Below are 72,089 nucleotides of genomic sequence, written 5' to 3' on the forward strand. Positions count from 1 at the left end.
GGTACATGGTGGCTGTGGAAATCTTCGCCATCCTGACCTCTAGTGCTGGAATGCTGGGTTGTATCTTCATCCCCAAATGCTACGTCATTCTGCTGAGACCGGAGCAGAACACCAAACAGTGCCTAATGGGGAAACACACAAAGAACTGATGTTTGTCGGAGCTCATTCTGATGTGGTCCAGCTCGTCCGTGCTCGAGCACCATATTTAGAGCAGAGCATCATTCGGCTAGTCCACTTCTTTCACTGCAAATTTCTTTTCTTTGCTTATTTTTAAACGGTCAGCCCTGCAACATGCAAACAGGGTCATTTTAAATGACAGCTTCATTAGATGGATCAGACAGCGGCTAACAACAATTACATGAACTTGGGCCTCTACATTTAATTATGATTGTTTTGTGTCCAATTTGAAAAACAAGCACACAAATCTGGGCCGTACCGAGTTCCATTAGGTTTTTACACTCCTAATGCAAAAGAGGAGATAATGGTGGATGCCATGTACATGCACGGGATTCAGCATTACAACTGATAAATATACTCTGTAGACAGGGCTTCAATTGGGAATCAATGTCAGCGGAAAAAGCGGGGTCTTTCTATATCTCCAACACTGGCAAACATTGTGACAAATCAAGGTTTGATTAAATAAATTCGTTGGCTCAACTATGTCACAGATGGTGGGATGGGCCATGGAACCGGCTCTAAGAGGATGGAGCAGGCTACTTGCATCTGTTGTTAGAGAACCAATCATGTGGGTCTACCATGATTATATCATCATGGTGTGTGCTTGTGTATTCTTCTCAGAGGATGGAGTAAACCAGCTGCATCTGTTGTAATAGATCCTCACATGTGGGGCTATGAGTGATTATATCATCATGGTATGTGCTGGGGTATTCTTCTCAGAGGGCAGAGTATACTAGCTGCATGGGTTGTAAGACATGCTCTCATGTGGGGCTACCAATGATTATGTCATCAAGGTACCTGCTTGTGCATTCTTCTCAGATGGCGCAGTAAACTAGCTGCATCTGTTGCACGAGATCCTCCCATGTGGGGCTACCAATGATTATATCATCAAGGTATGTGCTTGTGTATTGTTCTCAGAGGGCGGAGTAAACTAGTTGCAACTGTTAACTGTAGAGTATACTCTTATATACTGCAGAAATCTATTACTGCAATGTTACAAGAAACCAGTCATTTGGTGCTATGAATAGGATAGGCCCAGCCATTGTAGCTGCGCTCTAGTCTACGTGGAAATGCGATTCCAAGTATTATGTAAGATGCTCAAATCACACATATCTTCCTTTAGCATGCATAAGCGAGGATTTATTCATCAAGATTTCTGCACTGCTCAGCAATGTAACTAGTATGAATTGGCAACATTGTAACTGCTCAGATATAATGGAAAAGTGTCGCTGTCATAGTCTAGACTAAATAAGGTTGGCTGGCTCCAAAAATAGTGATTGCATTTCACAGTTGGCACCTTATCAATGTAAGATGCATAAATAAAATAAAACATTCATTTATATGTTGAACTTCCGTTCCAGTGTGCGTTCCATTTCTTTTTTAAATTAATTTTTATACTAACAACAGTAAGTACAAATAATATTCATAATACACATAGTGACAGGCCACAGAACATAAATGTGAAAAAGTAACAAATAAACAGTGCACATTGAAGAAAGAAAAATAGAGGATTGGTTAACCAAAGAGCACAAACGCGGAAGGTAGAAGCCTAATTACTCAAGGTCATGCCTGGGTCAGTCTTTATCAACATATAAACAGGATCATGAGTGATGATATCCGTATTAGTTAAAGATGTGTACACGCTAAATACATAAAAGAGCGCCAAGGCCAACATTCAACATGGACAGGCCACAGAATCCGATATATCCATGGACTACGGTTCACATGTTCTATAAAAATACAAACTAAAGGGACCCCATGCATATCGAGATCTAGATCATGGTCGCTGTGGATTACAGTAACCAAGTTCTAAAGCAGGAACGTTCATCATGTCAATGAACCAATCTTTACATGTGAAGGGCACTTCCTCATCCCGATACCGTAGATTTCACCGAATCCAATTTCACCTATTCAGAAATCTTTGCTTTTTGTACCTCTTTGAATTGGTTAGGTAAGTAGGTGCATTTCAAAACATAGGTGGGGGTGGGTTAAGGGGATAGGATAAGGTAGGGGAAGTGTAATTGGCTGAGCTCTCAGGACGGGCTCAATTTTCCTGAATATGTGATTGCATTTAAGATATCAGTCCATGGTGATGTGTGACCCCAGCACCGCACCCACCACATTATTAGTTGCAAGGGTTTTGGGAAACTCAGGTCAATGTACATTCAGAGCGGACATCGGTCTGCAGTAGTGCGATAGCAACAATGATTTGGACGCTGTTCATCCAATAGCAAAAGAGAATTTCCCATCACCCAAGAGATTATGTCACATCAAAGTTCCCTCTGCTCGTAAAATCCATATGACATGGGTTGATAAATCGTGGATAATCTCCTCACCTTGCTATAATGCAACTTGTTTGCAAACAAGTTAAAATAATTCCAAATATTTTCTTCCACACCGACTGTGTATACTGGAGAGGATTTACATCCAAATGTAGGTGCTTAATTCCCCAGTGATTGAGGCAGCGGGATTATGTGGGCAACAAGAAGTTTCTAAATCAACAGGTGTGACAGTGTATCAACACATTTTATCAAATACATAGAAAATAGAGTCTTTGAGATCATATAACAAACGAAAAAAGACCAGAACAGGCAGGGTCCCCCTATAATACGGTCTTTCCAGAAGATCCATCTCAGCCTAGGCTGTTTGCTTGCATTAATATAAATGCCTTTTAACTGAGCAAAACAATAAGGGGACACATTAATAGGAATTGCTTGGAAGAGATACAAACGTTTTAGGAGCACTGTCATTTTAATAATGGTATCTTGATATCACAAGCATATGTGCAGCCCAAAAGTTCACTTTGCGTTACAGCCTTTGTACGGTTATGATACATGAGCTTGATATATATCAAGTGCCCTGGAAAGAATGTGAGTCCTGACATATGTAACCCTTTAGGGGCACCATGTAAAGTCAGACAGCAATGGACGCGACAAGACCCCAGGTGTTAAAGGATATATTTTAGACTTATTCCAGTTAAAGGATAATCCAGAAAACTGCTTCTATCTTTGGACATTGACAGTTACTAGAGATAAGCATGAGGATTCGAGATATACAGAACCATGTAGTCAGGCAACAATTAAATTAAAAAAGAACAACTTGATATCTGTATTGACCTTTTATAATGCTTTGACCATGTTAACCGTGCAATAAAGCATGAAAAAGAAAGGGAGTGTCGCTATGCCAAAAAAAAAAAGGAGAGCTAAAATGGGGGTCATTTAAATCCTGGATCTCCCCTAAATAGCTCTATATACGAGCAATAAATGCTAGGTTCAATTATTGGAAAGAAGAAAAATATATATAAATACTTTTAATGAAACGTACAATCGTGAGACATTTTTCACATAACAGACATTTTTTAAAAATATATAGCATAATGTGTATCAAGCATTTAGACAAGTGAACAATCAACAATAAACTAGCAAAAAAGCAACAACACACAATACTTTTTCGTAATTTTTGAAACATAAAAAGCAAATTTGTGCGGGTTGGCATACACCGAACTTCGATCTGTTATCTAATCACAGAAGGAAATGCACTAGGGTCAAGAACCGGTGGAGTCAAAAGAGTAACAATTATGTAAACCAATGAGAATTTGAAAGGCTGAAAAGATATAACCGGAAACCCGGATGAGTTGGGCAGCAAAGTGGTAGGGCTTGGATATGTCTGTCTGTCCTACCAGGGTCTCGGGAAAAATTCTATCCGAGATACACACCCTTTAGTTATGCTGCTCTAATCAAGGAGTCTATCCTTAATATTCCCAGTGTGCGAACCTGAAAAAATAAGATCTGGACAAAATTGGCCTGGGGTTATTGTTCAGATATGTAGTCTGTTTTCAAGATTTAACCGTGCAATCAGCCCTATGGTTAAATAAAAAAATAGGGGAGAGTGGGCAGCCCTGGCGAGTGCCTCTGGGCCGCGCCAATCGGAGGGAAATATATACCTGTGTTACCTTGCTAGCCTTTGGGGTACTACACAACAATTTAATCCATCTAATCAAGTTTTACCCTACCAGGTTTTAGCAATATTTTCCAAATGAATGACCATTCCACAGAGACAAACGCTTTTTTCAGCGTCTAAAGACTCAATGCTTTGAGGTGGTCCAATAACACAATTTGCTAAAAAAGATGATTCATTTGAATGGACGCCTTAACACAAGACTGGATTTGTGAGACTGTATTCGAAGTGGGAAATGCTGGCAGCACTAACTTTGGCAAGAGTCTTACAGTCGGTGTGAAGCCTGGACAGTGGCCTGTATGCAACTTTTAGAGGGCTTACTCAGTATTAATAACAATAGAATGTTGACCTGTGACATAGAGCTAGGATGGGACCTGGCATGAAAGGCTTTTGGATACACACTGGACAAGTGAGGCACCAGCAGATCACTGTATGCTTTGTAAAAATCGACTGATAGGTCATCCAGACCAGGTGTCTTATTATTCACCAGATTCATTATAGCTTTATTTTTCTCTTTGATTGTGATTAGAGAATCTAGCATCCCTAGACCATCTCTTCCAAACATGGGAACTCCATTCCATTAAAAGGGATCCCAACTCTGCATCTGAACATGTTGCACTTGAGGTCTACAGGTTTCATAATAGTACTGAAACATTTGACTCCTATCAGAATGGTCTGTGTCGCTTACGTTGGAAATATTCAGGAGGGCATGGATGGCCGTAGCAGCTTATTTCCTGGTCAATAGCCATTTTAAGGGTGCAGAGGCAAGGCTCAGACACAATGGTGGCACGTTTTTGGATATAAACTTTTATTTAACAATAAACGGTTGGTAAAATGACTCTCTATCCCTTAAAAGGGGTTTCCCTGCCTCAAAGAAAACTAGTGAAATTGTCAGAAAGTCTGAAACTAAAAAGTCCATCACTGTCGAGTCTCAAACCTACCTCTGTCCCCAACGCTAACAATCTAAGGTAACTGTGCGAGGATGATCTCTTCTCAAAGTAAAAAAAAATGCCTTTGTGTTTTCAATCAACAGAGAAGTTCCCAGTCTTTCTGGTTATAGAAAAGGTGATGCAAAATAAAAGAATATTTTAAAAAATACAAGATTTCAATGCTAGGGTTGTGCTCCTTTCCCCTAGACATCTTCTTGTCTTATGCTCATTCCTATAGGGCTCCTGAGCCACTTTTCTCTCATTTAAAATGTCACTGTGTAGTTCACATGGCAAGGCTTCTTGTGTCCGTGTTTATTTATCCGAGCAACTTGGCGCAGTTCGCAATCAAGGACCGCTCTCTCTCATCGGTATCCCAGCCAATCATCTTTGACACTCCTGCTTGGGATAGTTGTACTTCTTTGGACCGAATCCATTGCCGTAAGAAGCTAGACTGCTCACTCTGCTTCTCCAGAGTGATCCTCGGACTCCCAGGCATCTTCTTCTTCACAGTACCAGTTTCCAACTTATCTATAAAACACTTTGTACTTTTTGGTTTCTCAGTCTTGTCATGTGTGTTGGTTTGACTGACATGAGAACAAAATACATACATTTTATCTAGAGAGGGGGGGCGAGGATTTAGGGTTGAAGAAGGGTTTAAGGGTATTGAGGCAGGTTCATACCGTGTTCTCCGATGATGGACATCCCCAATCCCATCGAGGAATTCTTCCCCATGTGATCCTCCCTCAGTGCACCACTCCCCAAGGGTACTATTGTTTTGTGGACATACTGCCCTTGCCCCATGAGAAAGGTTTCCCCCTAAGGGAGAAGGGACAACATCCTCAGATTCGTCACACCATGCAAAGATTCTACTTGGCCTCTTTCTCCCATCATATGTTCTGGGTTCACAAGGTCTATGGAAGTACTTAATCTCACATTCCAGAGCTAGAGAGTATTGGTTTATCTTCTCAAACACCTGCTGCTGGGTTCACAGGGTTTTATCAGTGTCATGTGTCACCTGTTGCTGTTTAATTTCTTCCCCGAGGGACGCAAGCCACCGGCGAGGGTCTTCAATGATACAAGCCACTTTGGCCATGCAGATTATCCATATGTATATTTTCAAGCTTTCCCTCAGTATTGTCTGTCTCTACCAAGCCCACTTTAGTATAAAAAAACAACTCAATCCCTGATGTTTATTAAAAATCACATCTGGTATCCGAGTGGCCTTAACCCCCAAGTTGAGGCCCCTGAAAGTTTATCTGGCCATTTCCATTGTAACAAGATGAGACTGTGTTCACACAGCGCATGCAGCAGTATCGAAACATTTAACAAAACCTATTCCTGCCAACGAACCATGCACTTCTGAACAGTGGGTGTACTTGTTGGCAGAAGAGTACCTCATAGGCCAGACCTCTCCAATGTCATTTAGTTTGTCTAAACATTGAATGACTGATGTGGATTTGGTGGTTTTGCTGGTTGGCCCACTTGTAGAGTCTCTAGTCACCATCCGAACAGGGTGGTCTGGAACTCTGAGGAAGGAATAAAAGGCTTCATTTAATGAAAAAGATAAATGAAATCAACAAGATTATGTTGGACAGGAGATTAAACAACACTCATTTGGAAGAGAAGGTGTTCCACTGATGAGCTTATTATTAAATGAATAGTGCGCTCAAAAATGTCATTGTCCCGAGTGTTCGGGCAGTTGGTTTTAAGCAAACTATGATCGATCGTAAAAACATTTCCCATGCACCTTACCTTAGTTTTCCTCACTTTTACACATGCGAAATAAATGAGTCGGGCGTGGCCATCTTGTGCTAATCTTATCCGTGGATTGTTCGCCCTAAATTCAAGTGCGCCTGCGGCACTAAATCATATCACCAGCCCCTGAAGTGGACATCACTATTCCTAACGATATTCTCCACCAATTTTCATGACGTTAGTGGACAGCATAGCCAAGCGTGCCCAGTTATCACCTACGTCTTAACGTCAGTTGACGCAGAACCTGGAATATCAACACACACATCATCTCACAGCACAGTCCCAAATCGGAATAGAAAACACTATTTTTAAAGGAAACATCAATACTCTGCAATTTCTAATGTGCATTTATTTCACAAAAAACGATCCGAGAACATCCGCTGATTTTGAATGTCCTTGGGTAAGAGCATCAACACTTTATCATGAGGCACACTGTGCTCCTTTTGGGAGTAGATGCGCATTCGACGCACCTTGAATCGCAAGGCTTCGGCATCAGCTTCTTGCTAGACCGTAAACGATGACAGGTTGCTCCTTGTTGCTGGTACCGCCAAAGGGCATATTGGTCCCTGGCAATCGTCCCACATCAGTGTAATGTAAATGCATCGGTTTAGGCGTATCTGCCACTGCTGGCTGAAGAAACCATCTGTCGCTATCTGGAAACTATGACATTCGCAGAAGGGTACAATGTAGCTGCGTAGAAAACATAATAAAAATATATTTTAGTAGCCCTTTATTCAAATGTATCCATTTACCCTGTAATTCTGCACCGGGTGAAACCTAATAACAAACACAAACCACAAACAATGGAAACACACAGAAACATTGGGGAAAGTTTGAGTCTATGATGTGCTTGAGAGGTTAGCGCTGTGGAGTATGTATAGCTGTCATGATGCCTACCCCCGGGCATCCGGATCGAGTCCATCAGCCCCGGGAGCAGGCATCCAGATACTCATTAAAACCCCAACAGCCCCGGCTGGGGGCTGTTTGGATTCAGTCCTGGCGCCTACGGCGCCAGGCTCATAGACTTTACTTACCTTATGCAGACCATGCTGCAAATGAGTCCAAGCCAACGTGAGGCCTGGATGGGACTATTTTATTACAGGGACTATTTTTCACTCGGGTGTGGTTTCGGGGAACTTCTTACCTGGGACTACTTGGCAGGCTATTTAAACCACGCCCGAACAGCAGCCCATGCTTTGCGTTATTCTGCATCCAGCAGCGTGACGCTCACTGTGTCTGCAAGTCAGCATCCAGTCTTCTGCCACGCCCGCCTCGAATCCGGAGCTCCTAGACAAAAGGCAAAGAAAGGAGAAGAGGTTAGATCACAGACATTATTTGATTCCTTACCTGATTCCGGACCCAGCACATCTCTGAGCCTGGAAAGGACATTATTTCAGCACGCATCGCTTCGCCAATAGCAGCGCCACGTTATACTCACCAGTCCACCGCACCTTTTGACTCGGCGCTGCCTCTATCATTTTCTTCGTCGGAACCCAGCACCTGGGGGGAAAACAAAAGGAATAACAAGGTGAGCCGCGAAAGCCAACAAGGACAATCTCTTTGCCACCATAGGCTTACCTGCTTTACCACCGGAGGTATTATTCTTTAATTCGCTGCATCTTCCTATGCCGCACCTATAAAGGGAGAGCAAACAGCAAGTTAAACTCATGCAACTTTTACCAGACAGTGTTTGGTAATACAGACTCTTACCTGAACGCCATCAGCTGCCTCCAGGCAATATTCTTTTGGACCCAGCTGCAACCTAACGAGGGAATGGAACAAGAGTGAACATCGGACATATTGAACTCTTTGAACTTTATAGACACTGGAGTCAATATTCCTCCGGAACTCCTCCAGTACCTTCAACCCAGTGAAGTAAGGTGGGAACCAGGTGAGCGTAACAATAGCCCCCAATGGGAGCCGGAATGTGACTGAAAAATTCAACAACACGTAGACCGCATTATAACGTAATAATTGCAATGAACCTGGGGTTGGTGACCCTAATTTCCCTGGGAGAACCCAGATGTGGACTCCCTGCTCACTGTACTCAGAGAGGCACTGCTCCACCTCACTGATGAGGCCAACTGCTGTTGGTACTCTTGTTCAGGAGGGAATTGCTATAGCATTTTGGTGCTGGACTGCCCATGTGGCCAGGACAAAGACTCATATGCAAATCGATATTTCTCAACTGTGAAAGGTACATTGAGCTAAAGGCGATGGCTCTGGACACTCAAAGTGTGAAAAAAAAAAACAGGTTATCATGCCATGTTCTTTCTAGAGAGGGGCGCCTGCTACCTTGTTTAAAAATGTAACGGAACTGGCAACATCAAATTTCGACAAGCAAACCAAGTCCCCTTGGAAAATGTTCTCCACCTGGCACATCCAATAATACAATGTTGATAGCACACCCTGATATGCCATGGGACGAAGTGGTTTAGATATCACTAGCCTGCATAGAGGTTGTGTTTACGGGTCGTCGATGAATAATCATCACAATATGCTCCAAATAACAACCCATAACAATGTAAGCAAGCAATATCAGTCAGAAAATTAAACCTTTACTCTTTCGTCTTTAAACTCGTCTTTAAACTGAATAGTTCAACTTACATTATATTTGGTAGTTCCATTCTCTTGGCGTACCGCAGAGTGTCCGCTCAGAACAACGGTTTGCATAGATTGAAATTAAATGTTCCAATGTCCAGTTTCAAAATAGTGAATGTTATCATTTTTGTGGTTATTCGACACCTTCCGTCCTTCAAGCCATAGCAAATCCTCACTTTCGTCCAAAGTTGAATAACAATTGGAGCTTGTTTAGAGCGTGTATGCTTGGTAGCGTCGTAGCTTTTGTTTTTTTGAAGGAAAACCACAAATATAAAACATACCATACAAGATATGTCGGTGTGAAGTCACCACAAGCAACATCACACAAAGTGATCTTTACTCTATGGGAGCGATGAGCCCGGCCGACCAACGTGACATTTGAAATATGTTCGAAAAATAAACAAATTGTTTGCTGGCATCCTCCAATGCCGCGCGATCATGAATACTTTTTTACCCATTAATAGTGCTAGTGATTTAGTTATTTTTCGACAACAGTTAAACTGAAGGTAAGTAAAACAGATAATACAAGCCACTGAAAGTCTGGTGTAACCCAAGATTCCATTTGTGTCTGTCTGAAACAGACCATGATATGATATGATGATATGATATTGCATTTATAACGCGCAAATTCACAAGTGCTTCAAGGCGCGACGAGGCAATGCAGGGGGAACAGAGGGAAGAGAGAGACACTGATCTTACTAGTGTTGGGAAGTAGAAGATCCTTGCCCCCCCCTCGTTTGTCACTCTCAAAACATAACATATGTAATAACCAAAGGGGGAGGCGTAGCCAACCCCAGCGATATTCCGTTACACCACACCCCATCTCAAATAACACATACATTATATTTTCAAGCCCAGTATTTTGAAATATCCCGAATGACATCTTTCTACTAGGCCCGAAAATCCATCTCTCTGTAAAAATACAGCTCTCCCATCCCCAGCGCCTCGCTCAGCCAGCCCACACCATCTCCACCCCATTGCCACGTCTGCGCATGCCCTGTTCTAGCAGAGGAATGTACTCTGCTGATAACGTAAGACACTGACAAGTCATACATCCAAGTGCCCATTCATCTCCACTGAACTTCCCGTGCACTAACAACCTCTACCCCACCAGGCCTGAGCCCACCAGCTCAGACCCAGCAGTTCCTTTCATGTTGATATCCATCTGACCCTCCCATGCCCTGATCAGTCAAGGACCCACATCACAGCCCTAATGCCATGTAGTAATATAGTCTCCCAAAAAGCAACACACGTCTAGCTATATACCGAGGACCCAAGCGGGGCAGATGGCAGATCAAACCTTTAGGTTGTGCACCTGGGTACAGAGATTGTGGTATCAAATAGATTCCAAAGGGTAGAGGTTAGAATGGCAATATATTAGCTAATTTCACCATATTTCACAGTACCCCTATTCATGCAAGATTGTATGTGTGCCATTATTTCAGCATTATCAGTTTCTGTTGTTTAGTTTAGTTTGATAAATTAATTGCTCCCTTGCCCTGACCTTCACTCCGTGTAGGTGAGCCCAGCTGACCCACTTGTCCCAAGAGTGACGAGTGACGGAGAGACATTGAGATCACGCAATTCCAGTTGAAGGGGGAAGCGGAAAAGCGTGGGGCGGGAGGTGGCAAAACACAGAGTTACACTGTATGGCATCCTACAACAGGCATTTCTTGCCAAAAAGTTGACCAAGAGGATACATTTTTGAAAAAACAATTTGGGTGCTATGGCCACCTATGTCGAGCTCTGCAGAACCCAACATCATCACAAATTAAAAGACCAAAGCACTTTGTAAGTGTTTAAAAAGGTGCACACTCGCCAAGGTATTTGTCAAAATAATACACAGCTGAAGCAAGATGATCTTTATGTTATGGGGTAGACTTTGGTCAGTCGATTTATCATTGCAATGAAAATGTTACCCACCATAGGCCATCAACTCCAGAGCCATGCACTGCATGTGTGGATGTGGTTTGGGTCTACAAGAGGGATTTACAGACACCAAGCAACAGCAAACATGTATGTTATCGCTCGAAAACCAGTAATATAAATTAAGGGAAGGTAAAAGATACAAATTAATTATTCATAAACCGGATTAAATCTTCATAATTAAATACTTCTTTATACTTTTTATAGCATTGAAATTCGAGTTTAATAGCATTCCATTGTTGATGTACAATGGAAAAACATTGGGGAACATAACCCAAAGGTTATAGTGAGCACATTAAGAACACAGCTGCCAATAATTTATACCGGGAAGTCAACCGTTCAACAAGTTCAGCTTTAGGTGGACAGGGCTTGTTTGCAATGTTTTGTGGCATTGTATGTGTCCTAGGAACAAAATCAGGCTCGATTCCATGAGTATGCATGGCCAACACAGTCAAAGTGAGATCTTTCACAAAATCAAACTCCATTTCCTGGTATATTGGCTTGGCCACCCATTTTTTGTTTCATTTGCAAAGGCCAAGGTGTAACGAAGCATCCCAAAGTTTACGGCAGTTCTCGATTGTTCTCTCCCTAAGTTCTCGTTGTGCGCTAATACAGCTAGTAATGTTCGGGCCTGCATACCGTCTATGCCAAAATGCAACCTTTTGGGCCTGTACTTTAGTCACATATTGTGGAACACTGCCAAATCTCCAGTGTGACAGAATTCTGTGAGTCCCTTTAGGTCTCTTGAAAGAGTTTTATCGTACACAACCTTCTCAAGAGCTTTGTGTGGAGGTGAACATGGCGCCAACCACTTCTTCTTGCATTCCTGCTCTTCCGATAAAGGTCCATGTGCACATTCGTGAAAATGTTGGTTTTCTGTCCATGAGTGAACGTTGGAACAGTGGTGCATCAATGAGCACCATTTTCCAAGTAGAATTTCCAGATACCCATCACAAGTTTTGGAGCTCCACCGAAGATGGTTGCTGAAAGACTGAGACCACTGTAAAATATTTTCCGAGCCCTTTTTTCTACCAGCAGCTGTAATTTTTATATTGACTGATTTGGCAACATGCCATACATCAAATTGATGACAAATGGTTGGACACTGTTCTCGCATGGTCTTGGCTATTGAAACATGTCTGTCAGTGGCTACGAGGTCTATTTGCATTCCCCTCGATTGAAGATGTTTGTGGGATTTGATGAAACCATGTTTCTCCATGGCCACAGAAGATGTACATTCAGACACCTGCACGATCTCCGAACTCACAATTTGTTTACTTTCCATGTCTTGAAAGTGGTATGTACAGTACTTTGCTGAAAATCTGGGGCTGTCACACTGTCCGTCGCCAGCTATCCATAAACGTTTGCCAGAGAATGTGCTTTCAATTGACATCTGTTCAATTTTCCAAGCTTCACTAATAGCGGGGAATAAGAATTCCCTTTGATATTTGTAGTACTCGGTTTTAGCAAGGAACTGAACTCCCACAAATTTACAGAAACTGGACATCTTACCAAAGGTCGAGCCACTGAAAAGGAAAGCTGCTGAACATAGTAGATTTCCAGCTGGTACACTGCCCAGCATCGGACCATGAACATGTATCATGGAGGTGGACACAGCTGGTTTGGATCTTCAGGTTAGTGCCTTGTAATACACAAGACACATTCACCAATGGCTCCCTGCATATTTTCCTCCTCAATGTACGGACACATTTCAGCATCAGTATAATCTCTACCAGGCAGCTGTCAACTACAATGTATTTTGGCTCTTTTATTAGCCAATCGTCCTGCATGAATGTGGTTTGTGACTCAACTGTTGTGGACAAATCGCCCAAACTAGGCAAACTGTAGTCGAGATCTTTTGCAAGTTCCTCGGTCAATTGCATTGAAGCTTCAGTCTCTGTTAGTTCAGCTTATGTTATCTGCACACAAATTGGAGAAACAGTCAACATCGAATATTTATTGGGAGGACCTTTTTTTGCGTGTGTAGATTGTGTCAAGTGGTCTGCGAGGAATTCAAATGCATCTTCATTATATTCAGTTGCATCTTGTCAAGTTCTCACATTGTAGGAATGGTCCAAGAACATTTTGCTGGCTTCAATGGTCACATTCCATTCAGTTTCAGGCCATTGGGCATAAGCATCACAAGTCTGCTTATTGACTGGACCACGTTGCGCTTCAAATAGTAGTTGCTCCATGGTGAAATCTGTTTGGCAAGCAGCATCTTTGGTTTCATTTCCTGTCTGTGTCTTTATACATCTATTCCTTCTGGGCTTCTAGGAGATGTGTTGTAAAAACATGTTCAATGTATAGCACACATACAGCAGATAGCACTTTAAATACAAAAACATGTTATGAAGAAAACACCAGCCCAAAACACTTCTAGAAAACAAAATTGTGTGTTAGTTACCCTTGTTTTCTTGATTTTCTGTGAAACCGTGGTCCTCTCCTTCACAACCGCACCAGCAAGCTGACATTTTTGTAAAATATATGGTATAAATCAAGCACATTTCATTTACACGCAAACAAACATATTTAAATATCTACAAGCAGAACCAACTTTATTGAATTAAAAAAAGTACTGCATAAAAATGTACTACAAATGCTATTTGATGTCCAATTGTATCCAATAGTAGTTTATGTTCACCTCTGTTCCATGTGCCTTCACTTCTAATTCCACACCTTGTGTACAAAAGGTCAATCGAATTGGAAATTAAAATCTTTCATCGCACACAGTGCTTACACACATACCCTCGCACACAGTGTATGTCATTTAGTGCAAAACATACTGATTGTAATGTTTCCATCAAACATTTTGCAATGTATTCTGCATTAGGGAGGAAGTGTAACGTTTGAACTGAAATCATAAAAGTTTGAAACATTGCACGTTTATATGCATGTCACTGTCTAATAGTATCCTATGTAGGATTTACTTTCTTTCATTCAAGGGACTGTATAGTACGCATACCTCATACTCTGGACCAGCTGTAAAGAACGATGTAATTGTAGTGGAAGTACCAGCATCCCTCTGTAACACAGTACTTGTTTTAGTACGGATGAAAACAGCAAAATGGAACTGAGACAATGGGATGCAGACAATGGTACATATAAAGAGACACCCATAAATGCCAGCTAGTGTAAACAACCGGCAGGATACATAAACGTTTTCATATTATTTGAAATTCCAAGCATAATACATTCTCGTAAATGTAAAGTGAAATAAAATTACCTGATAGGCGCTTGAAGTTGTTGTAGACTCCGGAACGGAAATGGATGCAGAATCTTGCTCCTTCATTTTCAGTGCATTGTCATAAAGTGGTACAAGGGAAAATTAGATTTGCATTAGATATGTGGGAAGATCCAACTGTCGAGAATATAAACTTCTGCATGTCTGTAGGGCTCACCATTTGTATACTGGACGTGTCACTGGTTTTGTCATTTGCAAGGGTCTGTGCTTCCATCAGTATGCTCTCTTAAAGAAATGTACATGTCAAGCAACCGATTACAAAAACATTATGCTTCTTTTGAAGGGCATTATGCATTGTTTTCTGTGGTCATAATTACTTCATTTGAGGCTCCATAAACGAGGACAGATGTATACTAAAATGTGGTATAGTGAAAATGTAATACAATCTGGTAAATATGCAAACTTTATTAAGACACATTTACACCAGAAGCACCAATCTGTTCTTGAAGTTACCTTTTCAGTACCCCACGGCATACAGCTAATTCATCACCCGGGACTCACCTGAGACAGCGTGTGCATCAATAGAGTTGGAATTGCATTTGGAAGCAATTTACGAGAAATTCTGGGTTGACGCTTTTTTGTGTACTTCGATTGGTCTTACATATCGTCTGTAAAGTGCAGGCTGCAGATGCAGAATCGATTGAACCTCACGTCCTTCAAGACATCCTGTGCTCGACTTTCAATCTCGTCCACCGCAAAACCACAATATTGAACCCATCTTCTTATTAAATCAATATTCCTCGGGAATGTATGCAGGACTGTGCCCTGACTTTTGACATGTCTCCTAGAACGGCAACCGAAAACCATACAAGCAGGCATTCCTGAAAAATCTATAAGATCTGTATAAAAAATATAAATAATTACAATACAATTGTACTGTATGCATGAGATTGATGCAAGAAAGATGCCATTCTATTACAATGGACATTGATTAAATGTGCTATATATCGAGATCAAAACACTTGAAACATTAGACAATGGTAAAGACATTGAGATGAATGAACATTACACTACTGGGTACAGTCGGTCGAAATAGATAGAACATTTTAGATCAGAAATAGAAGAATATTGAGAAGTTAATAGGTGACCTGCCCTTACCTTGACTAACAAACAATTAGATTCAGCAAGCAGAGGAGCGAGTAGCAGGAGAACAGGTAGCACGATAAAGAGTTGCCTTCCAGTGCTCAGAGATGTTCTCTGGCAAAATATCAAGGGGTTTATAAAGGATTAGAAAAGTGGGTGTGAATGTGTGACATGTTTCTGGCATGGTCTGCGAGAAGGGAGCCTGAAGACACTGGGTCTGGGGGGGCCATGTGAACAATGTCCCCTGTGCGGAAGATACCTTTGAAGGGAACATGGTGTTTGGCACCTTGGTCATTCCCACCCTGCAACACCCTTGGGAGCGCAGGGACACAGGTGCGGAATGCCATTGATACTGGAGGGGGGATGGAGGGGCATGAGGCGTGCAGACGAGGCCCGGAACACTGCTGATGGGAGACACACTTACGTGGATTGCAGGGGCGGGGTCTGTGAGAGAGGGGAGCCTGGAGACACTGGGTCTGGAGAGGCCATGTGAACAATGGCCCCTATGCAGAAGATACCTCTGAAGTGTACATGGTGTTTGGCCACCCAGTACTGTAGTAGATTATAATGGAGGGGGGATGGATTGTTGCGGAGTAGGTGAGCGTAAAATGGCACCAACCATTCTTTCATTTCCCTCATAGACATGCCACCCGCTGGCCGCACTTTTATTTATTGTCCCTTATTTATTTACTGTTTATTTTATGTATTGTCTTATTTATTTTATTGTTATCCTATGTACTGCACTGCCCCCACCGCCTTTCAGCCTGCACTTTTAACCCCCCCACCCTACCCTGCACTTGCAAGATTTCAATGTCACCAGGCCTGTCTTCCCTCTGTTCCCCTCCTTTGCCTCATCGCGCCTTGAAACTCTTGTATATAGGCGCATTATAAATGCCATATCATATCATATCATATCATATCATAGACAAGTGAGCATGTCATTGATTCACTGAAAAATTGAAACAACTATTCATAAAAGCTCCTTTGTATTTTATTTTGTTGCTGATGTTGATTGCACAAATATACTACAAATTGTATACTTCATGTTGCAGCACAGTGTGTGAAAATCCCCTGTACTGTCCGCTGTCACTGGGGAATTTGGCGCAAATGGATCCAATGACACAGGCGGGTATTACTCGTTGAATGCGGAAGCCAAGCCTCCCATAAAGCCACAGTGTAAATGAACAGTAGGCCACCAGCCTGTACCACCCATGGAAGAGAAAGATACATACTGTATTTAAATGAACCTGAATAGTGTACAAACCTTACTTGAAGATGCGCCCTGTATCCTATGGCATAGTTGCCCGTACAAAAGTTACTTCATTGATCAATGAACTTGGGCTTTCAAGTGTACACCCATTACAAAATTGAACACACATGCAATCCATAACGTTTGGGGCACAGAGAAATATTGTTTCTTAGTTGAACATGAAAGACACATAAGATGAACACTCTGATTTCCCAAAAGCGCAAGAAATGTATTGAATTGGCAGACTACATTCATTAGGCAGTGATAGATCAAAGTTACAACAATATCGTAGACAAACATGAAATGTTAGTGGCCTCAGTGGTCAAAATGACATCACATCTAGAGTTCACTTACTCGTTACTTGGTTTGCTAAGGCGAACTGTTGCGCGAAGTTCGTGCATAAGCACCATCATAATCCTCAACACAGACCTTGTGAGGCAGGCTGCTCTGAAGTCATGCAGCTCGGTAACACATAGCGGTGGTGTGTCTTCTTCTGATATGTAGGCTGAGGATCCAGAATTTTCTTTGCAGCAGCAGTTCTCCTCTGTTGTCATGACCTCACACCGATTGCAGGTACACCAGGTGGAAACGTTTTCCTTGCGACTAGGCTCAGGATGCAGTGCTTCGTCTTTCCAACTGTCGTCCGATGCCCCATCGTTTCTGCATCTTTCTCTACCAACTAATTCCACCTCGAAATACTCTGGCTCATACTGGTAGGGCTGTAATGTTGCCATTATACGACAAATGTTTAAATAAAATGCAAGTAACGATTGAAATCAATAGTTATGCTAGTATATGGTCGCAGGGGCACCGTGCAACGAAGATAGCTGAACAGAGCAGAAACAAGTCACAGGCTATATAAAAAAAAAGACAGTGAAACAATTGAAAAAGCAACTCTGATTTCTGATGAGAAGCGGTCTCTTTATACTTATTGAGGAAAGAGCCGTCCTGCCATTTCCATGGAGACACGTCATTAGCTGGCGCACAGAGAACGTTGACACGAGACGTGCATTCGTGTTATGAAATGGGCCATAAGCGTCTAGTGATGTCAGCTTCAGGGGCGGGTGATATGATTTAGTGCTGCAGGGGCACTTAAACTTAGGGCGATCGATCCACGGATAAGATTAGCACAAGATGGCCGCGCCCGACTCGTTGATTTTGCATGTGTAAAAGGAGGAAAACTAAGGTAAGGTGCATAGAAAATATTTTTACGATCGATCACAGTTTGCTTAAAACCACATGCCCGAACGTACGGGACAGTAACATTTTTGAGCGTACTATTCCTTTAACATCCCAAAAAACGATTTTCCACTTCTGTTCCTCTTTCCCTGTTGTGTGGTCAAAACGATTTTTCATTTGCATTCACTTTCCATTGTGTATTCTAAAAATCGATGTTCTCCTTATGTGCTGATTAGTATTCCCTAAAAGCTCTGCCTGTCTTTCTAAGCATAACCAAGCAAATTCCCGGTTTCCTATCTCTTTCCCATAGCAGTTGTGAGAAATAATAAATAAAATAAAATCATTCTTCCCTTGGTGCTCCAAAAATGGGTTTTCCCATGCTTTGCTGGCTCCCCATCTTGTTTCTGTGACACCACACCAAAACCGATTTCCCCCCTGTATTCTTACTCCCTGCCCCTGCCTTGCATTCAAAGGAATAAAGTCCAATTGATGTTTGGGGGGATTGACTCTTGCAGAGGGAGTGCTTAACATAAGTGCTATCATTGAATTGTTCTTTTTCTGTTCCATTAAAATTAGTATGTAACTATGACCATATATTAATTAACCTGGTTGTTTTGTGTTGCCACAACATTGGTGGCTGTTGTAATTGGTTCATTTTCCTTTGACATTAAATAATAAATTAATAAATATCTTATTGATACAAACCGGCCTGGTTCCTAGTCCATTGTGACACGGGGTGCTGGTGGAGGGTGGGTGCGAGACAGGTTGGAGGTCTACTCAAAAAGAATCCATAGTATACCAAAAAAATTAAAAAGCGTTTTATTGTGCGCCACATTCATTGTAAGGGAAGGAGTTCCCTGGCTTGCATGTGCTGTGTAATAAACTGTGAAATGCTCTCTTCTCTCTTTACTTCACTCGAGCAGCATTACAAAACAATCAACAATAAACATAAACCATTGAAACCCATGAAAACAGTCTTTTTGTAGTCGGTTTATGATAGGTTGCATATTTTATCATGTGATTAATTTAACCAATCTGCGTTCCTTGAGTCCATAACCCTTGCTTTCTTTCCTTGTCCTTCCTCTTTTTTTCTCTCTCTTATGCTAAAACATAATTAACAATTTTTTCTGCCTTCCTCAAGGTGCCGCTGCCTTTGTTTCTGTTTCTGTCTAATAAATAAAACAAAGTATCAAACAGAACAACAGAGTGGGCACCACCCTGTAAACCCTGGTGCTCCTCGTTGCTCCTCGAAAAGAGTTCAGTTCATTCGTGTTCAAGTTTTAAAATTTGCAGCTTTTGTTTGTAACATATTTGTTTCAATAGTCAATTGTGCTATTTGTAATTTATTTGCTTCAATGATCAAATGTTCAAAATAAGCTCATTCAAAAATGTGCTGTAAAAAAAGTGTTTTAATCACACAATTATCCCAAGATAATTAACAAATCCTCAGTTAACAGTACAAGCTCTTTGGCCAATGCATTTCGGTGCGAAGCACCATCGTCAGGGCTGTGTTAGTTCAAAAAGAAACATTATTTCAAATAAACATTCCATTCATGTAATTCATTATAAGTATTTACATACCCATGTTTAAGCGTATCACAAGCGAAGCATTGTTGCATGCCGATGAACAGATAGGGAAAAACAGAAAGAGACAGGGTGCTCTAATTAGCATACTTGAACCCATGTTTGCATTTTACATCATAATGTTTACAAGATATCATAACGCGCGTCGTGTTTAGTGATTACCTTAGCTATGACTGCCGAGAATATGTGTCTCGTATTCCTTCAATTTCAAGTATACCGGGTAGATACTTCTGCGGGAGACACGAAAAGCAATCATCGTGTTGACCAACAGCAGAATGCTGTGTGTGCTTCAAAAACGCGTGCAAGTAAAGATCTTACCTCTATGCCGTATTCAGTGAACTGTTCTGCTCACGCGGCGGGCTGCATGTTTACATGTTTCCATGGCGACAGGGACGGCGCCACATGTCCAGGATTGGACAGTGCGGGAATGCCTCCGGTCCGACCCACCCAAAGGATTGGAGGGGCGGGACGTGGTCAGCATCATGGAAACGTTCTGGAAGTAGATCGTTCATTATCAGTCAGTAAGCCCTGTTGTTACAAAAATATTATGTGTACCAGAACAGCGGTACTGATGATCTTAAATATACGTGCGAGTCGGGACCCCGACTCATACCAAGGAAAATCATAAAGGCGATCTTATAAATGTAAAAATTAGATCGAAAGTTGCTTGATCAATGCTAGAAATGTGGATAAGGCCGCCCATCCTTAAAGGGCACTTACACCATATCCATAAGGTTCATGGGAAAAGGGCTATCCTTAAAGGGCTATTACACCATCTCGACATGGTTCGTGAGAGAGGGCTAGTGCGTCGTCTGTGTAGAATCTACACACAGGTTGCTATACCAATCAGGACATAGCAGCGTCCTGTACAGAACAATATTCATGGTGTGGTTACAAAAAGTTAAACCATGTTAACAGTCAAAATACACGCTCAATCTTCCCCCCTGCTGATGGCACAATTCTGAATCAATGGACTCAGAGGCATAATTCTTTACTCTTATGACCTTCCCACAATTCTCTTTCTTCGTGACCCTTATTTGTAAAAACCATCACTTCTGTCAGCAGATTGATGGATTAACATTAACATTTAGAAAGAAACACAAACAAACAACTGCATATGGTATTCAAAGAAAACAAGCAAAATGTAACTCTTCATTTAATCCCCTAGGTGTCAAAGTTCCCAATTTGTCAATCCAAAAGGACTCTCGCTGGTCCAGTCTCTGTTGAATATTCGTGTACGGTTCCACTTTTTTTACCACTTCAAGTATCTGAAATCTGATCTGAGACAAATTGTGTTCTTTCAAATCCCAGTGTATTGCCACTGCCGAGTTTTTGTTATGGTTGCGGATACATGATCGATGCTCGTTCCATCTTACCTTTGCGGTGCGCGTCTATTTTCCCACATAGTATAGTCCGCAAGGACATTGTATGGAGTAAATCACATTGCTTGAATTTCATGTTCCAAAATTTCTGAGCTTTATTTTTTCTCCTGTGTGCGGATGATGTACTATATTGCCTTTTAGTACATACCCACAGTTCGTGCAGCTCAAACAAGGGAATGTTCCGGTTTTGGTGGTCTCCTTTGAGGAGATGCTGCTCCTTGTTCGTACCAGTTTGTCTTTAAGATTCTGACTCCTTTTGTATGCAAAGGTTGGCAGTTCTTTGAAGATGGATTCTACCCTCTCGTCCAAGGCCAGTATATTCCAACTCTTTTTGATTATGTCTTTAATGCATTTACTCTGTTTAGAGTATTTCGAAACAAACACCAGTGGTGGTGTCTCCTTTGTTGTAGATTTTACTTTCAACAGATCTTCTCTTGTCTTGTTCGTCAATCTTCCTGCTGCCTGCTCTACTTCAGAACTTGTGTAGCCACGAGTGAGAAATGTGTCTCCCATCTTGCTGATAGCCTCTTCGTAGTCTGTATGATCACTCACGATCCTCTTTACTCTCAACATCTGACTGCATGGTAAATTCTTTATCAAGCTGGGTTGGTGAAAGCTTAATTTGTGGAGAATGTTATTCCTGTCCGTGGGTTTTTGATAGATGTTTGTCCTGAACCCTGTCGTTTCTTTGGTGATCTTTACATCCAAAAAATGTACTATTTCTACAGAATGTTCTGATGTAAATTGTATGCGTTGATCAATACTGTTCAAGTATTCCAGAAAGTTCTTCAATTCTTCTTCTGTATCATGCCAAATTCCGAAAATATCGTCAATATACCGAATCCATAGCCTGATCTTCTTGTTCCATCCCTCATTTTTCAAAACGTGGTCTGTTTCGAACTTGTGCATAAAGGCATTCTCGTAAGATGGTGCCATGGTGGCCCCCATTGATGTTTGAAGAAAACACGTTTTATTATATTCAAAATAAGAGTTTTCACTAATAAATTCAAGCAATGCCATGATAAACTCTTTTTGAGCCTGAATGTCGTCTTCTTGTAATAGTAGCCATTCTACTGCTGCTCTTCCTTGGTCGTGTGGTATCGACGTACAGGGACTGTTTACATCTATAGTGAACATGATGTCTGTTGTGATATATTCGCATTCTTTAAGATATTGCAAAAAGTGGGTAGTGTCTTTCACATACGTTGTGGTTTTCTGTATCAGGGGCTGTAAAAAGTAATCTATGTAGACTCCCAAGGGTTGTAAAATGCTGTTGGTACCAGCTACAATCGGTTTCCCTGGTGGATCAATAAGGTTTTTGTGCACCTTCGGCAATGTGTAGAAGTGAGGAATTTTCGGGAACCTGTTTGTGAGAAATTTCTTGGTGTGATGGTTGATCCAGCTGAGTTCTTCAGCTTTAGTAAGTAGTTGTTCCAAATTGCGTTGAATAACAATTGTGGGGTCTTGATCTAATGTGGCATACGTATTGCGATCATTTAATCGTCTCTGGCATTCTGCATCATATTTTGTGGTGTCTAAGGGCACCAGTGCTCCACCTTTGTCCGCACTTCTTATGGTCAGTTTGTCATCACTGTATAGTCTCTTAATTAGTTCCCATTCGTGGGGATTCATGCTCCCACGTGCTCTGGATTTAAATTTAATTTTCTCAAGGTTTCTCAAAGTTTGCTTTTGGAAAATTTCAATAGATGGTACATTTATGGGTGGAATAAATCCACTTTTTCCGCTGAACTCTTTGAATTCTTCTTCATCACGTTCTCTCCTTTCGGGTGCCTCCAGTTCGTTAAAAAAGACTTTTAACTTCATTTTTCGTATTAATTTGAAGAGTTCTATCTGACTGTCAAATAGGGAGCTATTATATGTAGGTACGAAACTGAGGCCTTTCTGTAATGTTTTGGTTTCTTGTTCCGTGAGTATTCTTGCAGATAAGTTAAGTACTAGACTTTTTTCTGTCTCTGTCTTGTTTCCGGCCTCCTCTTTGTTTTCCTCTTCCCCCTCTTGGTTCTCTGGGTTCTTTCTGGCCTCTTTCTAAAAAAGAAGAGTATGGAGTCTTGTTTCTTGGAGTGCCCAAACCTTGTGTGGGGTGTCATGATGCCTACCCCCGGGCATCCGGATCGAGTCCATCAGCCCTGGGAGCAGGCATCCAGATACTCATTAAAAGCCCAATAGCCCCGGCTGGAGGCTGTTTGGATTCAGTCCTGGCACCTTAGGTGCCAGGCTCATCATAGAAATCAGTCCTGGCGCCATAGGCGCCAGGCTCATAGACTTTACTTACCTTATGCAGACCATGCTGCAAATGTGTCCAAACCAACGTGAGGCCTGGATGGGACTATTTTATTACAGGGACTATTTTTTATTCGGGTGTGGTTCTGGGGAACTTCTTACCTGGGACTACTTTGCAGGCTATTTAAACCACACCCAAACAGCAGCTCATGCGTCGTGTTATTCTGCATCCAGCAGTGTAACGCTCACAGTGTCTGCAAGTCAGCATCCAGTCTTCTGCCACGCCCGCCTCGAATCTGGAGCTCCTAGACAAAAGGAAAAGAAAGGAGAAGAGGTTAGATCACGGACATTATTTGATTCCTTACCAGATTCCGGACCCACCACATCTCCGAGCCTGGAAAGGACATTATTTCAGCACGCGTCGCTTCGCCAGCAGCAGCGCCGCGTTATACTCACCAGTCCACCGCATCTTTCAACTCGGCGCTGCCTCCATCATTTTCTTCGTCGAAACCCAGCACCTGGGGGGAAAACAAAAGGAATAACAAGGTGAGCCGAGAAAACCGACAAAGACAATCTCTTTGCCACCATAGGCTTACCTGCTTTACCACCAGAGGTATTATCCTTTAATTCGCTGCATCTTTCTATGCCGCACCTATAAAAGGAGAGAAAACAGCAAGTTAAACTCATGCAACTTTTACCGGACAGTGTTTGGTAATACAGACTCTTACCTGAAAGCCATCAGCTGCCTCCAGGCAATATTCTTTTGTACCCAGCTGCAACCTAACGAGGGAATGGAACAAGAGTGAACATCGGACATATTGAACTCTTTGAACTTTATAGACACTGGAGTCAATATTCCTCCGGAACTCCTCCAGTACCTTCAAACCAGTGAAGCAACTGGTATCTACACGCCCCTGCATGCCATGCAGGATGGAGAGCTCATCATTTAAAAACATAAGGTGAGCTTACCAAGAGGGGATATCGGAGGCGATTAGTGGGGAGAACGAAAACAGTTAGGGGGGGGCATCACTAAAGTCCACGGGTGGCTAAATCCCTTTCTCCACTTGCAGGAGAATACTTCTACGAGTCCAGCAGACAAGATTAGGCAGGCCAGTCCAGACTGTCATCTCTTCACTACGCATCACGTTGGTGGAGACCGCAGCTGTCCTGGTCCGATCGACGCCCCTGTGGGAACCAGGTGAGTGTAACAGAACACAAAGCCTATCTACAAATCCCCACCCAGGCGTAATGGAGACCTTAGAAACCGACCAACTAGCCCAATTGTTAGGAGAACTTAGGGCAGAAGTGCACTCAGCGCGCCAAGAAACTAATGCCCTCAGGAGAGAACTGATTGTGTCAAAGGAACGCACTGATGATCTTGCCAGACAACTGCTGCAAAACCAAGCCGGGCAAACACCACTACCTGGACTTGGGGGGAATTCAACCCCCGTTTCATCGAGCAACCATGTGCAAGTGGTTCCTTTAGCTCCACCCGAACGCTTTGCTGGGGACCCGAAAAGGTTTGCCGTGTTCATGAACCAATGCTGCTTGCACTTTTTATGCAGACCAGGAGCTTTTCCAAACGACCAAGCCAAAGTAGCCTTTGTACTGTCATACCTTAGTGGCAGCGCAGCGATTTGGTCAATTCCATTAGTCAACCAGGATGACCCTCTTTTTCGGGATTTTCAGGGTTTTCAATTGAGCATGGAAAGACTATTCACCAGACATTCACAGGGACAGGCCCTGAATAACGAACTTCTATCCCTATGACAAGGAAACCAGGACCTGCTAACTTATATTGCAACCTTCAATAGGTTGGTGGTGGAAACCGGATGGCCAGAGGTAAAGCGAATTACATTATTTCATCGTGGAGTTTGGGGTGAACTCAAAGATGTTTTGGGCCAAGTTACAAACCCACCTCAGGATTGCACAGAATATATAGACTTAGTGGTCCAGTTAGACCACCGACTTCAGAATAGAAAAGCTGATCGAGCGAAGTTCGAGAATCGGGTATTGGTTAAACCCAATGTTACTCCCAAAGGAACAGATGCATCAGAACCAATGCAGATCGGGGGGGGGTTAAGGGACCCTTAACTCAAAAAGAAAGAGAAAGGAGACGACAGATGCAGTTGTGTCTGTACTGTGGGGCCTCAGGACATTTTCTACGGGATTGCCCTATAAAACCATCCAAGAAAGTAGTTGGAGTTGCTGATAGAAATCAAACAGAGCCTGATTCGGGAAATGACCACGCCCGACAAGCGTAGAGGTCCACTTGCTGAGCTTGAAGAAGGACACTTAGACCTCGCACCTAATCATACCAATGGTCCTTATTGATCCAAGGCAGCCATCACGTATCCACTCAGTTAGGGCATACATTGATAGCGGGGCCGTAGGAAACTATGTGGACCACGAATTGGCTTCTAGGATGAATCTACCTCTCTGCAAAAATACCACTTCGGATGTTATCACCACAGTCGATGGAACTGAAATTGCCTCTGGGCCTGTAACTCATTCCACCACATAGATGACACTGTTGGGTCAAGATGGGCATCGAGAGACTATTATATTTGACTTAATCAAAGCCCCACAGTTCCAAATAATACTGGGGATACCTTGGTTGGAAACACATAATCCTTGTATTGATTGGCGAGAGAAGAGAGTAACCTTCCCGGAGTGGCACACACCTGTTATCTGGAAAAAACCTTGAACAAAAGCCTGGCCACAGTCGCTAATCCAGTCATGCAGTTACCTCAGGAATATCAAGAATTCCAGGATGTTTTCCAAAAAGAACAGGCAAACACCTTACCACCTCATAGATCATACGATTGTCAAATCGACCTTATACCCAGTGCACAACCTCCATGCAGTAGGATCTACGCCCTTACGGAACCCAAAAACCATCACCTATGACAATACTTGGAACAATACCTTGCTAATGGCTTCATTCGTCCATCTAAGTCCCCTGCATCTTCAGCTTTATTCTTCGTGCCCAAAAAGGAAGGTGACCTCAGAACGTGCATAGACTACCGCGCATTAAACCAGATCACGGTGAAGAACCGATATCCATTGCCTCTGATCCCCGAACTACTAGACCAAGTAAAGGATGCTTGCATCTACACTAAATTAGATCTCTGAGGGGCATATCATCTGGTACGTGTAAAGAAGGGCGACGAATGGAAGACCGCTTTTCGCACCAAGTACGGATTATTCGAATATCAGGTGATGCCCTTCGGGTTGTGCAATGCACCAGCAGCCTTCCAGTATTTTATGAACAATGTCCTTCGTGAACTCATTGACGTCTGTGTTGTCGTATACATAGACGATATTCTAGTGTACTCCTCAGAATCAGACCATGTTAAGCACGTTTGTGCAGTCCTTGAGAAACTACGCCAGCACAAGTTATATGCAAAATTGGAAAAATGTGTTTTTCATGCTACAGAAGTTGAATTCCTTGGATTTATCCTGACTCCAAAAGGAGTCCGAATGGACTCTCGAAAGGTGGACGCAATTCTCAAGTGGCCCTCACCCAGTTCAGTTAAAGGGGTGCAAAGCATGCTTGGATTTGCTAATTTCTACCGCAGATTTATTCCTGACTTCTCATATGTTGTACACCCCATCACAGCACTTTTGCGAAAAAGCAGACGCTTCTTGTGGACCGAAGAGGCTGAAAAAGCCTTCCAAGAACTGAAATTGAAATTCACGTCGGCACCTGTCTTAAAGCATCCATGCCCCGAGCTCTCATACATAGTTGATACCGATGCATCCAGTTTAGCCATGGGGGCTGTCCTGTCACAGAAGGATCCGGAAACCGGTCAACTTTATCCAGTTGCATTTTGGTCCAGAAAATTCTCGGCCCCCGAATTAAACTATGCGGTTACCGATAAAGAGTTGTTAGCCATCAAATCCGCCTTCAAGGCTTAGCGGCATTATCTTCTCTTTGCCAGGCATACCATTACTGTAATCACCGATCACAGGAACTTGCAGTATTTAAAAACAGCCAAGGCCGAATCATCGCGTCAACTTCGATGGGCCTTATTCCTTGCCGAATTCGATTTCGTGATCACTTATCGACCAGCTTGTAAGAATGGTAAGGCAGACGCTTTATCCCGAATTGGGATGGGAGAAGCATGTTCGAACACGGAACCGGTGCCTATAATTCCTGAACAAAGAATTCTTGGGATTACTACTCTAAAGACCTTAGAAGATATTCATTTAAAGATCCAACAACTTTTCGATTCAGCAGCCCTGCAGGACTGGGTCAAAAAGGGCCCAGATTATTCAGTTGTCAATGACCTACCTTACTATCAAGGGCGTCTATTTCTACCACACAAAGAACTACAAGAACAAGTCATCTCCAATTACCATGAAGCTCTGATGGAAGGGCATCCAGGTATTGCAAAAACTGAAGCTAAAATTAAAAGACAATTCTGGTTGCCCACCTGGCGAAAGATGCAAAGTCATTTGTACTGTCTTGTGGCATCTGCGCCCAGAAAAAAAGTCAAAAGAAGAAACCAGCTGGTCTTTTACAAACTTTAGATATTCCACCCACACCATGGCACACTTTGTCTTTAGACTTTACTACAGATCTACCGCCATGTAATGGATTCAACACCATTCTAGTTATTGTGGATTTTTTCCACAAATAATGGCCCACTTTATTCCTTTAAAAGGATTACCTTCTGCTTCAATCTTGGCCAAGGAATTTCTCGAAAATATTGTTCGAATACATGGATTTCCTTCCGTATTGATCTCTGACCGAGGTAGTCAGTTCATTTTGCAATTTTGGCAGAAGTGTTGTCAATTGGCACAAATCGACGTAAGGTTATCAACCAGTCACCATCCCCAAACCGATGGTCAGACGGAGAGAACCAACCAGACTCTTGAACAATACCTACGTTGTATGCTCCACCAAACCGAAAGTAATTGGAAGGACATTTTATGGATTTCTGAATACGCATACAATAACTCTGTACATTCAGGAACCGGACAAAGCCCCTTTTATACCATATATGGACATCATCCTCGAACTTCAGAACCCGATTCGCCCCAGCATTTAGAAATGCCGGCAGTAACTCATCTGCATTCTACTATTACACAAGCTTTTAATGAGGCAACAAAACATTTGAAACAAGCAAAAGAGAAATACAAGAAAAATGCTGATCAACATAGAAGTGAGACCCCACCATATCGAATCGGAGGCTAAGATTGGCTGGCTACAAGGCATATACCTCTGAAAGGAACTCAGACTTTTAATCCTAGATATTTGGGACCTTACACCATTAAGGCCATTATCAACCCGGTGGCCGTCAAACTAGAATTACCCTCTAATATGCGGATTCATCCTGTCTTTCATGTTTCACTTCTAAAACCAGTTCAACCCGGGACAAGATTAACCAAACCACCTGACCCCATCCTAATAGATGGAGAACCTGAATTCGAGGTAAAAAACATCCTGGCCTATAAAATGGTTAAATCAAGACTTTTTTTATTTAATCGACTGGAAGGGTTACGGACCACAAGAAAGGTCATGGGAACCTAGTGACCACGTTCATGCTCCTCGATTGGTGAAAAAATTCCATCGGGACTTCCCAGACAAACCAGGGCCAAGGGGAAGAACAACTTTAGGAGGGGCTTTGAGGGGGAGTGCTGTCATGATGCCTACCCCCGGGCATCCGGATCGAGTCCATCAGCCCCGGGAGCAGGCATCCAGATACTTATTAAAACCCCAACAGCCCCGGCTGGGGGCTGTTTGGATTCAGTCCTGGCACCTTAGGCGCCAGGCTCATCATAGAAATCAGTCCTGGCGCCATTGTCGCCAACATGAGGCCTGGATGGGACTATTTTATTACAGGGACTATTTTTTACTTGTGTGTGGTTCTGGGGAACATCTTACCTGGGACTACTTTGCAGGCTATTTAAACCATGCCCGAACAGCAGCTCATGCTTCGTGTTATTCTGCATCCAGCAGCGTAACGCTCACTGTGTCTGCAAGTCAGCATCCAGTATTCTACCACGCCCGCCTCGAATCCGGAGCTCCTAGACAAAAGGAAAAGAAATGAGAAGAGGTTAGATCATGGACATTATTTGATTCCTTACCTGATTCCGGACCCACCACATCTCCGAGCCTGGAAAGGACATTATTTCAGCACGCGTCGCTTCGCCAGCAGCAGCGCCGCGTTATACTCACGAGTCCACCGCATCTTTCAACTCGGCGCTGCCTCCATCATTTTCTTCATCGAAACCCAGCACCTGGGGGGAAAACAAAAGGAATAACAAGGTGAGCCGAGAAAACCGACAAAGACAATCTCTTTGCCACCATAGGCTTACCTGCTTTACCACCGGAGGTATTATCGTTTAATTTGCTGCATCTTTCTATGCCGCACCTATAAAGGGAGAGAAAACAGCAAGTTAAACTCATGCAACTTTTACCAGACAGTGTTTGGTAATACAGACTCTTACCTGAAAGCCATCAGCTGCCTCCAGGCAACATTCTTTTGGACCCAGCTGCAACCTAACGAGGGAATGGAACAAGAGTGAACATCGGACATATTGAACTCTTTGAACTTTATAGACACTGGAGTCAATATTCCTCTGGAACTCCTCCAGTACCTTCAAACCAGTGAAGTAACTGGCATCAACGCGCCTCTGCATGCCATGCAGGATGGAGAGCTCATCATTTAAAAACATAAGGTGAGGTTACCAAGAGGGGATATCGGAGGTGATTAGTGGGGAGAACGAGAACAGTTGGGGGGGCCATCACTAACAACAGGGCTTACTGACTGGTAATGAAGGATCTACTTCCAGAACGTTTCCATGACGCTGACCACGTCCCGTGCCTCCAATCCCTTGGGAGGGTGGGACCGGAGGCGAGCCCGCAATGTCCAATCCTGGACGTGTTGCGCCGCCCCGGTCGCCATGCAAACATTTAAACACAGAACTCGTGAGTGCGGGCGCACTTGCAGCCCGCCGCGTGAGCAGAACAGTTAATTGAGGCATAGAGGTAAGATCTTTACTTGCACGAGTTTTTGAAACACACACAGCATTCCACTGTTGGTCAACACGATGATTGCTTTTCGTGTCTCCCGCAGAAGTATCTACCCGGTATACTTGAAATTGAAGGAATACAAGACACATATTCTCGGCAGTCAGAGCTAAGGTAATCACTAAACACGATGCGCGTTATGATATCTTGTATACATTATGATGTAAAATGCAAAAATGGGTTCAAGTATGCTAATTAGGGCACCCTGTCTCTTTCTGTTTTTCCCTATCTGTTCATCGGCATGCAACAATGCTTCGCTTGTGATAGGCTTAAACATGGGTTTGTAAATACTTATAATGAATTACATGAATGGAATGTTTATTTGAAATAATGTTTCTTTTTGAACTAACATAGCCCTGACGATGGTGCTTCGCACCGAAATGCATTGGCCAAAGAGCTTGTACTGTTAACTGAGGATTTGTTCATTCTCTTGGGATAATTGTGTGATTAAAACACCACATTTTTTACAGCACATTTTTGAATGAGCTTATTTTGAACATTTGATCATTGAAGCAAGTAAATTACAAATAGCACAATTGACTATTGAAACAAATATGTTACAAACAAAAGCTGCAAATTTTGAAACTTGAGCACGAATGAACTGAGCTCTTTTCGAGGAGCAACGAGGAGCACCAGGGTTTACAGGGTGGTCCCCACTGTGTTGTTCTGTTTGATACTATGTTTTTGTTATAGCACCGGTGTCATTTGGGCTGTTCCTCATCTGGTAGCTCCATATATAAGAAGCAAAAGACGCAACAAAAAAGCCACTTGATCTAAAATATTAAACTTATAGTGGTGCCCACCTCTCCACCATTTTTCTTCTAATAAATAAAACAAACCTGAGGCTAGCCATGATAGGGTGGGCAATCACCTGTAACAAAATTCTTCACAATAAACATTATTCAATGTAACATTACATCATCAGATCAATCATATCTCATGCAGCGATTGACAGGGTGGGATACTCCTTTGTCTCTGTGTCTTTAATAGAATCTTGACTTTCTATAACATTCGTATGAATAATCAGTATTCTATGTCAAGACAGGAGGCTTGGATTATGCTTGTTCAAAGCTTACTCACCACCAATGCAGACATTTGATAGTTTGGTTGAAAGTAAAAATCTTTAAAATGTGACTCCTTCAACCAGTCAGCTGCTTTTAAGATGTCTTCCAACCGTGCTCCTATGTTATGTGCTTTTGAGGCCATTGCTCCTCTAACTGAACGAGCCCCGTAGGCTCTGATGTCGATGCCCGCCTGGAGCATACTCCATCTTACCCACCTAGCTAGGGTTGCTGCAGATACTGCTACAAATGTTCTCCACAATGCGATTACCAGTTGAGTCACCCCTGACACTCTAAGACTAGCTGTCATTGTTTCATAAGTCTTCAGAGAAGGCACCGGGCATAGCCTGGGTTGATCTGGAAATGCTGTGTATGAAACCGATTTAATTCCTGTCTTAGTTCTCTTATTAACATAAAATGTGACCTCCGAGGGAGTAAAGGATTTCTGGTCCACTTCTAATGCTCTAACGTCCCCTGTTTGAGAATATTTTGGTACTGGCGGCCGCAAAAGCCTTACTCCTCTAAAGAGTCTGCAAACCTACAGGTGTTCCCTTACTGGAATGCCTTCTATCTTAGGGTGTCCCGCTGATATAGCTGGTTTACTGGTATTCACTGTCCTGTACGCTTTACCCTGGGCCACCAAAGGCATCAGAAAATTCACTACCTGAATTATATTTGCTCCAGAGGGATGTATATCCCGTGCCACACACCAGCTACCCCATCTTGACCAAGCTGATCTGTAAGCCTTCCTGGTACGTGGCGCCCATGCCTCTTAGATGAATTTCTCAGCATCTCCCGAAGGTCCTCACCTCTGCCAGGCTCCACCGGAAATCACCCATGCTACCAGTCTCAGGTTGCCTTCCTCTATCAGAGGATGAATCTCACATACTGCACTCTGAATTATCACTGAATTGTGGGAGTATCAGTGGTTTGTCAAATGACATCTCTAGAAGGTCCTGGGACCATACCTGACTCCTCAAGTCTATTGTTACCAGCACTACCATTGCCTGTTGTCTTCTTATTTGTGCTAACATTCTCGGAATCATGGCGAACAGCAAAAAGGCGTATTCTCTCTGTGGATCCCCATTTCTGGAGAAAGCGTCCATCGCTTCCACTGCTGGATCTGGTCTCCAGCTAAAAAAACAAGAAAGCTGACTGTTCAGCCCGGATGCGAACAGCTTTGTCCTGCATGCACCCCTTAGATTCATTAGGGTCTGAAATACTGTCCTGTCCAGTTGCCAATCGCTGGCGTCCCTAAAATATCTCGAATTCTAGTCTGCCACGTGGTTCTGCAGACCTGGGAGATACTTTGCCATAACCCTGACCCAGTTCTGAAGACACATGTTCCAAAAATCTTTCATTAGCTCCACTAGCATCCCGGACTACGTCCCGCCCAGCCTGTTTATATATCTGACTGCTGAGACGTTATCCATTTTCAATAACATGCAACAATTTGTTCTGTCTTGGGTCCAACATTTCACTGCGAAGGACTCCGCCATTAGCTCTAGACAGTTGATATGGAGCTCTATCTCCTTATCTGACCACCTGCCCCCCGTTGCCATGTCCCTGCAACAGCCTCCCCAATCCCATCGGCTGGCATCTGATTCTATTACGAGGTCCAGGGATGAGCCAAATATCGCTCCCCCATTCCAGGCCTGCATGCGTCTGATCCACCACCACATTTCTGTCCTCGCCTCTGTGGAGATTGGTATTCTCTGTTCGTAAGATAAGCCTTACCGGAGGAGTTGGGGTTTTAGTCGTTGCAGCGCCCTTTGATGCAGAGGCCCTGAATGGATGAGGCCAGTTTTCCTAACAACCTGGCTAGTTCCCTCAGTGAGATGACTTCCCTTGCTAGTATTGTCTTGATCTCTTCATTGATCAGATTCACCTTTTCTATCAGCCAGCTGAGAGTAGCCGCTCTTGTATTTATCACGAATCCTTGGAACTCTAGCGACTGGGCAGGTGACTTCCCAGTTTATTAGGAATCCCAAGCCTCATCAGACAGAAGTCGTCTAAATATTCTATCAGCCTGATGCCCTGCTCTCTCAGGTGACTAACAACTGTTCTCATCAGTTTTGTAGACCACAAAGGCATTAATGCCAATCTGAATGGGAGACATGTGAACTCCCACTTCTGACATCCTCAGAAGAATTGAAGGAATCGTTGATGTTCTCTTGCGACTGGAATCGTTAAATAGGCATCTTTGAGGTCTATTCTAACCAGCCAATCTCCTGTTTGTAAGACGTTTCTTAGAAGATGGATACCCTCCATCTTGAAATGTCTGTAAATAATGAATACGTTTAAGTTTCTTAAGTCTATCACTGGTCTGGTTTTGCGTCTGCCCTTTCCCAAAAACATATTGCTTATAAAACCAACCGAGGACCTTGACGCCTGTCTGATGGGCTTTTTTCGCTGTAGATCTAAGATCTCCTTGTCTAACATTTCTTTGTCTTCTTTGTTGAACAAGATAGGTCTTGGCTAGTCTGTTTGTACTGGGTCCTGACAGAGCTCTAGCTGGAATTCCTGTACTGTCTATTCGACCCATGCATCTCCTGAAAACTCTTTCCACTTCTCTAAGAAAAGTGCAGTCCTCCCTGCCTGCCGTATCAGCGCGCACAGGCCCATTCTCACCTGTATTTGTTTGCTGGCCTCCGCTGCTGGCTCTCCAGCCTCTTCCTCTACCTCTTCCTCAAGATTGAAAGAAGGGGTTCAGCATGCGCTCCTCCTGCTCTCTCCAGCTGCTTCTGCTATTGTAGTTGTGCTTGAATGTGAAATAGCGGCTGGCCAAGTGGCCGCGGTCTCTGCCAGCCTTATTGAAAACCTTATGTCCAAAGACTCTTTTCAACAAGGCCTGAGCCATGTCTAATGCTGCTTATGTATTGGCAAATTTCGCCATCTCTTTAACAAAGGCGTCCCTGAAGAGCTTGCCTTTTGTGTCTGATGCTGACCCCAATTTGGGGTGTATTTTAACTAGGATAGACCTTCTCTTCTATGTTGTCAATGCGCTTTTGGTGTTGTCGAGTAGGCATATCGTCCTCTGCGCCCAGCCAGCCAGAACCTCTGGGTCCACTTTCTGATATGGCTGTTTCCCCTCATCCCCATCAAAGGGCCTCATCCAAGGCATTCCATTTGGTCCAGCTTTGCCACCAACAAAGATCAAGAAGAAAGCCTGTGGGCCTGGTGAACCCATTGTAATCTTCGTTAGAAGGCCTTTTCCATCATGGCCGACGGCAAGTTCGAAGATTACTAAGGCCCCTGCCTGCCTCCTTCGCCTCGCCTAATTTGCGGAGGCTTCCCTAACATCCAGAAGGCCCGGGAGCCAGCAGGTGATCGCCGACTCTCCAATGAAGGGCCTCATCCAAGGGCAGAGGCTGCCCTGGTTGGCCTTCCACTTGAACCAGCCCTCGCCACCAACAAACATCTTGATGAAGGCCTGTGGTTATTGGGACCCCATTGCAATCTTCATTACCAGGCCTTTTACATCATGGCCGACAGCAACTTTGAAGATTACAGAGGCCTTTGCCTGCCTCCTTCACCTCTACTGATTGGCTGAGACTTGCCTAACACCAAGAAATCCCAGCAGCCGGCAGGCGATCACCAGCCCCCCATCAAAGGGCATCATCCAAGGGCAAAGGCTCACCCTGTCTGGCTCTGTCAGGGCCGGGGAGGGCGGTGAGGGGCCTCCGTCGCCACGACTGAGCAACCCGGACCACCACCATCATTGCAGACATTGCCCTGCATGCAATAGTTCCTCTCTGTGAGTGTACTAAAACTGTTGTTTTTTCCTGCCTATTTTTCTAATAAGACCACATCGGGCACTCTAAACGTTCGTCCTGTAAAATGCTGTTATTTTCCATGTGTGTTTGATTTTTAAATCTAGGTATGTTTTTAATTCATCTGTTTCCCATGTTGAATTGTTGCATTTCCCTGCTTCTGCTTGGAAACACCATATTGGGCATTTTGTAACCTTCCTGCCCTGTAAATTGCTATCATTTTCCATGGATGCTTGATAAACCCTGCCTTCTAACTACAATTCTGGCCTTGCATTGCTAGTAAGCTGTAGGGATATCGCATATAGATGTTACTCCACTCTGCTCTTCTAATTGTTTTCCGCTGCATTTTAAGTGCTTTGTTGGCAAGTTGAATTTAGATGTGCCTTTTAAACCTGGGCATTGATTGTTTTATGTTGCATTCTAGCGGTGAACTAGTCTGGGTACTTAAATCCTGCTACCTGTGCACATCTGTTCAAAGCACCCCCTTCATTTGTGCCTGCTTGCCTGCTAGGCCGCCTGGTGAGTTTTTTTGTGCACTGTGCAGCTCCCCTATCTGTCTCTTTCCCTCCTCCCTCCCCCACCCTCATGTGGTGCTCTCTATCTCCCCTATCTATTCTAACTGCTACTCTATCACCTATCCTACCACTCTCATGAAGTCGGGAAGAAAAAGCTTAAGAAAGATCTCCTGGTCTCTACACCAGGCCTACCTATTGCTGACAACTATATCAATGCTACTTCCAGGGAGATTATTACTGACATCCTCTTTTCTGTTCTCTCCCTGGATGTATGGACTCCCCACTTGATCTCCACTCTCTCACCTTTCTCCTCTTCATCCATTAATGGTGGCACTAGATGGGAAGTACTCTTGGCATACTTCTCATCCTCTAGGTGAATCATTAATGACTATCACAATGACACCATCATGGCCCAATGTTCTCAACCTACTCCTCTCCATATTGACTCGCGCTTGCCCTTTCTCATTCACTTCCCCACTTCTCCTGCTAGTCCTCCTTCCTCCTCTCCACTACCACCGACGTGAGTACTACCTCTACCCCTCCTCGGAAAACTTTCACTTAGCTACTTTGCATGCTCGTTCTGCTGTCAAACATTCCTCTGACATCTGTCTCCTTCTTGCAGACTTTGACATCAACATCCTCACCCTTACCGAGATGTGGTTCAATGCCAGTTCCATCACTGCTTTTGACATTCTCCTTCATGAGGGCTACAAACACCTCTCCAAACCCAGGCCCAATTGGCCTGCAGGTGGAGTGGCCCTGATTTTCCCTGAGTTGATTCCTGCTTCTATCATACCTACTCAATCCTACACCTCTTTTGAATGCCTTGTCTGTAGACTAGGGGGTCTCTCCTACTCTCTCACTCACCTGTGCCACCATCTACAGGCCCCCTGGCCCTATCCCTCTCTTCCTCTCTGAATGGGCCAACCTCACCTCCTCCCTCTTCATCTCTGCTTCCAAAAACCTCCTCCTTGGTGACTTCAATATCAACCTCGTCTCTCCTGAATCAGCCATGTCATGGCTCTGTGACCTCGGTGATGCCCTTTCTCTTACTATTCTGCCTTCTGGTCGGACCCACTCTGCCGGACACAAACTGGATGCCTTCCTCTCTGGCAATATCCCTATTTCAAACCTGTTCACCACCCTCCATCCTGCTCTGACCACTCTCTCCTCGCCTCCCACTTGGGGCTCCTTTGCCCTATGCCCGAGCCGCCTCCCACACCACCAGCCTCCTTTGCCGTTATTCGACTGATGAAGTGAGTGTCAGTTGCTGCTTTTGCTTCCACTTTCATCCCCCCACCGCTGCTTCTGACTCTCCCTCTGATTCTGTCCTCGCTACCTTCACCTCTCCATCTCTAACGCCCTTGACATCCTTGTCCCTGTCATGAGGATCCGCCTGAAGCCTGCCTCAAAGTGGACGGATGGCATGATTCCGATCTAGCTTTTCAGAAACGTAAGTGCAGAGTTGCTGAGAGGCAGATCTCAGGTTCACCCTCCGAAAAAAACATGCCGGTCGCCTGCTCCAAAGGCAATATCGGTTTTCTATCTGCTCCAAGAAGAGGGCCCACATCCAAGCCTGCATCTCTAGAGCCACTAACAACACGGCTGAACTTATCTAAATCTGCAAGGAATTTGCCAATCCAATTGCAGTCTCCACCTCTCTTCTCCCTTCCCAGGCTCTCTGCACCACTTTAGCCTCCCATTTCGCATCTTAAACACAGGACATCCTGTCCTCACTCTCACCACCCCATCTCCACTCCCGTTTCCCTGCCTCCCTTGGCTCCCCTCCCTCCACTCCCCGCACTCTCCTCCCTCCTGCCCATAGCACCTGATGAGGTATCTAAAGTTGTCTGCTCTATGAAGGTCTCATCCAAACAGGTGTTGCCCTGCTCCTATAGAACCATTAAAGACAACATCTCCTCTCTCGGCCCGGCCCCTTCATCACTGGCTCTTTCCCTCTATCCCTCAAGCACTTCCTTGTGCACCCTCTCCTAAATAAGCTGTCTGCAGACCCCCTCCTGCCCGGCTTACTATCGACCTATCTCCACCACCCCCTTCCTGGGTAAAGTCTTGGAGAAGTTGGTCCTCCCCCAATTAATCCTTCATACTGAACTTGTCTGTTGCCTCCAATCTGGATTTCGGGCATCCAGAGGCATGGAAACTGCTCTCCTGAACACATTTGAAGACATGCTTGCAATTCTTGACTCTATCTCTCCTGCTGTTCTCATTCTCCTCAACCTCTCCTCTGCTTTTGACATGGTCAACCGTTCTATCCTCATAAAACAGCTGCACGATACCTTCAGCATCACGGACTGGACACTGGATTAGCTGACCTCTCTCCTCACTAACCACCCTTCCGAGTTGCACATGGGCCCCTTCTCCTCCACCACCTCACTCTCTACATGTGGTGTCCTCCAGGGCTTTATCCTATTGATGTGGCTCTTCAATATCTACCTCTCCCCTCTTGCTCACCTCATTCTCTCCTCATTTTCAGTTTTGCGCTGATGATACACAGCTTTCCTTCAAACTTCCCTCTACTGCCTCCTCTTCCTCCTCTCTCATCCCCGAATGTCTGACCACCATCCAGGCATGGTGTGCAGGTAATGATCTCATTCTTAATGCCAGTAAAACAGAGATACTTTTCATTAGGGCACCTGTGGCCTGTTTCCCTCCTACCCTCTGGCCGCCGTCATTGGGCCCTCTAGCCTTACCATCCTGTGAGGCCAAAAACCTTGGGGTCATCTTTGACTTCGCTCTCTCCTTCACTCCTCACATCTTGGACCTTGCCAAAAAGGCCCACATCCAGCTCCCCCTCCTTAGAGGCATTCTCCATTTCCTCACCTTTCTTCAGAAGTTCAACGTCTCCAGAGCTCTGGTCCTCTCTAGGCTGGACTACTGCAACAGACTCTTCCTCAATCTCCCCCTTTCCTCCCTTCTCCCTCAGCTAATCCAGAATAGGGCTGCAAGATTTATCCTTGACCTCAAGCCGAGGGACCGTATCTCTCAAGCACTTAAATCTCTACACTGGCTCCTGGTGGCCGTGAGGATCAAATTCAAGACCTTCTGCATCATCCACAGGGCTTTCTAGGGCCTGGGACCACACTTTCCCTAACTTTCACTACCTAAATACTTCCCTGCTAGAGCCCTCCACTCCTCTAACTGTCAAACGCTTTTCCAAGCAGAGAGTGGGGGGCAGGTCTCTCTCTTCGGCTGGTGCCTCTGTTTGGAGCAGCCTCCCCGCCCCTCTCAGACTTGAGCCAGACCTCATTAAGTTCCAGAAACTTATCAAAACATTGCTTTTCTCTACCTCTTTCCCTTCCCCCCTAATCATCCCGCTGCCGCTGAGACTGGCGGCCTGGTCCTTCATGAATCTCACAGGTTACCAGGCCCTCTACCCAGTCAACACCAGAACCTCCCTCCACCCCTCAGCAGCACTGCCCTTGAGAGCCCCCTGTCTGGTGGCCATCCATCCCACCCCGGGGATTCTTCTGCCATGGCACTTAGCCATTGCCTCCTCCCTGGCTCCCCTTGCACTTGTCCATACCTTGCTCCCGCCTTCCCTGTCTTCTGCTCTTCTCTTCACTGCACTTGCACGGCCGAATGTCACAAGGCCTAGTAGGACCACGATTGTATAATTACTGTTTTGCCACTGTTATTACTCCCTTGATTCACTTTGTCTTGTGGCTCCTGGAAACACCATTCTGTTGTATAGCACCGAATGAATGCTCAATAGAAAAATAAAACACAAAATAAAATCTGCCAGATCTTGGTTAAAGGGCCTAGAATATCTAAGACCTTATCCTGGCATTACCGCCAGGATCTGTCTATGCCCTTCTTCATATCTCTGCCATACCTTCCCATGAAGGGTAGCATTTTCTCGTCTATGTCTGGTTTCTCAGCCACCCCATCTGGCAAGTGTGGCCTGGGGAATTCCACCCAAGATGTGTTCCTGGCTTTCTTCGATACATTGTGTATCCTCTTCTTAATGTATTTAGAAATCTTTGTGGTGGGTTCCCACTCTGCTGAATGGAATGGATGAGAGAGTCTGGGTTGAACTCATCGCCCAACTCTTCTTCCTCTCTTTGCCTTTTCCTTTTCTTGGCAGTCATATGCTTTGTCAAAGGGCTCGGGATGGTAGCTCAATCTTCAGAGATTTCTTCTGAAGTTTTGCCCCAATCCCTGCCGTCCTGTTCTTCTGAACTGGACTCCTCATTGCTGTAGAACAGTGGTCTCCAACCAGTAGATCGTGAGCTACTGGTAGCTCGCCTGAGGCTTCCCAGTAGCTCTTTCATCAGTCCCCAAAATGAGCACTGTGTGTTTATTTTGGTGTCTGAAGTCCCCGGGACTTTTCCCCCGCCCCCTCCCACTCCTCTTTCTGTAAACTAAACCGTCAAAGGCTGTGTGCACAATGAGAGCAGAGGCTGCATCTGGGCCTGAAGGTCTTGGGCAGCATCCCAACATGGAGTTAACTATCAAAAACAAAAGTACATGGCAAATGTGTGTTGTGGCCATTGTCATCAAGAGGTGCAAATGATGGTGGATTAGAAAGGGCCTGGGTGCATACATCTGCATGCCGTGTAAAACAAAGCTGGGGCTGTGATTGTTTCAGTCTCACTGTGTTTCTTTAGATTTATTTCAACTAGCATTACTTTGCATGCTGGTAATTGTAGACTTTCAATCAGAATGGGGGAATAAAGATACAGCTGTAATCATTTTCTCGGCATGCGTGTTTGTGTGTGTGTATAGAAAAATAACAATCTGTGTGAGTCCCAGCTTGCAAGAAAAAAGGTACATCTCGCTTTGCGGGTTTATGGTAAAAGTGTGAATTCTGTTTTATATTTTCAGATATTGAGTACCCGGTTTTAAAGCTCTAGTATCCAAACTGTATTAAAGCTTAGGATGGAATATGGCGTGATATGGAGGAGTCCACCTCTAAGGATGTCCCAAAACAGGAATTCAAGTGATAACTGCAATTTTACATTTAAGTAAACGTGGAAAACTACTAGCTGCACTGCATACTGGTGCTTGCTCACTTACATTTATAAAACTAAATAGGAATGTCAAGTGACATGTCTATGAATACCAGTACTTAAAAAAACATAATGTGAGATGTTTTACGAAACGATAGTTAAAATTAAGTAGGTGATGTGAGCAGTGGTTTGCATATATTAATATTTCGATATGCATATGATTAATATTGCTTAAACCTATTTACTACGTAACAGAGAAATGTACGAAATAGGCTGGTGAATACAGGGAGAGAACATAGAGGCAAGACATGGGATGGGAGAACAATTAACAGGGCTGATCCCCTTTGGCTATGTGCACAAATCGGGAGATCTATAGAGATCTATGGGGAACCTGTATGCACATGTTCAAATTCTGGCAAGGGATTTCCAGCCTTTCAATACTCGGCTGAAATGGTGCAATTTATGTGCACTGTTTTTGCAAAAAATTCAGCAAAACATATAATTACTGTTTTTTGCAATTTACAAGTAATTATCTAATACATGAACTATTCCAATGTGTCAGAGAGTTGCACGTGCAAGCCAAGCATGGCCCGTTGGCCATGCACCAGAATAACATGATTAAGACAGGGAGAGGCAGCGGTCCAGTGAGCTGTTTACTTGGATACTGCCTCCTTCATAAAAGGGAGCAGGGTGGCATGTTGCCAACCATTCTGAATAAGTCGCCCCTCGTTACAACCATACTCTTTGCTCAAAATGTTAATTTAAAGACTTGTATGTTGTCTCATGTGCGCACGCTACAAGTCACCACTATAAAACTGTTTTGTTCCAGTGTAAAAAGAAAATGTGCATCTTTAATCTATGGTGCCCAAGTTAAAGTGGGAATAAAATAGTAACATGGATAGGAATTTTACAGTAATACACATAAATTATGAAAATAATTTTCCAAGAGGAATTTGTCTGCGATTCTAAAAAGTATGTAAACTAAATGCTGTAATCCAAATGCTGTTACAGAGCTGTCCTTCAAAACGTGCTAATTATTTGATGAAAAACAAACGCTCTTTTACAGATGGTGCAGTTGTGAAGAGCACAGTGACTGTTGTAAGCACGTTTAAAAACTGTCCTGAATATATGTCTGCCATGTCGGGTGTGCAATCGCTATGGCTACAAAGGTATCTGCACTATTAGCCAATGTGACTGCCTCTCTCTGTGAATCTGCCTTTTTGCGAGGAACTTCCTGAATCAAAACCTTGATCCTGTCTGACAGCATCTGAGTGCTGTTGCTGTTTCAAGCTTTACACCAGATTACTGAGCACCGGTGGATAGCATGCAGGTTAAGCCTTCACGTTGAATGTCCCGATTAGTTTCCTACTTCTCATATGCTTAACAATTTTTAGGAAACAGCATCTAATAAAATATAATAAAATAAACATGTTTTTGAAGTTATTGATGTTTTAATATCATAGTGAATACATACAGTGGCCCTCATTACGACCCTGGCGGAGTGGGTTTACGCCAGCGGTATTCGTGGCGGACCCGTCCGCCCTACTACGAGTTCCCGTAGCGCCATGGAGCCTTTTTCCGCCTGGTTTTTCCGGGCGGAGAAATCCATGGCGCTACGGGACCTTGTTGTTAATTACGCCACCGTAATTTACGGTGGCGTAATTAACGCCTTCCCCACTCCCATTATACCCTATGGGGCAAAAATGGGAATGGGGATTTACCGCCCCGCCAAGGTCGGAATGGGGCGGAGAATCCGCCAACCCCCATGGCGGTATCGGCAGCTTTCCGCCGTGCTCCGAGGTGCATTTAGCACCGCGATTTCCGCCAGGGTCGTAATGAGGGCCAGTATCCCTTTTTTTATATGAGGAGCAAATAAACTGCCCAAAAACATCTTGGTCGAACGTCTCATACTCATGGATATCTCCACCCTAGTCGCTCGTGCCTATTGGCCATTAACTACAAGTAGCTCTTGCCAATGAAAAGGTTGGAGACCCCTGTTGTAGAACTTACCCGTCGTCTCCCAAGACCTCACTCTTTTATCACCATGTCTCTTTCTTCGTGGGGAGCCCAGGGATGGTGGGGATTCAGCTGCTGCGGGCCTTACACGCTTTCTTTGTTCCCTCTTGCCACAGCATGACTTCTGTCTGGGACATCTCCTCTAAGGGCTTGGATCCCTTGGGAGAAAGTGATCAGGTCTTCCACCAAGGTCCTGCCTTGGGTTTATTTTCTCCAAAGAAGCCATAGTATGGATACAGTCCTTCCTCAGCGATAGGACTATGAGGGTATTCTCGCCGTCGGCAGCAGCAGACCCTATTCCTATTACTTGCGGGGTGCCCCAGGGATCATGTGTCTCTCCAACCCTGTATAATATATTCACCAAGCCCCTTTTTGATGATCTTGATCATCTAGGTATCACCCACACAAATTATGCAGATGATACCCAGATCCTCTTACCACTCACTGGGGATTATGATAAGGATTTGGCCTTGGTGAATGGAATTTACAGCATCGTTCAGGCATGGATGGCCAATCACGGCCTCAGCCTGAACGATGATAAAACAGAGCTCATCATCCTGGGCACTGCATCTTACCTTACCAAACTCAGCCCTGACTACTCATCCTTCATCATCGATGGGAACACCATTAAGGTTGCGAAAGAAGTAAAAACCTTAGGTTTTTACTTAGACTTAACCCTAAAATTCACCAAACAGGTAAACACCCTGGCCTCATCTACAGCATACACATGCAAATTAATAAGAGTTGGCAAACAATTCCTCTCATCTAACAGTTGCTTGATCCTAGCTAGAGCCTTTGTTTTATCAAAACTTGATTACTGCAACACCCTATACATCGGGGCGAATAAATACATTATCAATAAAATACAGATACTCCAAAATAATGCACTTAGAGTGGCCCTAAGCATTCCAAGAAAAGAACATATATCTGAAATAAGAAGGAAACACAAATGGTTATCTATACAGGAAATAATCTGCTTAAAAACCGCCTCCCTCATCCATAAATACCTAAACAACAAGGCTCCTCGCTACCCAACAGAAAGATTTGCTAGAAAGACCTCAATCAGACCCTCGAGATTAGCCAATTCCAACTGTCTTCAAGTGTCACGCTTTAAACTATCCACTATTGGAGGTTCTAGCCTCCCAGTCACATTGGCACAACTGTGGAACTCCCTACCTTCCAAACTAAAAACGGACCAAACTTTCACCAAATTCAGGCAGAATCTAATCAAATGGCTCCTAGAGAAGGATAAGTAACTCCCTCTATGCCTTACCAGTTATTCTCCACATGTATATATATGTATGCAGGTATCTATGTATCCTATACTCTATGCTGCACTACAGTCATGTTATATATACTATGTTATCTATGATTTGATGTCGTCTCATATTCATGTCCGTTTTTCCTGTTCTGATCCTCAACTATTGTAACTAAGCTGTAAACCTACTTGATATGTTCTTCAACCTTTGTAACTAAGTTGTACACCTTCTTACCTTCTACGCCCCATACCCTCGGGTCTGGTGCGCACAATAAATAAAAAACAAACAAACAAGCCTGCGCTCAGAAATCTCTGTACTGCTTGCCCCCCTGTTGGGCTCTGCCCATCTTCTGCCTGTATGGCGCTCGTTATACTCATTACACTCTGGGTTAACAGCTTTTAAGCATGTCTGGGTTGTTTCTCTGCGCTGCAGGTTATCTTGGGTCTGCGCTTCTTTGTAAGTGATGTTCACAATCCCTGAAACTGTACATACCTGCCTCTCTTCCTGCTATCACAGCAGGGGACTTGTTTCCTGATATTAAAAGTGTCTTATTGTCTTCAGCCAGTAGATGGTGATAGCTCACCACAAATGCCCTGTTTATAATATTTCTAACTTTCCCCGATCCAAAATCTGTTACTCTGCAAGAAACTCCAACACACGTCTACCACAGAAGTGACACCCCACCTAGCCGCAATGGCGATCCTGCCACACCACTGTGTCTTCCGCGGGAGAGGTCGCGCGTGCGCGGCAAATCACTGTTGCACATATCAATGTAATCAGCTCACACACCACACCGTACTGAAGTAAATAAATGTGTACTTAACTGCTGCCCGAGCAGCAAAGAAAGAGAAAGGGCAGGGAAAGGAAGTCAGTGTTATGGACGGAAGGAAAGGAGATTGTTACATTAATCCCATGATAAAATATGCAACCTATCATAAACAGACCACATAAAGACTGTTTTCATGGGAAATGCAGTATTTTTGTAATGGTTTATGCCTATTGTTAATTGTTTTGTAATGCTGCTCGAGTGAAGTAAAGAGAGAAGAGAGCATAATCCGAGCAACTAGTCTTGATATAGAATTAACCATATGATTTTTCCAAATGTAATTTCTTCTGGTTTCCAGAGAGGATTCATGTTGCCTTGAGGTGTATTGACTAGTTGTTGTCTGTAGTTATGGTTAAATACTGAAACCATGTTCTACGCCTCCGCGCACACCAAAAAGCAAACGAAATGCCTAACATGGGGCAAGCCTCTGCGCCATCCCTGGCCCAGCACACAGCCCCCCCAGCTAAATCACGCGAAAACACCTCGCTATCCCTGGGCGCATCCCAGACAAAACGCATGGCCTCCACGCAAGGCCAGCCCCTAGACCAGCTGAATCATGCGCCAACACCTCGCAATCCCCGGCCGCACCCCAGCGTAATCGCGCAAAAACACACCGCTATCCCCAGGCGCACCCCAGACAAAACCTGTGCCCTTCCACGTAAGGCCAGTCCCTACACCAGCCAAATCACGTGCCAACACCTCGCAATCCCTGGCCGCTCCCCAGCGTAATCACGCGAAAACACCCCGCTTTCCCCGGGTACACCCCATAGAAAGCGCGTGCTCTCCCACGCAAGGCCAGCCCCTACACCAGCCAAATCACGCCCCAACACCTCGCAATCCCCGGCCGCACCCCATCATAATCGTGCATCAGCAACTCGCAATCCCCAGCATGCATCCTCCTCCATAAGGGATACCCTCGCCCCAGCCCCCATTACCCATGAAACCACCCTGCAGGCAGCCCCCTCCAGACGGGATAGCCCACCCCAGCCCCCATTACCCATGAAACTACCCTGCAGGCAGCCCCCTCCAGACGGGATACCCCCACCCCAGCCGCCATTACCCGTGACACCACCCTGCAGGCAGCTCCCTCCAGAGGGGACACACCCTAGCCCCATCACCTGTTGCCCCCCCTGCAGTCTTCCCCCACCAGACTGGATACCTCCACTCCATTCCCATCACCTGTTGCCCCCCGCTGCAGGCAGCCCCCACCAGATGGGATAGCCCCACCCCAGCCCCCATTACCTGTGACACCACCCTGCAGGCAGCCCCCTCCAGATGGGACACCCCCACCCCAGCCCCATCACCTGTTGCCCCCCCTGAAGGCAGCCCCCACCAGATGTGACACCCCCAACCCAGCCCCATCACCTGTTGCCCCCCCTGCAGGCAGTCTCCACCAGACGGGATACCCCCATTACCCATGACACCACCTTGCAGGCAGCCCCCTCCAGATGGGACACCCCCGCCCAAGCACCATCACCTGTTGCCCCCCCCCTTGCAGGCAGCGTCCACCAGACTGGAAAGACCCACCCCAGCCTCTATTACCCAAGAGACACCACCCTGCAGGCAGCTGCCTCCAGATGGGATACCACCACCCTGCAGGCAGCCGCCTCCAGATGGGATACCCCCACCCCAACCCACATTACCCGTGACACCACCCTGCAGGCAGCCCCCTCCAGATGGGATACCCCCACCCCAGCCCCATTACCCATGACACCACCCTGCAGGCAACCCCCTCCAGATGGGATACCCCCACCCCAGCCCCCATTACCCGTGACACCACCCTGCAGGCAGCCCCCTCCAGATGGGATGCCCTCACCCCAGCCCCCATCACCCATGACACCACGCAGCAGGCAGCCCCCTCCAGATGGGATATCCCCACCCAGCCCCCATTACCCGTGACACCACCCTGCAGGCAACCCCCTCCAGACAGGATACCCCCACCCCAGCCCCATTACCATGATACCACCCTGCAGGCAGCCCCCTCCAGATGGAATACCCCCACCCCAGCCCCCATTACCCGTGACACCACCCTGCAGGCAGCCCCCTTCAGATGGGATGCCCTCACCCCAACCCCCATCACCCATGACACCACCCTGCAGGCAGCCCCCACCAAATAGGACACCCCCACCCGAGCCCCATCACCTGTTGCCCCCCCTGTGGGCAGCCCCCACCAGATGGGATACCCCCCACCCCAGCTCCCATTACCCATGACACCACCCTGCAGACAGCCCCCTCCAGAAGGGACACCCCAACCCCAGCCCCATAACCTGTTGCCCCCCCTGCAGGCAGCCCCCTCCAGATGGGATACCCCCCACCCCAGCCCCATCACCTGTTGCCCCCCCTGTGGGCAGCCTCCACCAGATGGGATACCCCCCATCCCAGCTCTCATTACCCATGACACCACCCTGCAGGCAGCCCCCTCCAGAAGGGACACCCCAACCCCAGCCCCATAACCTGTTGCCCCCCCTGCAGGCAGCCCCCTCCACAAGGGACATCAACTGCATGCTGAACCCTGACATTGTGACACATCATCACTGCAACGATTGTGTGCTGTGCACCTGGACCGCTGTGTTGTGACATCAGCCAGAATATCCTCAGGAACATCTATCCTGCAAACCAAAATGAAAGCATTCACCTGTGCCACATCAATGAGTGCGGCATCTGCTCACATACAATTGCTGGCCGTAACCATCTCCCAACATACTCATGTGACAATTGATTGTTAAAGTGAGGACCTGCTGGCCATGTGACAATGTCATGTCATTAATCCCCAGGGACCAAATGTTTAACAATGACAGAAGCAAACGTACCCTCAATGTGTGGCACAAGAACAAACAATGGACAGGTGTCTCACAGCCCGAGCCTCATTAAGCTGCTATTTTCAGGAGAGATTCCCTAACAAACACATCACCGGTCAGTGCATGCAGAGACAGCTGCATTTGTAAGGCACTGTTGAATATGAAGACATGCCACTAGTGTATCTCAGTGCAAGAGGTTGAGCAACACCTGCATAATGAATAGTGTAGAAACACATGCTGGTGAAGGGGAATGCACTACATGTGTGTTACACAACATTAAGTAAATCATGTTCCATTATCCTGAACATGTAACACTCCCACAGTCACCCCTCCCACTTCCTTCCCAAACACAGTGTGGGCTAACACAGAGTGATCCAGCACATGTGAAAGGAAATACCATTTGCCAGTGCACACCCATACTTCCACTCCACACACCAGCACCGGTCAGCCACATGTGTATACTGCCCTTGGAAATAATCCCAGCAACAATAGACATGCATGCAAGCAACCAGACACATGACTACCAATGGTCTGAATCAGGGCGACTAAATGGACTATCAAACAGGCACACAGGGAAAATAACTGAACTGCTACAAACAATGTAAATAAAAACATATATTCTACAGTAGTATTACTGGCATACAACTGTAAACAAAAAAATCAAAAAGGTGTCCATGTACATTTTTCCAAAAAGAAACACCTACATGTGTAAAAATATTTGTACAATCAAAAAAATCAAAAAATAAAAGAAAGGTCCATAAAGTCTGGTGAACATGAATAGTGAAATACACCCTTTAATACAAGCACTGTCTGTAATAATCTTAAAGGTGCCTGGGGACTCCCATTACTAAAAAAAACCCTCCCTTGACCATAATAACCCATTTAATTACAGACCCATCACCACAGTCCCTTTCCTGCTGAAAATTCTGGATCGCGCAGCATACCTCCAGATACAACAACACTTGGATTAAGACAGTCAGGCTTCAGACCTAGACATGGGACTGAGACTGCACTCATCGATTTGAAATCCCAAATACAGATTTTAAAAGACAAAGGCAAATCGGCCTTACTTCTGCTACTTGACCTCTCTGCAGCTTTTGATTTGGTGAACCATAAAACACCTTTCATCTGCTGCACACTTCTCGGACCAAGCTAATGCATGGATTGTATCCTTCCTTAGTAACAGGTCCATGAGAGTCTTCTCCCCCACTGCTTCTTCCCCAGCCTCATCTGTGACCTGTGGGGTACCACAGGGATCATGTGTTTCCCCAATGCTCTACAATGTGTTCACCAAGCCTCTTTTTGATATTCTTGACCATCTGGGTATTATCTACACTAATTATGCGGATGATACCCAGATACTCATACCGATCACTGGTGACCACATTGCAGACAGTAAGACACGTAATGACATCTACAGTACTATCCAAATATGGATGGCGAAGCACGGTCTCTGCTTAAATGACGAAAAGACTGAGCTACTCCTTCTTGGCTCTCCCACTAAACTAAACAAACTAGGGCCTTTGTTCTCCTCTTTCAATATTGATGGAAACATTATAAAAGTAGCAAAGGATGTAAAAACATTAGGAATTTATATTGACTCTGCCCTTACATTTACTAGACAAACCAATGCCCTAGCCTCATCGACGGCACTGACCTGCAAGCTCATCACAGCCTGCCGACCCTACTTGACACCGACAAACTTCACATCAGTAGCAAGAGCATTAGTCTTATCTAAACTTGACTACTGTAATGCATTATATTTGGTCACATCTCAGCATAATATCAACAAAATGCAAATCATGCAAAATAATGCCATCAGAGCAGCTTGTAACATCCCGAGAAAGCATCACATCACATCTACTAGACAAGCAATAAAGTGGCTTAATATCAAGCAAAGGATAGATCCTAAGTCACTTTCACTCACACATAAATGCCTTTACAATCAGCCACCAACCTACCTTGTGGACACTTTCTCACGCCACAGCCCCATGCGACCTACCAGATCTGCCCAAGCACATACTGTCACCATCCCACGCTTTAACCAACAACGGGCAGGCGGAGTCAGCTTCTCTAAGAAAGCAGCTAAGAAATGGAATAACCTCCCAATTCACATTAGAGAAGAACCCTCATTCACACAATTTCGCCTAAAAGTAAAAAACTGGTTCCATATACAAGACAACAACCAGACTGATTAGCCAAATTAACCTACTTCCCCTTCTCCTCATCCTACTAGCATTGTATATATTTGCCTCCATCTTTTAGATTATTCCTCATGAACAATGTCAGCATACCCGCTTACTTGCAATGATTATTTCACCACATTAATTGCCCATTCATGTATACTTAGGCATGTATATGTACACTGTAAAACTCCATCGCTCAGAGTTACTCCTCATGAACACTGTCAGTATATCCGCTTACTTGCTACGATTATCACACTGTATTGATTGCCCATTCAGGTATATTGATTCATGTATACTTACCTTGCAAAAGTTTGACTCAATGCCCCTCTTGGACCCCTGGGATTTGCAATTCCATGTCCACATAAGATGTTCTGTTATCTATATATGCACATGAAACTTGTAAAATCTAATGTCCACTGTATATTTATCTAACTTGTATGACTAGCGCCCAGTTGCCTCAGGGCTTGGCTGCGCTCTACAAATAAATAAATACAAATACAAATACCCTAAAAAACTATGTACAAAATAACCATGGAGGATTGCCCAATTAGTCCACTCCAAAACAAACCAAAAAATCAAAAGGAAATTTACACCTACAGAACTATGTACAAAAAAATGGAGTATTGTCCAAAATGTCAGCTCCAAATAATAACAAAAATCAAAGGAAACTTACATCTACAAAACTATGTACACAGGCACCGGGCTAGTCCTCCTAATCACCAATCTCACTCAATGTCTGGACCAGGGCATCATCGAGCACTGCGTCCACTACCCACAGGCGGGCCTCCATTCTTTCCTGCAGGGCTTGCATGGCCTCCAGCATGTTCCTCTCCAACCCCTCCGCCTCCTGCTGCCTCTCTGTCCCGTTACGCTGCCCATAGTGCACGAACATGGAATACATCCTGGTTCTCAGGTCCACATTTGCATCCTGCCTGACTCCGGATACCTGCCCCCTTGCCATGTCATGCCCTGAGTAGAATAGCCTCCTCATCAGAGCCTGCTGCCGCCATAGCGCACAGTGCCTGCTTCGTGTTGCCACCATCTGGGCTGAAGACATTACCCGGGGGTGTCTGGCCTGTGCCCTGCTCCTGGGTGCCTGCTCTCCCTCCATTGCAATTGCTCCTGTCATGAACTGGATCGGCATGGTGACCACCTCAGCTGATGCACTGTCGACTCCCAACTCAGGCAGGGATGTTTGCTCCACCAGATGGGCGAACATGGGTGGGACTGGTGCACAGGGGGCCCTGGTGGTATCTGGGCCGGAAGGCACCCCGGAGGACGACTGGAGCACAGAGGAGTAAGACGAGGAGGGGTTGCATTAGTGGACAGCCCACGCAGCACAGTCAAGGCCAGGAATGCTGCTAGTCAGTTGAGGAGACACCAGATGTCATCGTGATGATTCGCAAGCACTCGACAAGAAGACCGCACTTCATCACATATGTCGCAGGTATGCCTCCCAATACCGACCAGCAGGGGTACCATTGCGGTGTCGGTCTGGGTGGAAGCATCCGACACCTGGGGCTGGGTCTGGGTTGAGGCATGCCGGCAGTTGCATACAGCTGTAGCTGCTGTTCCCGGAACAGGATTTTGCACAGGCACCTCCACGATGACCTGCACAGCCTCATGCCCCAGGGGCAGGACGACCGTAGTCACACCCACCTCACCATCCCCCCCTGACCCCATGGGCTGGTTTACTATGGCTCATTCCTCCACGTCCTCCCCCGCCATCTTGGATGACTCCAGAGCGTCTTCCGCACTGGATGGCCCCTGTGTCGACTCACCTGTTCCCCCCGCTGCCGAGGAGTCCACGTCCACCTTCACCCTCTTGGACTTCCCCTCATCAGCTTTGACTGATGATCCAGACGTGCACCAGTCTCCTCGTTCCCCGATGATGTTGTGTCCAGGGGGTATGGCTGGGCCTTGCATCTCAGCCTAGTGGAGGCATCCCTGCTGCCTTGCTCCACAGCACCGTTTCCGCCCTCTTCTTTCAACGCAACTGCAGATAATGAGACATAGAACACAAACATCAGGGTACTGCACCAATGTGTGCATGGCAACACAAGATTTAACATGAGGTATGCTGGTAAAGGGTACAACCATCATCCCCCTCCACAACACAAATGTACATGCAATGTACATACATGCACATACATGTCTGTCCATCCCAACAGACAATCACATCCGGGGACATGGCACTGTCACAACCTATCAATCATGCATGCTACACACACATCTATCATGTGCTCATACACATGTCATGCACACACATCACCTGACAGTCCTCAAGCAGTGCAATGAGCAATCAGATCAGAGTACCCGCAATGGCAATTCCACCACATGACTAAATCACACATTGAAATGCACCTGTCTCATCCATCCATGAGTGATGGCCAGTCACACAGTCACATCTTTTGCACATACACATGAACACCATACATGCACATGAGGTTGCCCACACCACCTCATCTGTTACACTTGTCACATGGGCACGTCTCAGACACATGTAACAATCCATGTGCACGTTGTGAAATGCTGCAGTACAACACACAAGGCAAAGGTAATACCATTGAAATTACACATTGCTCACAGCACACATGTAGAGCACTGTCTGGGTCATGCACTCAGACATCCGTACAAGAGGCATACTTGTTGTAAGCCAAAGGTGCAACATACATGAACATGTACATGCACTGTGGAGCCCAGCAACATATGGACACTGACCTGACGATACGAGAGGTTGCTGCAACTCGCTGACCTGGGTATACAGCGCCGGGTAGAACTTCTCCAGGACCTGCATGTTGGTGTTGTTGATCCGGCACCTGCGCCCCTCTCCGGTGGCACCGGCCTGGAGGAATCGCAGGGCCTTGTTGTGGGTCCTGGATTTTAGGTCCTCCCAGTGCTTGTGCACGTGTCTGAAGTCACGGGATGCCACCCCCTTCTGTGTTGATGGCATCCACGATCCCGTCCCAGGTCAGCTTTCGTTCTTCCTAGCCGTGTTGCGTCTGGGGATTGAAGAGGGCATCATAATGCCCCAGGACTTGCTCCCCCAGGATGTCAACTTTCCTGGCAGTGAAGTTGACAGCCCTCTGCCTCGCTGCCGTGGGGTTGCCACTTACCTCTGAAGATGTTGCTTGCGACATGGCATCCCCCGAGGCAGGTGTGGGTGGGCAAGGTGGTCCTGGGGCTGGGCTGTGGAGCAGTGGTGATGTTCTGGCACGTTGGGAGTCTGGTGAATCAGCTGAGGTGGTCACAGAGCCAAGGACAGGAGCACTGCCAATGGCTGGCCAGCAGGCACTCAAAATGCAGGATAGATGGGCAGCAGACACACACAGTGGTCAGGCAGCAGCAGATGTATCGGTAGGAGGCAGCTCAGGGCAGTAGGAGGCAGGTAAAAAGGCTCGTAGGCAGGATTGTGGGTCTTCCATGTCTATTGCATGGACAGCTGGAAACAGAGTGACGATTACTTTGCGTGTTCGAAATTAGCACGGGCACGTGACCTCAGAGGAAAGGCAGTCAGCATGTTACTTACATGACACGCGCTGGGCGTTGGCATTCAGAATCGGGATAAAGAAGTGCGTAGAGGAAAATCCAACCATACGTGCAATTTGGAGTGGACGGACAAGTGCATTACAGAGAATTTTGGGGTGCCAAGCAATTCGTTCACTACTGTGACAGTGCGTACTTCTGATTTTGGTGGGGGATTTGCCTCCGTGCACACGTGCATGTACTTTTCTTTTTTCAGAGGCTAACGGTGAGTCGCACATGCATTATTCATACCTGGGGCGCCGCTGTGTATCGCGTACCTCCATCATTACCATCACAGTAGCTTTCCTGGGCTTCACGTATGCATTTTATGTGTTGCTGGGTGCCACAGTGTATCACGTAATGTTTTTTTATAACGGTAGCTACAGAGGTGCCGCGTACACACATTTTTCATTTTTGGGGTGCCTGTGCGTTACGCGTCCCATATATTTTATCACCAGAGGTAATATGGAGCCTTGCTGGACCACTGAAGTACGGTTTCCATCACGTACCCAGCTCCCTCACTCCGATTGCCCAGTACAATTGCTTGGTGTGCCTTCTACTGTACTAGTCAATCAGTAGCATGAGTGGGAAGGCCCCAAGAGAGAAAGGGGGCAGAGGTGGCCGGGGTAGGGTACGTGCAGAGAGAGCTGTCCCCCCAACAGGGTCAGGGTGCTGCAGGTGCAGCTACCCTCCCCACCACCCAGGGTCAGGGACATGCAGGGGCAGCTGCTGTTGTCCCCCCCAGGTTCAGGGACCTGCTGGGTCAGCTGCTGTCCCCACCAACCAGGGGCAGGGAGGTCCACTGTGATGCTGGAAATGCATTGGAGGGACAGGGCCTTGCTGTCCTTGTCCTGTAGTCCTTTTTCATTTGTGTTCTGTATTGTTTTCTGCTCAGGAGTCCATGTGGGACTCCTGGCACTGCAGCTCTTCATGTTTTCGGTTTGGTACACAGACCCATGGGATACCCCCATGGCACCCATGGGTGGGGGTACAACCCCATGCCCCTAGTGTATGTTTTTTGGCACCTGTGTGTGGCCCACAGAGCAGGGTATGGCCTGGTGGCAGCTCCATGCTGAATTTGACAGGTGCTCTGAGTATCTTCCATTTTGGGATACCCAGGCCCTGCCATTGGAATCAGTTGATTCCTGATAGGAAACAAGATGGCCCCTGTGGCCTCTTGCTTTCTATTGCCTGTTACCTTGTTTTCCCAAAGTCCTGGGAAGCCCTGACTCTGTCTCCCCCTGACTGGCTGTTGGGTGGAAGTTCCATATGGTGTTGTTGTGAAGTACAGGCCAGACTGGCTGGAGCCTTCCCAGTGACTGTATGTTGTGAGTACACCCTGTGGGTGGGACCTGGGTGAATGGAGTGTGTGACCAATATGCACTTCTTGTTGTGGATGTCTGGTTTCTGGTGTTTGACACAATGACTGGGACAGCCCTGCCTGAAACTGGTATGAATGCAGTGTGTAGTGTTGAATGGCTGGGTACTTGTCCCAATACAAATTCCTTGTTGTGAGTGTCTGAGAGGGAGGAGAATGGCATGAATGCACTGTATGCCTGATTGGCTGACTGACTGCTGAATGCCCTTCTGAGTGATTGGTTGCCTGAGTGTGACCCGGCAGAATGAATGGGAGATCAACTAGTACATCTGGGGGCCTCTCAGTGCTAGAATTCATTCAGGAGCTGAAGTTGAAGCTGACGCTTGATCTCGACAACCGAGTCTGAAGAAGAAGGTTGACTGCTGTCTCCCTACGCTGAAATCTGGAGATTGAGACTGATCCAAGAGAGGACTTGGTTAGGTGCATTCTTCCCGTGCTCCGAGGGACCATCGAGCACTGCTAACCTTCACTGAAGCTCCCTGGAAGTCAAACCCTCGACAGGCTGCCGACCGGAGATAGGGACCGCTGAGGAGAACGAAGATAAGCACCGGACATTCCGTCCACCGTCGTCGACCAGGGTTCGCAGGTTTGCTATAACCGCTGGAGGCCCGTTGAAGCTGTGTTGCCCAGAAGCAGGGACTGCTTGATGCCGTACCATCGACGACTGGAGCCGCAACGCTCCTTTTGCCTAAGACTCTTTGATAACGGACGTGCTCGTCCGCACCGCCGGCCGTCTTATCCCGCCGGACAAGGCCAGGCCGTCGATGCGCTGAGGAGCATCTGCCAGTGGGTTTCCCGCCACCCAACGACCGTAGAGACGCCGAAAGACTCGACGCTCTTGCTGGGCCACAGTTCTTCACAAACTCTTTGAGGTCCTGAACTATTGACATCAAGGTGCCCTGCACGCCTTTTCCTTGCAGGACGTCTTCGCTCCATCATCGACGAGCACCGCTGGGACCGAAGCTGCTGCCTCACTGCCAAGTTCATTTTCTTCGAGAGATCGTGACGATCTGTGGCTCCTGCTTTAAAGGGAGCCGCTCAAGAAGGACTGTCGACGACCCATCGTCGAACTCTTCTATTCCAGGTACATTGGGGTGGTAGAAACATATTAGAAGGGAATAAGACTAATTGAACAATCTATGGACTGGGCTTGTGATATATCTTTATTTTACAGGTTGCCCAGGTGGGGGGATCTCCACACAGAGTTGTGACTTAGTAGCTAAAGTACTATTCTGCCAATTTTTCTAACCAACTGCTTTCCCTCCTATGTCTATTGTTGGTTACCTTCATTAATTGATCTGTGTGACATTTGACCAGAGTATAGTTGATGCACTTTAATGAGATCTGACAATAATTGTGGTACCACTTAGAACTGTATATATTTGCCATTGTAGATTTACTGAGCACAAAGTGAGTTATTGTGATTGTGTATATAACCTTGAACCCTAATTATATAAAGACTGTGTTTTAACTAATACAGTGTGTGGACATTCCTTTGTGGGTGCTTGGGGACTACACTGTACTTAAGAACCAGCCTGCATCACCTCCTGAGAAGCTAGGCCTTGATTTCTCGTCCATTGCTACCAACAATAGAGAATTTTGGCTGAGGTCCTCTGTGCCTCTCCTCTACCATATAGAGAGCAGGAGTACAGACCCCCCTCCAGTCTTTACATCCCCCACCCAGGTACATGAACACACTGGGGCAGCTGAAGCCCGTTCTTCAAGGGGGAAGGGACGTCCCCATAAAACTCCTCTCCCCACCACCCAGGGTCAGGGACCTGCAGTTGTCCCCCCCAGGTTCAGGGGTGATGGCATGGCCCAGGCCACTAGTGGTCTAGCATCTGGTGCCCTGAGTGATCCCAGCCACACAGGGTCTGCACAGTTTATTTATTTATTTATTTTTGTTTTTTTGTATGAATCGAAAAAAAAGAATTGATTTTTACAAAGAATTTTTCAATGTCCATTGCTCACATTTTCTTCTGAAAAGTCTTCATGTGACTTTGAGATTCAAAATTGAGTGAAGCTGGTTTTTTCAGCCCTTTAGGCCTTTTCGAACTGGTAACTACGTAGAAGGACTCCCTCGTAATTTCTGCTAATCTGGGATCTCATTGAGTAGTAGTGACAGGATGGTACATTAGCTTTCTGAGGTCACTTCCAGATTAGCCAAGGTGTCCAGTTTGGACATGATTTGTTGCACGAGTTTGGAAGTGGCCATTAGCCAGGTTGGTTTGTCCCCACTGATCATCCTTGACCACCAACAAGATTCGCTGTCTAGCGAAGGATCAGACGAGAAATGCTGCATATAAGCGGTCCTAGTAGTTTTTGTTTCTGGGCAACCTAGGGGGAAGTGGCGAACTGTCTCTTTTTCACTTGTGTTCCGGCATAATCTGCAATGGGCTGTATTCGAAAGTCCTCTGATCGCTTTAATTTCGTTAGTTGGTAGCAGATTAAGCAGATTAAGTCTCGCTCTTAAAAGACAGTTCCTGGCTTGTCTATTTGGGAATTGATTAATATATCCATGAAGTTCATTTAATTTCTTTATGTTTGGTGGCAAGTGCACCGTTTTCCATGGCTTTAGCCAGAGTCGTGATCCAATCTAGCTCCTTGATTTTTTTCATGATTTTTGCCGGATTTTGTATCAGGTCGTCTTCGTCGCTCTCGATAGACTTCAGAAGCGAGGAGATGTATAACCTCCAAGATTGAACAGATTTGTTCGATTCAACTGCTAGTTCTGCTTTGATGATTCTGAAGAGCAAGGGACTTACGGGGAGCAACATTTTTCTGTATAGTCTCAGAGCATTGCAATTCACGGTCCCTTGTAGGGACAGGAGGCTCAGTTCTCTACGTATTGATGCGACAGGAGAAGAGGACGGAAGGCCGAGCACTGTTCTCCAATAATAAGCTTCAGATGTCTCTCGGCAGCAGTATCATTGCCTCTGTACCATAGGTTATGGCCGGGACTACTTTCATCTTGTAGAAATCAATTGCAGGTATCGTTGAGAAGCGACCAAGCTTTTGGTTAATTGCTTTTCCTTGTGTAGCCAGTTTCCTGATTTTTGTTCTTAGATGTTCTTGCATAGCTGTTTCTTTTTTAGTGATGTCCAGTATGATACCCAGATATTTAAAGCTTTTTACTTTTTTGATCTCTGCCGATTGGAAGAACCATTTGAGTTTTTCATTTTTCTTTGTTGATTTTTCTAGAGTGACTATTTTGGTTTTCCCTTTGTTTACTTCCAAGTTGTTAGCTGCTGCATATACAAAGAGGTTATCGAGTTGGCGCTGTAATCCTATAGGCGTCTGATCAATTAGTATGAGATCATCGGCATAGAGTAACCTGCTGATTTTATGTTGGCCCAACTGCGGTGGAAATTATCTAACAGAGATTTCTGCTGCCTGAAAGTCACCTAGATAGGCCACAAAAAGAGAGGGGGCCAACGGGCACCCCTGCTTGACTCCCCTTTGGACCAGAATAGTTGCTGATAGGGATCCTTGGCAGTTTAATCTGACTCGCACAGACGTGTTGGTGTGGAGAGATTTAATGGGATTCAATAAATCTTCCGGGCAAGACCAGCTTTTCAGTTTATTCCATAGGAGCGACCTGTCGACTCTATCGAACGCTTGGGAGAAGTCGATAAAGGCCAGGTGTAGCCTGGGACCTCCTTCTAGCACTTTAGTTTTCAAAACGCTTATTATGAGGATGTTAACTGCGGTTCCCAAGTTCTTCTTAAATCCAGATTGGAATGGATCATTGCAAAGGGCGTCGCTAGCCCATCTCTGAAACCTTTTCAGTAGAAGGGAGCAAAATAACTTTCCTATAGGATCAAGCAGCGCGATTGGCCGATAGTTAGAGGGATCATTGATGTCACCTTTCTTGTATATTGGAATGATAGAAGCTGTGGTCCAAGAAGCATGAATTGATTTAGAGTCTGAACATCCTAAGAAAACTTGACTGATGAAGGGAGACCAGACTTCAGGGTGGGACTTTAAATCGATGTTTGTAATACCCTCAGAACCCATGGCCCTTGAGTTTTTCAGTTTTTTTATTGAATCATAGATTTCTTCTTGATCGTTCAGTTTAGTCCAAGGGGTCTCACGCCTCACTGGCGTTGAGGTTTTCTGGCCCGGGGGTAATTCAAACGTTTTCTTTATGTACTTTTACCAGGTTGCTTCGCCAATCACATTTTGGATATTTTCACTCCTAGTTGATGACTTGGAGTTTAGCAATGACCAGAATTCTCTCAAATTTTTAGTGTAGATGGATCTCAGTATGGCTTCTGAATCCTGTTGGTATAATTCCCTTTGATGTGATCTTAGCCAGGCCCGGTAGATGGATTTAGCTTTCGACGTGACGATTAGTGCTTGGTTGGTGTCTAACTTGGCTGCGAGTCTAATAGCTTTTTGGTATTCTCGTCGTTTTTCCACTAGCAGTAGATCATATGAGTGCTTCGCAGGTTTAGTGGACAGACTTGATTTTAGACACGGTTTCTTGTATGTTGTTAACAAGGGGCCATAGTCGGTCACGTACTCCTGTTCACTGGATTTGGTCCTTTTGTACTTTTCGGACAGATCTTTAATGTCTTTCGCTGAGAGGCGTAGTCTGTTTCCTTGTGCATTTAATTCCGGCTGGTATGTCAGCGTTACCACAGGGTCGTTTATACTTTGCCACAATGTAATTAGAGGATTGTGGTCACTGGCCTTAGTTTGCCTCACCTCAAATGACAAGATCAAGTCCAAAAATGGTCGCGAGCTGAATATGTGGTCGATTGATGACTGAGACACACTATTGGACCATGTCGGTGGACGGGACTGGTCGTGGAAAACCGAGTCCAGGCTTTGGAGCTTTCTGGATTTCATTAAGTCATGCCACTGAGTACCTCTAAGGTCAGCCGGGGTCAAGGGTTTTTTAGGTTTTTGTGATGCACTTGCGACGTTTAGGTCTCCACAGATTAGTATGTGTGGCACTAAATGGACTGGTAGAATCTCATCAATTGCTGTTTCCATTTCTCTAAGAAAGGTTTTCACTTCTATTTTTGCAGGATTCCAGTATGTATTTAGAATGACTAAGGGAGTGCATTGATTTTTTTTTATCACAGTCACTTTGGTGGAACCATTTTAGCAGAACTGCTAGAAGGTGCTGATTTGCACTTAGGACTTTGTCCAATTTTAAGCCGTGTCCCATGCCGATTGCCGTCAGGAGGCCAGAGGAGGGACGGCCTTTAGTGCTCTTAAGGGCCGGGCTCAAGGAAAGTTCATAGCTGTCTAGGGTTGGTAGTTTCGTGAGCTAAGTTTCTTGTAGACACAGTATGTCGTAGTCGCCTAGATGGATCTTCCCCGGGGAGGTCAGGTGTTGAAAGCCCCTAGTGTTCCAAGAGCAAAGGCGTATGTTGTGTCTAGCGGCGTCTAGTTGCTGCTCTTTAGTACTGTAGTCCGGATGCTTGGGTTGCTATTTGGACTTTCTTGAAGTGAGAGCTTTAGGAAGCCAGGCCCATAGGCACAAAGCAGAGGGTTTGGACCCATTTGAGACTTGCTCCAATGCCGCGGATTTGACCGATTGACTAAATGTTTTTTGCAGGACCTGCGTGGTTGGACCGCTGGAGATGGCCAAACGGTTGAGGGTCTCCTTCTTTTGCCCTTTTTCATCGTACTTTGCGTTGAATTTAGCTTGTTCCTGCAGATGTGGACTTTCACGATCAAAGGGGGCTTGGTCCGACACTGAAATGGGGTTTAGCTTGCGGTGGTTCACATTTGGGGAGAAGTTCTTCTTGTCTCTAAGATGTTTCTTTTGATATCTTACTTTACTTGGTGATGACTGAGTTTGTGACCTTTCGTTTCCCCTTAAAGTGTTACTGCGTCGACATTCATTATTGTTTTTTGAGTCAGTGAGATCGTACCCAAGTCTCAGGAGTTCATTTCCTTCTTTTTTTAGTAGATCTTTAACCGATGTAGATGCGATATGAAGATAGGTTTGGGCCTTCCCTTTCTTATGGCTTGGGTCGACGATCTTTAGGTCTTCAGTTTTTATTTTCCTCAGTTAATATCTCGAATTCAAAAATGTGGAAAAAAATAATGGCGAACTATTTTTTTTCAAATGTGTTTGTTTTTGTGTTTTCTTTTTAATGGGGGGGCCCAACCCCCTGTTTTTTTAATTTACAATTTATTGTTACTAGCTAAAGCAAAAGAAAAACATATAAAGAAAAAAAAAGAAAAACAAATTTCGACATTTTTTTTGTTGACATTTTTTAATTCGAAATAATGTTTTCGAGTTTTTAACTGGATACCGGTCTGCACCACATACCAAGAAGGCAAAACGTGTGCACCAGGAAGAGCCTCAACCCCAAAGCACGGCACAGGACACTGTCACGTCAAGGAAGAGGAGCTTCAATGATGATGAACTCCAGATCCTCGTGGACTATGTGCGCGAACCCCACCGTGACATGTGCACACAGCCAGGGAGCACACAGATGCCTGTTCAGGGTATGGTGCACTGCCAGCGACTTCACGGATGACATCAACGCCTTGGGGAATGAGCGACGCACCACTGGTCAGGTTATGTAGCGGTGGAATGACCTCCACCGTCGCACCAAACACAAGCCAGGTGCCAACCTCGCCTATGCTCTGGCAACTGGAGGGGGTTCACCACAGTAGTAGGAGCTCACACCATGTAGAGGAGGTCCTAGACATGGCCTGCACCCCTACCCCCATTCCGAGGTACCAGGAACGTACTTGCCAAGGTATGTGACACATGAGGTACAGATGAACCAACAGAGAGCTGCACTGGGACTCTGCCCAGTGTACATCAGAAAAGCCATACCTGTTGAAGCGCCCATAACCAGACAACCATGGGCAGCGCGGTACCCGATTAGACAACCGTACCAACAGCTGGCACGAAATGAGGAATACCTACAGACTGTCCACGAAGAAACCCAGAGAGCCTTAATGGACGGCAAGTGGTAATGATGCGAGGGCCCGGACAGACTCATGGATGAACGAAAACGACAACCAAAGATAACACGCCAGTGCTAGTAGCTATGAAAATAGACGTAATGGACGCAAAAGAGGAGACGATGTTGAAACGTATGGAAACATTGCTGCAAAACAAAATGGAAGTATCCAACCAGCTAACGCGTGTAAATAGGCTTGGAACGCAAGAAGCTAAGGAAACGATACTGCTTGCAATGCTTAGTAGAAGAATAGAGCGGCAAGCGCCATCCATATATCTACCTTACTAAAGCACAGTGTACACGTGCGACTCCATTTTGTATAAGCAGAAGTAAGCCCAGGCGGCCAGAGGCCTACCAGGCCAGGTTTCATATTCCAGCTAAAAGCCAGAAGGAAGAGCGGAATCGAAACTTAGCATAGTGGCAGCTCATGCCTGGGAATTCGAGGTCAACCTGAGAAAGGGAGGAGAGCGGCAACTCTGAGGATTCAAACTCCAGAGCATACTAGCCGCCCCGTGAAGGTCAAGATAAGGGGGCCCAGGCAAGTGGCGGGGCCGAAGGGTACATTAAAAGCTGGAAACTGAAGCAGATTCACGGTGAACAGACATATGAACAGCCAAGCGCGAAAATGTACCAACGTCTGATGTCATCCAAAACCAGAGGATGCCATAACTTCTCCTGATAAGAAGCTACAGTTTCGAGGCCATCCTCTGCCAACTAATTGACACATAGCCCTAAAGTGCTGATTGATGGAAGGGAGGCAGGGTGAATCTTGGGGCATACCGCATCTGGGTGACCATTCTGCATGCTGCTAATTAAAGTGGAGATTTATGCCTAGGGGTGTAACCGACCCAATCACAATGGACCAAATATCTAGGGTCCTATAGCTAGTAGAAACAATGAGACGTCATACTTTTAGTGACGTCTGACACAAATGATGTAGAGGGATGGGCCTAGACGCCCACCCGATAAGAGTTAGCCAATCCTCACACTCTGTTACCATATAGAGATATAGCACCTATACTTAAGTTACCTTTTCCGAACAAGAGAATTGCATGACAAACTTTGAGTTTTACACGTCAATGATTACGAGAATTTGCTATAACTATTGCTGTCTGAATGAAGAATTGGGGAGTTGAAGCGAGACAGGCGATCGCATCACTGCTGATTCCCATTTGTTTCCCCGTTTTTTGTACTTGTCATTAAACGGACTTCCCTTTGCCAAACCACTTGAGTTGTCCTTATTGAATCGTGTTGGAGTAAGAGAATCCTGCACCCCCATTCCTCACATGGTGCAGCTATCTTGTTTTACAGGTACTTGAGGGTGAGCTCTGGCCTATGGGCCCGTCAGAGGACGTCCCGCCTCTCATGTACACTTGGTAGCAGAGGATGGTTGAATGACCATCTACTATTGATTAACTAATACTAAGACACCCATAGACCGATGGCATGAAGTAACTCTAGGCCTTCGGCAATATCACAAGTCCTTCCGCCATTCGGCTGAGTAGACTGAGAAGCTTCCTGTGGACGATGATAGTGTAAGTCCATAAAAACTGCAGTGGGTCTGAAGGAACCTGCCTTTCAAAGCATAACCCTTCTCATTGCCACGGCCAGCGGATCGGACGAAAAGACCGCAAGAGGCTGGAAGGAGGGGCGGTGATCCCGAGGTTCTAGAGAGGAAAAGATGCGAGCGGTGAGTGAAACAATAAACTCAGTACGTTGGCAAATGTCTTGTAGGCATTAGAACAAGTAAGGGAAAGGTAACGGAGGGGTGGCGGAGAAAAAATAAAATAGTCAGAAGCAGAGAAGACTGTATATATATATATATATAAGGGGTTAATGACTCAAGTATAAGAGAGAAAAAGTGGTTACTGGGATAGACACCCGAGAGAAAAAGTGGTTACCGGGATACACACCCGAGAGAAAAAGTGATTACAGGGAGGGCACCCGAGAGAAAAAGTGGTTACCGGGGGGACACCCGAGAGAAAACGAAGGATACCAGGAGGGACACCCGAGATAAAAAAGTAAGGATTCGCCTTGTTCCTGCGCTTTAATACAGCGGTCAGAAGAAACATGAACTCATAGCCCACATAATGGGGGACAATTAGGCTACGGTGACGATTAAAGATGGCACTAAGGGAGTTCGTTTAAACTCCATGATGGGGTATTAATTAGAATGCAGGTATATGTATGTCCAGCTGGTGTCCGTCTAGTCTGTCGAATGTCAGTTTTATGTGTCCTGTTATATGTCAAATGCAAAGAATTGTATCTTTTGATTGCTTGAAATGAAATTTGTGCTTTACGCGATTCTGTAACTAAGAGGGAATCGCCAATGGTTTGTTAGTCTTAAGTCAATTGATGATATAGAATTTTGGCAGAAGGTATTGGATTGGAGCTTGCGTATTTGGTGCTCGCTCATACGGGTGAACGTATTGAGACTGCATAGAATATTGTTGGTAACGAAATTGAACATGGAGGAGATTACCCCACTTGCACATCTGTGTAAGCAGCTACCCAAGCATGCACCTAAGCTTAAAAAGTACAGCACTGAATGGGTTAAGGGTACCGCCCACAAGATGTTTATGCCATGGCCACAGAATGGGTCCCTATCCAAAGCCGTCTTACAGCACATGACGACTTATCTACATGCCACATACACAGGCAAAAAGTTAGAGAAACGCCTCGCTGTTCTGGAACTTTGTAAAATGTTCAAACAGACGAAGGAGGAAGAACCTCCTACAGACTGGTTATTAAACGTATACACGGAGGGGGGTGAGACGCCTACCGCGCCACCAGCCCCGCCTGAGCCAGTCATCTAGGGAAGCAAGTCAGAGGGACTCTACCCACTAAGAGAACTTAAGGCAGCCACGGGGTGTAGTAACCCTGCATATGAGTCACCCACGCACAGTGGTGATGACAATAAAGGGAAGGAGCAGGAAATTAATCTTGCCTCCCCAGTCCCGAGGGACAAGGAGAGAAGCGATGATGAGAGGAAGGACCAGGCACAGGTTAGTGCATCTCTCGATAAGGAGAGAGAGGGAAAGAAATGGAAAGGAGGTAAAAGCAGAACTGATGAGATAGCATTCGCAAAAGATGAATGGATGGGAGGAAAGATATTGTTGAAACTTGATGGAAAAGGATGTGATGATGTGAGGCCGAGAGAGAAGTCAGACAAGACACAAAGCAAGGAGAAGGATAAGGAAATAACGGATAAGGAGGGACGAGAGAATGAAAAGAAAGGATAGGCTGAGGAGAGAACAACTATATTGCGAAGAGCAAGGAATACTGCTCAGTCGCACCCAATTCGCAGCCTATGAAAAGTACAAGCAGAACATGCAAAACTTGGAAGAAGAGCAGGGAGTACGTGAAAAGAGAGTGAAGAGAAGAAAAGATGAGGAAATTAGAAGGGCAAAGGAATGTAGAAATGAAAGGAGAAAAGAAGAAGAGAAGGCTAGAGAAGAAGCAAGGAAGCGCAAGGAAGGAGATGAGGAAATAGAACGTAAGCGCAGACAAAGGGCACAGAATCTTGAATATTTGGAGCGGGAAGTTAAAAGACTCAATCCTGTTATAGAATGGGAAGATATAGAAGAATTATTTCCTGCAAACGACTCAGTACCAGGTACGAGTGGGACAAATATTGAAGATGACTTTGACACCAGAAGCATTGGGGAAACGATTGATAAAATATGTGATGAAATGGGACTGGAACAAATTTCCCAAGGGGGAAGGGAAAACGAGCGCCTGGAGAGCACTCAGCTATATGACATTGAGGATGTCACCCGAAGTAGTGGGAGCAGGGGACTGTCCCTAGACAGGCTGGAGATTGGTCAGAACGAAGAAGATGCAAGGAGTTGCGTAAACTGCGAACAATCAGAGTCTGACTCCGGTGGGGAGACGGAGGACGAGGCACACGAAGAAGGGAGACGGCGTGAAAAGCGGCTCCCTAGGGACCAATGGGTATGATGGTCAGACGCTAGCGAATCCGCAACTAGGACACCGAAGTCTGCCGCGCAGTCTGGCCAACGTGAGGGAACTCCCCACGGTCAGAGGGGGATGTCAGCACCGGCCTATGCAGACCGACTGAGGATACTGCCAGGTAGACAGCGATGCAGGAATGTTACCCAGACAGTCGATAGGAGAGCTATGGGGAAAGAGAAGGAAGACTGCGCATTCCAATTTCTGCTGCTGGAAAAGGGAGGAGCAAGACCGCAATATATTCCATGGCCACACATGGACCGAGAGAACCTGAAAAATAAGCTTCCAATGCTGACTTCAGGAGCCGGGAAGTGGATACATGAGTTAGAGAAAATGACGGGGGGAGTCACCTTAGCTATAGGGGACATTAAGGGCCTCCTGATCGCCATACTTGGTGAAAGGGCAGACGATGTATGGAAACGAGCCGGGTACCCTAGGGTAACCATAATTAATACTTCCCATGACTCAGCGCCATTTAATAACTGTAGAGCAGCAGTGTGGAAAGCGCTACAAACACTGTAGCCAGGCACTTCCGATATGGGTGCTATAATGACACGAAAAATGAAGGAGTCAGAGGATCCGTTGATTTACATCCAGAATTTTCAAGACGCGTTGGTGCTCGAAACGCATTAATCTTGGACGAAATCTATCCCTGTATTCTACCATATATTGTGCCAAGGGTTGCCTGAACCGGTGCAAAAACAGCTCAAGAAATTAGTAGGAATAGAAGCCAAACCCTGGGCCGAAATACAATTGACAATTGCACACCACTGTAGATTGTTGTAAGAAAAGAACCGAAAAAAGGAGACAACTCGTAAGGGTGAGGAGGCAAAGCTGGTGCAAAGGAAACTCTCAAACTATGCTCTTGAAGGAGCCATGCTGACACGCCCAGCTGAACCAAGCGCACAACAAGCAACTAACCCATCTCAGAATAACCAGGGTAGCGCAGAATTTACCCGAGGGGTTCGGGATTTAGAGGAAGAGGATGGCAGAGAAATCAGGGAGGGTTTCAAGGTAATCAAGGTGGCTTTCAAAACGCTCAGATGAGCGGTCTAGATATGCCAAATGGACATATGGCTCGACCGCCGCCAGTGTGTTGGCTGAGTGGTATGACAGGACATGTGGCGCGCGTGTGCAGAAGCCAGGGCATGTGGCAAAATGGCCAAGGAAGGGGAACCGGCATGACGAATCAGCCTGCCATCCCACAACAAGGCGGTGCACAGAATCACACAGTGCAGCAGCAGGCGCCAGGCTTGCAGCAAGGTACGCAGCAAGGGGTCCAACCCTCGAACATGGGGAACTTGCCACAGGGGCAATCCCAGCAGGCACTGCTGCAAATGTCGCAGGGCACTAACTCCGGAGGGGGAGTCAACCCTGGAAATGGGGGAAATTCACAAGTATACAGTATATATATATACAATAGGACAGCTCACGGGAAACTCTGATGTGCTCTATCCTATCAGTGACACCAGACCCTAACAGGGGACCAAGGGTAAATGTTGTCATAGGGGGGAAGGGATATTCCTTCTTAGTGACACGGGTGCACCGCGCTCGTGCATACGAGAAGGCAAGTTTTCCTTGTCCGGTCAGGCCATAGGTACTCAGAGTTTCACAGGAGCTCACAGTAGAGTTCCCTTTACGGACAATCTCCCAGTCTCTGTAGGGGAGTGTGAAATGAATGTACCCTTATTATATTCACGCCAGACCCCAGTAAACATTTTGGGTCGGGACTTAATGACTAAGTTGAATATGACTATTTCGTTTAGGGAGGATGGCATAGTATGCTCCACTCCAGGAATGCATTATTCAACTGTGTGCGAGGTAATCAGAGCATACTCCGGACATATAGCCATGAGGGCTATACCTTTGGAGCCAGAAGTTTTCGCATATGGGGTGTGTGTGCTCATGGCGGGATTGCCAGGCCTCGCAGATAGAACTTTGAGAACCCCATATGAATTCTTATTCAGACCAACAATACCTATGCATGAAGAAGAAGGACAAGTATTTCCCTTAATGATACATACTACCACAGTGCGAGGGAAGGCAGCACTGGTCGAAGGGTATGATGATGAAGGCAGACAATGGTGCGCGATAATCACCATCGAAGAAGGGTATCGAGTGACTGACGTCACTGATGATGATCTGTTTGAAGAACACCCTGACCTAGAAGAGACGAGGGTGGAAGTGAGTCTCATATTCTGGGTCAAAATGATCAGACGAGAGGTACCACAAAGAATGATGTTAGCACTGATACATCCAGAATACTTTGATGACGACATGGCCCAAGTACCTGTCACAGTATGGACTACAGGGCCTTATGACGTAGGCCTCCTGAAAGGGGCAGGAGAAGTGAAAATTAAACTGAAACCAGGAGCAATCCTACCAAGAGCGCAACAATATGCCATGTCCAGAGAAGCAGATGAAGGGATCGCGAAAACAATTTCCGCATGATGGAGCAGGGCATCTTGGTGACGTCAGAATCACCCTGTAACACAGTGATTTACCCTGTCAAGAAATCAAAGGGAGGGTCTTGGCGTTTAATCCAAGATTTAAGAGCATTAAACGATATTGTTGAAGCCGAGTTCCCTCTAGTCCCTAATCCATCTACAATACTATGCAACATACCCACTGAGGCAAAATATTTCACCGAAATTTACTTGAAAAATGCCTTTTTCTCAATCCCATTGCACCGTGACTCACAAGATCTGACGTCGTTCACTTTCAGACAAATGCGTCTGAAGAGCACGAGATTGCCACAGCGGTATAGTGAGTCTCTGTACATTTTCAATAGAGTCCTGCAAATGGACCTGAGCAATATTGCGGTAGACAGTGTTGTTTTTTTAGTATGTGGATGACATTCTGTTCTGCAGCACCACTGAAGAGCAAGGCAGGCGCGACTCTATCCAGCTACTGACTATACTGGCTGAGAAGGGATGTAAGGTTGACAAGGAAAAGCTACAATACTGTCAACGAGAGGTACTATACATAGGCCAGCTAATCTCACACGAGGGAAAAAAGGTAACCCCAGAAAGGGCTGAAGCTATCATGAACACGGCTAAGCCACTCACAATAAAGCAAATGCAAAGCTTCCTAGGCCTGTGCAACTATGCCAGGGCATGGGTCTTTGATTACAGCTCGTATACCAAGCCTTTTCTTCAGGCACTAAAGAAGGCCCAGGCGACAAAAGAAAAGATTGAATGGACTGAGGGAATGGAGAAGGGGTTTGCAGAACTCAAGGGGGCGATTTGTAAGGCCCCAGTTCTCGGGGTTCCTAATTATGCAGAGGAATTCTACCTGTTTTCACATACAGATGGCAATGTCATGACGGCAGTACTCGCTCAGTGAACCTCGCTGGGTTATAAGCCCTTGGCGTATTACAGCAGGAGTCTGGACCCGGTTATGAGAGGCCACTTCCCATGCGAGCAAAATTTAGCTGCCACCGCTTTCACCATAAAAAAGGCATCATCCATTGTAATGGGATGCTCCATGACGTTATACGTCGAGCACTCATTATTCGCCAATCTAGAAAAACCAAAGGGCACACTGACATCTCAGAGAGCATCTGCCTATGAGGTGATTATCTCTAACCCATCGATCAAGGTAGTTCGATGTAAAACAGTAAACCTTGCTACGTTCATAGCAGAGCCAGTCACTGAGGGAGAACCTATACACGACTGTGCAAACTATGAGGAATTCTATGATGAAATCCCCAGGGTAAAGGAAAATGCCCTGGCGGGTGGTGAGATCGTGTTCATTGACGGTTCATCAAGAATCGACCAAGAGGATGGACAAAGATACATAGGCGTGGCCGTGGTAAAACACATAGCGAATGGAGAGTTTCAAGTACTCGTCAGTGCACAAATACCATCTCACTATTCAGCACAAGCTGCAGAACTATTGGCGTTGATACTCGCCATTGAAAATCATGCAGATCAGGAAGTAACGGTGTACAGTGACTCCGCCTATGTGACATCAACCGTGTACACAGGACTAGCACGATGGAAAAGGAGGGGCTACCACTGAGCGGACGGCACACCAGTGCAACATGCAGCCTTATTGGACAGGTTGATAAAGGCACTACAGCGCCCAGTGGGCATAGCGGTCGTGAAATGCGCCGCCCACACCAAAGGGATGGATTTCGTGTCATGTGGAAGCCAAGCGTGTGGCATCTAAGAGTGAAACAATCATGGACGTGGAGGTGGCGCGTACCCATGAGCGTATGATGGTAGCATGAGCCACACCGGAAGCCTATAGCAATATGGGACAGACTCAACTGATGTAGCTCCAAGGGGAGGCACCCCAGGAAGAGAAGAATCTATGGAAGCATCGAGGGTGTTCTTTAAACCCCTCTGACGGGTTGTGGAGGCAAGACAGCACTGGTAAACCAGTAATGCCTGTCGCCCTACTAAAGATAACGCTGGAGCAATTACATTACCCTATCCATATGTCAAAAGAAAATCTCGCTGCAACGCTCACAGAAGACTGGTTTACACCGAATTTAGCGGAGCATGTTGCATTCTTTGGGCACACATTGAAAGTAGTAAGAGGAGTCATCCCCCGGCCCAATGGGCCTTTTCAGCACTTGCATATTGATCATGTCGACATGATTCAAGTGTGTAACGGGTACAGGTACTTAATTGTAGTGGTGTGTCCATTCTCTAGATGGATAGAAGCAGGTCCTTGTACACACCCAGACTCAACCTGTGCTGCTAAATTCCTGGTGAGGGAAGTATTCCCTAGATGGGGGGTGTGTGAGGTAATGAGGTCAGATAACGGGGCTCACTTTGTCAATGCAATATTCGAGCAGATCAGCTTGTTGCTTGGTATAAAGCACAAGTTCTCGTCGGCGTATCATCCTGAGGGAAACGGCATATGTGAGAGGCTCAACGGCTTGTTAAAAGGAAGGGTAGCCAAGTTGAAACTCACTTTGAAAAAGGGATGGCTGCACTGCCTACCACTGGCACTGTATGCACTGCGGAACCAGCCAGGCTCCGACCATCATCTCACGCCGCACGAGATAGTGACAGGCAGAAGAATGAGGAACCCCATTACCCCCCGAGATAGAGCGAGATGTGATGCCCAGCCAACTAGGGAGTTCCTGGGGTCCGAAATGCAGGAATATTTGAACTGCATGACATTGTGCCTTTCTGTCATTTCAGACCAACCACAGCAACGGCGAAAAGGGTGCCGCACAGCACAAAACACAACAGGAGGTGCTGAAACAGACAAAGTTCCAGGTCTATGTGCGCCCCTTATCTTCCCTGGTGATGCAGTGCTGATCAAAAATCACACAAGGAAAAGGTGGGATGAGCCAAGATTGAATGGCCCTTTCATCGTGGAGGACTGCATCGTTGAAGGGAATGTCCAGTACACTTGTCTGAATGTCCTGACGGAAGTCAGGGGTCCTCAGCCAGCCACGCTAGCCGTGGCCACAGTAATGGCGTGGTCTGACGCCACCTCGCCTTTTTGTAAGATTTCAAGGCCCTCCGCCCTCTTGTCATCTGGGAGGAAGTCCAGGAGGGGGGGCGATTTTAAACCACAGCTCCCTATCGTAGCGGGCCACGATAGCGAGAGCGTTGGCCGCCTTGATGGTCGTCGTTGCCGATGAAATGACCCAACGTCCCATGGTATCCAGCTTCTTCCCCTCGCCGTCCGACAGGGAAGTGGAAGTCAACGCCGTCGCCCCAGCAGATTTCTTCTTGGCAGCCGCAGAGACCACGGAATCCGGAGACGGCTGAGCTCTGAGGCACATTGGTACCGAATCTGGGACCCGGTACTTCTTTTCGTACCGGTCTCTCTTCGCCAGGGAGAAGGATGGGTTCTTCAGGAGGGCCAGCCCCTCGGCCCAGATGTCGTCCAACAGCGGGACTGAGAGCACGGTCTTCCTCTTGACCTCTCGCCGCTGATAAAGGAATCCCTCCTTCTGTTCCTAGGGGCATAGCTGAGGCTCTGCGATCATAGCGTGAAACGACCCAATTTCGTCAGGAGGAGAAGTCTGGGGTGGGGGCGACGTGATATCTGTTCCGTCGTAGTTGCCGCCGTCATCCGTCCCCAATGTCCCCAATGTCGTCGTCGCTGTCTCGTCCCTCGGAGGAGGGGATGGAGGTGAAGGATGGAAGGGTGGGGGCAGGTGGACTCGCCTGAGCTTGGGTGGAGGGCTTCCAGATGGTCCAGGTGCTGCTGGATCAGCCGCAGAAGGCAAAGGCATCCTCGTTCTTATTTCTAAACACAGGGTGTGCAGGGCTAGCACCATGTCCTCCGACCAGTCAGTCGGTGGTTGCAGCGGTTGTCAGCAGCGGCGTGGTGTCCTCCAGTTCGTAGTCGATCTGCCGTTCCTCATTGGCTGCACTGTCGCTCTCCACGTCCGCCTAGTCATGGTCCTGCCCGTAGGACCTGAACTCGACGAATCTCTTGTCCAAGACTGACTTGAGGCCCGCCAGCTCATCCTCGGAGGAGATATCAGTCCGCTAGGACAATTGCGACCCCTTCTTCTCTGCCAGGGACTTCACAGGGGTCTTTT

This window comes from Ambystoma mexicanum, chromosome 2p (assembly GCF_040938575.1).
Source record: "Ambystoma mexicanum isolate Mex_15411 chromosome 2p, UKY_AmexF1_1, whole genome shotgun sequence".
Classification (NCBI taxonomy): domain Eukaryota; kingdom Metazoa; phylum Chordata; class Amphibia; order Caudata; family Ambystomatidae; genus Ambystoma; species Ambystoma mexicanum.